This window comes from Agelaius tricolor, unplaced genomic scaffold (assembly GCF_023055355.1).
Source record: "Agelaius tricolor isolate 1412-34295 unplaced genomic scaffold, bAgeTri1.0.p SCAF_4, whole genome shotgun sequence".
In the NCBI taxonomy this organism is placed as follows: Eukaryota; Metazoa; Chordata; class Aves; order Passeriformes; family Icteridae; genus Agelaius; species Agelaius tricolor.
In genome coordinates, this window is record NW_027269264.1 from 45,035,247 (window position 1) to 45,107,335 (window position 72,089).

The window sequence follows — 72,089 nt, forward strand, 5'->3', positions numbered from 1 at the left end:
ACCACTGTGTTTACTTCAACTTTGTTTAATGCAATTTCTTTAATCTTTTTGGTTTAGCTTTTAAGGCCCAGCTTTGTTCCCACTGAAATCAGACAAAAAAAACCCAATACAAAATATGTGTAATCCCATTTGGGCTATACTAGATGTTGCACAACAACAGCTTCAGGATCCCCAGCACAAGAGGGACATGGAGATGCTGGAACAAGACCAGAAGAGGCCACTAAGTTGATCACAGGGCTGGAACACCTCTTTTATGATGTTCCAGCTGAGAGGTTTCAGCAGCCAGGAGAAGACAAAGCTTCAGGGCGACCTTAGAGTACACAGAGACCTTCTGCTACATGAGGGGACTTAGAGTAAATCTGGACAGGAATACTTCATAAGGCCAAGTAGTGACAGAGAAAGGGGAATGGCTTTAAACTGGAGGAGGGCAGGTTTACATTAGCTGTTGGGAAGAGATTTGTTACTCAGAGGGTGATGAGGCCTTGGCACAAGTTACCCAGAGAGCCCCTGGATGCACCATTGCTGGCAGTGCTCAGCCCCAGCATGGATGGGGCTCTGAGGAACCTGGTCTGGTAGAAGGTGTCCCTGACTGTGGAACTGGATGATCTTTATGGTTCCTTCCAACCCAAACCATTCTATGATTCTGTGAGTATTTATTTTACATTTGGGGTTACAGAGAAGATTGGGCCCAGATCCCTGAGTTCTGTAGAACAGCTGACATGAGTTGCTTTACTCAGATAAGAAAGCTTTGCTTAAAATCACAAAAGTTTGTGGGGTAAACGTCTAACTGTCTGTAAGATAAATATTACAGAATCTACAGCTATAGAGACTTTTCAGACAACTTCTACTGTTACTTTCCTGCTAATCTCCAGAATATTCTCCCTTAATAAAAACAAACCAAACAAGCCCCAAAACTAAACTAAGTTTAACAATCTAAAAAAAATTATTTAGGTGGGAGCTGAGCATTACCTGAAAGACCTGGGGTTTCCAAAGTCCCGCTATACTTTATAATCTCACAGGAGGTTCAGATTCCTCAAGGTGTCAAGTTACCCAGCACACATAAGCATTTACTAATTAACTTTGAGATGGGTTGAGTACTTTGTGCAGGGGTTTGCTTCTGAAGGAAAGCTTTTGATTTGGTTTTGATTAATGATTTTTTTATTTAAATTATCAGTGTCTGCAGAGATTATTGGCTTGTGTCCAGTAAACTTCTTTAATTCAGTTGAGAGAGAATGCTTAAACTTTAAAAAAAAAAATTTGTACTGTTTTTTAGAGAGGGAAATGGAAACAACTGTTTTATACTGTGGCAATACACAATTTTGAATAAAAAGTATCTATTGTAATTACTGCTGAATATTAAAATTTATGTAAAATTGAAAATTAGAATACCAAAATTGTAAGAACAGAATTTAAAACAAAGAGAGAACTTGTATGGAGTGATTCTATATTTTGCAATAATATTAATTCAAAGGTGCAGGGGAGATTGCAGTTTCTAGTAAGTTAAGGTCTTACAAAATCTCTCCATTCTGAGTTCATGTGGTTAAGAGGCACTACTTATCCACATTGTTTATGGTTAATAACAATTTGTCTTGTTCTCATCAGCGTGGATGACTGTTTTCCTATGCCGTTTGACTTGAGTACAATGCAACTCTCATTAATTGGGAACCTTTTCCAGGAAGTTATGTGATACTGCCTAGTTCTGGGAGTTAGTGAGTTAGCCTTTACATCTTGGTTTCCATCCCACATTTACTTTTGGGGATTGCTTTTGGAATATATTCACTTAGATTATAGTTTTAGAATACAATTTGGAGTATTTTACAAATAGAGGTGAAAATTTTTGTATTGAGAATTCTGTAACTCTGCCAACATTTTCTGTACAGGTATCCTTGCTATGCTGGCAGTTGAAAGAAAGCTTTCATCAGTACAGCCTTTGACTATATTTCTAGAGATGCTTGCCAATCTTCACAGCATAACAGAACAAATCAAATCCATGTTGTACATGTTGATTTAAGAATTTTATGAATTTTCACAGGAAAAAAAAAAAAGAAGCAAATTTTTCTTGAGGAAAGAATGCTGTTAATCAGAAACATCAGGCATTACCAATCCTTACCAGGAAAGGGTTTAGCTGGAACAGCAATGTGGTATTTTTTAATATTGTAAAAAAAAAAGAAAAAAGAAAAAAAATAAATAAATGAAAGAAATAAAAGAAATTCTGGTTTAATTTTTCTATTTTTGGCATAATTTTTAAAGTGAGGAAAATGCCGTGAAAAATTTTGACATTACAAGAATCAAGAAATTGCAGTGTAGCTTGTAAGAAGGTGGTGTGACACTCTTTTGCAAATCTGAATCTGTCTGTTTAGAGCTTGGGTCAAAACTTCTAAAGCAAGTTACAAATAAACTTGAAAGCAGAGTTGAATGAAACAACAGTGAGAAAAATAAGTGCCTTTAGGAAGAGGGCAGAGAGATTTCACTTTTTGCAGAGCAGCTCACCTACTGACTTGGTACTCAGCTGGCTTTGCTGCAAACCAGTTTCTGTTTCCTAGAACTGAACTAAACAGCACAACCTGTTTAATGTACTTTGTGCACTTTATATGCACATAATATACATATGTATCTTATAATTTACTGTGAGCAATATGTCATTTACTGTTTGTCGACATAAACAGAGAATTTACAAAAAGCAAGTTAAAAGAGAAGCTGTATTCTTTCCTAGTTAATGCACCAGAATGGCACTCTGGAGTTGTGGCTGTACATGTAATTTTTCCAATAACATTTATAAGTTTGGACAAGTCTTTTCCTGCCTTAGCATCTCCTCTGTGCCTTTTCTTTGGACCCTGCCTTGACAGCATACATATAAGTAAAAATATGTTCATTTCATTAGTGCTTTTTAATGCTGTTTTAAGAGACAAGAACAGTGATGGTGCTTCATTCCTGTCTGCAATCCCTTCATCTTGTCTCAAAAGCACGTGTCTGGGCTCCAAACAGAAAACAACAATGAAAAGTTTTACCTATATTAATTAAAGAGAGAAATTTAATTTGAAAATGAATAAAAGGCTATTGATATACCCTCATTCCACAATCCTAAAAAAGCTTCTGAGGAATTGTTTAGCTGTCTGCCTGAAGAGAGCTTCAGATCTTCCTGTCACTCATTCTCAGAGAGATATGAATTAAAGCTCGGCTCCTACTGAACACGGCTGGGAGCAAATGTGCAATGTGTGTGGCAGTGTTTATAACAGGTGCCCCTACGGAACAGCATTAGCAGGAGCACTGGCATTTTTGCAGCTGATCTTCAGAGCTCTGCAGTGATTGTGGATTGCTGCTGTGCCTCAGAGAGCATTAAATGCATTTAGTGCACTCAGGGTTGATATTTCTTTCTAAGGAAAAGGAAGTAAATATAAGGTGCTTGTGATGGAGGAAAAGAACTCGTGTGACCTTTGCTGCATGGGAAAGCAATGCCAACTCTTGCTCCTCCAGAGTGCTGGGCCAACAGATGTCCTGCCACCCCTGCCAGGAATTTGGGCAGAGAGTGCACAGAGTTTACACTAGCTGAGATTCAGCTATGATGACTTAATTCCAGGGAGATGCCCTCTCCTTGCAGAAGGATTTCAGGAAATAACATGTAGCTAGCAGCAGCTCACTGTGCCTGTCCGAGGAACATAGATAATGAGACCCTCTGGGAGATGTGTGACTGTTTCCCTTTTCCATTTTTGGGCTATCCCCCAGTACAAATGATGACATTTGACAAATAAAAGACATCACTGATGACTCAGATCACAAAAAACAAGATTAGCAATTAAAAATGTTCTACACTGTAGAAGGTGGGAAGAAATTATTACACCATTCAGGATCATGGGGTACTTTTCTCTTGGATTCATTTCCCTTGTCATTACAGTTCTTCAATGCCAGATAAACCTTGCAGCCCTGTGGTAGAGCTGATATCCAGTAAACTCAGAGGGAATTTTAGTAGAACAGAAGGTACATTGTGAGTTTTTAAACTTAATACAATATCTACTTTTCATTTCCAGTTAAGATCTTTTTCATAGATGTTTTGCCAATATTAGAATAGGATTTTGCTAGCAGCCCTCTTTTTTTTTTTCCCTGACAAATATATTGCAAAAACTAGTGTGCAATATGAAAAAATACATGTATTTGTGCAAAGGGAGGTGAGGCCTGGAAAATGGCTTGAGTTTAAATACATTAGCAGAAAGAAATAGGAGTAGCATAGAGAAAACTCCATTGAATAGGCTCACTAGAAGTTTGTTCCAGAAGAAGCAGTTTGCACACTGTAGGTTTTAAAGAAAGGCAGAAGGATGAAAGCTTTGCTGGTGATTCAAAGAATCTGTTAGTAGAAATAAGATTTGCAGCAGTTGAGGTTTGTGCAATAAAATCCATTCCAGGACTGTCCTTCACCTCTGACTTCATACTGTCCCAAAAGTGCCTTCCTGGCATAGGTGGGCTCCTGCACATTTTGCTGACTTTAGGTGCCTCTCTTCTCCATGTGCTAGAGAGGACTCAAAATTGGAAATCAGGAAAAGCTAGAAAAATAGAAAATTTTGAGTCCAGTCAGCAGCATTCAATCAGGGATCTCTGTTGCCGTCTGTTGAGGCAGTTATTTTTATGAGTTAGAATGTTCCTAGGAAAGGCTAAAAGTTGGGTTTCTGAAGATAAAACACACTATTAGTAAGTTATAAAGAAAATTTAGTTCTCAACAACCTTCATCTTCAGGTTTCCAAATCTGACCAACATTGAGATATTCTGGAAGAGAGCAGGTGTCTGGTAGCTGCTTTGCAGTGCTTGTTAAGAGGTTGGTTTTCCAAATGTCATGTACTGCTTTCCCAGTTGTTTTTCCAATGCCTCTATTAAGCTGGGTCAGTACACACAAAGGATAAAATCCCAACCCATACAGTTACATTACCTGTATCATTATTCAGAACTCATAAACTTGTTACACATTTTGCATTTCTTACAGAGTAGTTTTGTGTTCTCTGCAAAGCTTTATTCTCCCTGTTCAAATGAAATACAATAATCATCATAGTAATTGCAGTAAAATCCTACATATGTGTACTTTACACAGATTGTCTTATGATATCCAGACTCATGTATTTTCCAGCAAGTTTGAATAATGTGGTTTTTGAATATCAGTTCTCATTTCATTTAAAGTCATAGTTAGATCTCAGGATTGTGAAAGAAAAAAGAGGTGAGGAAAAACAATTGATATCTCATTACCTGACGCTGATCAGCCTGAGCTTTGTACTACCAGATTTTGATAATACTCCTTAAAAGTAACTTGTCACCAGACAAGGACAGGGAAGCATGTTACCTTGTATGGTGTCATGAGATCCTCCCTGACCTCAGTATTACCGTGAGTATGGCATGACAAGGCTTTCAGATTTGTTATACACAACTGAAGTTGTTGCCTTTTTTCACAGTGCTCTGGTTTGTTAGACTGCAAAGCATGTTATTTGTTTCATCTTGGTTTTTAGTAACAGCAGATGTTTTTACTTGTTTGGATATTGTTAGGTTCATGGATCCACAACTGGATAGCTCCCATAAGGGGACTGAATGGTAGGAGGATTGCAAGCAGATTTGCTCCCGTGGGACTGCCAAATCTCTTTTAACTTTGCTCCCATAGAGCTTCATAAGTTGTTAATGAGGGAATGGGAGGAAAAATATAGTGAGAAAAATGTAGTAAGGAGTGGATTTCCTTTGAATTAGCTGTGTTTATTTCCCTGTCAACAGCTGTAGTTCCTGACTTTCAATTTTAATAAGAAATTTGTTGTGTTGTTGTTTTGTTTTTCTTTTTTTATATGAAGAACTAAACATTAGCAGTTTCATCACGGGCACTTGCCACATCAGACTTTGATGAAAAGAGGTATAGCAGCTTTCTTTGACCACAGCTGTGGGACTTCAGCTGACTTTTCTTGCAGTCTCCAGAGTCTGATCCTGCTGCTGGCCCTTACACTATCCCTTTTTCCCAGATCCACCACCATTCAGTCTCCTCTTCCATTGCATTTGCCAAGCAGCTACTTAGGAAATCTCAGCAGAATTCAGGATCTGGCCCAGAATTGTCATCAGCTGATGTATTTCAGCTGCAGGGAAAATGGTTAGTCAGATCCTGAGAAACAAGCAAGTGGGGGAAGGATAGCGAGGTTGCTTAATATTTGTAGATCCATTTCCCTGCTCTTTTGTACTTGTGAGTGGGTGTCACACTGTCTGTGTGCAGGTTTGCATGGTTTTGTTAGCTGCTGAGACTGAAAGTAAGCCTAGGTCTACATAACAATACAAATTTTTCACTTAATTCTCAGGGAACCAATTTTATTGTTTATTAAGATGACAGAATTAATTAATTAATAATTAAAATAATTAATTTTATTGTTTATTAAGATGACAGATATTTACCAATATCTGTAGTAATTTAGGAAAGTTAAAATAAATGGATAATTAAATCTTGTTTGAGTCAAACAAGGTTTGAGTTAAATCTTGTTTTACTGAAAAGTAAAACAAAAGCAAAACTGAATTGTGCCTCTTTCCTTCCTGTACAGTGAAAGAATGAGAAAATTGATTTGTCCTATGTACTTCAGACAGGTAAACTGGGATTGTACTGAAAATGTATCTTGAATAGCAATATCTTCGGTTGCAAGAAAACAAATAAAATTAGAAAAAAAAATTATAACTGGTGAATTAGTTAATACACAGAAAATATGTGTTTTCATGGAAAGAGATCAAAATGGAGCCAGAGCTGATGACAGATAATACTCATGGGTCAATTACTTTGCATAACTCATGATTAGCTTAACATTAGATTAACATCATGAGGCATTAATAGGCTGATCAAAAAATAACATTACATTGATAATCTAGCAGACACCTGTTCTTCTCTCAACAGATTTAAAATTTGATTATGTGCTTTGATTTATTGGGTTTTTTTTAATATTAGGAGTTTTTATATGCTGTTGGTTTTATGCATTTAACACTGGCTGTGTGAATGAACGGTAAGAAATTATTGCTTATTTGCATAGTAAGCTATCACTTTTTAAATTCAAAATTATAATTTCAGTAAAAAACATTAAAATATTTTCAAATATGTTCTAGAACTAACCAGCCTTTGCTCCTTATCAAAACCAAGAAGAATAAAAGAATTTTAAATCTTTGTAGCAATAATCTATGAAGCTGGTAAATCTGGATAAAATTGATCTACTGACATATAATCTCTAAAGAAATTGTTTGTTAAAAAACAACAACAAAACAAGACTCTTGCCTTCAACTTCTCAGCCTGTATTTCGTATCATCAGAGACAGGAGTAAAAATTAGCTTTCATTTGTATTTGGTGTGCTTTTTTAAAATACTGCTATCTTGATTTGTAATTTATTTTCCATTAATGTGTTGACTTCTTCTATTTGACACTTTAAAGTGTGTCAAAGGGCTAATTAACTAAACAAATAGTTTCATAATTAAAATGTTCTAGTGAGTCTAAAATGCAGTACAAAACTATCCCTCTCCACATGAAAGAAAATTAAGTTGTCCACAGTAAGACTGGGAAGTTCCTCCCTGAAACCTGCTTATCTCAGCTGTCAAGGTCATCTTTGCCGAATGGCATTTTTAAAATTCCCATCAAATATTTTATCCTTCTTGAAACCCTCTGGATGTATAAAAGGGAACTGTGTGATTGGTATGATGTATCTAACCTAACTGGCAATCTGGGCATTTTTCTGAGAAAAAAATTATTCAATATCCTACCATGAAGGAGAAAGCCGAGACCAAACCACCAAGTTTCCTTCACTCAAAATATCTCTCAGTTTCAAAAAAGGTCTTACATTTTATTGGGCTTTTGAAATAGTTATACAACATCTTTCATCTTAGAGGCTATTAACTATTTGGTTCCTGCCTAGGAGTAACAGATAAATCATAAAGATTAATGATTCAGTAATTTTAAGTACTGTGATTCTAAGAAATATAGTTAGCAGTCTCATTGAAAAAGAATATTTGTATTTTCCTCATCTCTTTTGCTCACACCAAAGAACATAAGTCTCAACACAATCCTCTGGCAAATATGCTCATTAAGATTTCGCCTAAAAGCAATCATGCTTGTAAATTATTACTAGTGAATTTATTGTATTAAACTACTAATTGAATACAAATGACTGCAACAGAATCACTAAGTTAATAAACTAGCTTATTTAATATTTTAAAACCAAAACAAATCACATGAATTAAATGAAAACAAAATATTTCAATTTATGTTTCTACTAAATTGATATACTAATCTGTAGTCTTTATGTAGTGATTGTGTTGAGCAATGTGGCAGTTTTGCTTAAGATGCCTTTGAAATAGATGAGAATCTATTTGTAAGAAATGCCTTGGTGGCTGCCACATTAAAGGCCATTTAAGAGCTAACTTTCATGGAATCATAGAATATCCTGAGTTGGAAGGAACCCACAAGGATCTTCAAGTTCAACAGGTTGGTTTAATTTCATTACTCAAGAAAACTGCAAGTGTAAACTACTTCTACTGTGTAATATACACAGTAGCAGTTTTTGGACTGCCTTAAACAGAAAATATGTCTGGAACTCTGGCTTGAAGCAGGATCATAAAAGTGTAATGTATGAAATATAAGGTGATTAGAAAGCTTGAAAATAAATTGAAAACTCTTTTCCTGTATACCAGATATCTTGTCACTTACAAGGGCTTGATACTTACTAGGGCTATAGTCAAAGATCAGATTTTTAAAAAGTGGGCAGATGGTTGATTAAGAGATGGATAAATTGTAAATTTTATATCTAAAAGTGGAAAACTGCTTCAAAATCCTTGGCTAAGATGGTGGCTATCATGGCATAACCTTTGCCATATGAGCCATCACAGATATTTAGAAACAGAATCCTTGAAGATTTGTCTTGTGTATATTTGCACCTACCTTTTACTTATTTCTCTATATGGAGAAATCCTGAAATAAAGAAACATTGAAAAGCAAAGCAAAATGGAAAACACATTTTATAAGTGGGTCTCTGACTCTGCTTAACATAGTGCACCCCAAAGGGCAGCACTGAATTCAGCACAAGCTAGAGAAATTCCAGTAATTTTTAAAAAATCTGGTGGTAAAGGGATAAACAATCTCATCCATATTAGGCCATTTGTGGAACTTTTGACAATTCCCATATCATCACAAAAAAAGATTTTAGGGTATCATGGCATCTGCAACTTCCTTTTATTTTTCATAGAATCTTTGTCACCAAGGTGCAAAGTAGTGATTGTGACATCTTCAGATGTTGGTAAAATTCAAATTTCAATCAGTAGCCTTTACTACAGCAAGTGTTTAATTTTACATAAACAGGCTACAATCTGACACAAAGAAATGGATATTTTCAGCCTGAGGCTGAAAGTTTCAGATCACTACCCAGAGGTTATAGAGACTGTTGTTTCATCACAGTTTAACTATCGATGATAAAATCAGCATCCACTGCATTAAATTAAGAATCAGCAGACTCGTTGATTCTTATTTTATTTTGCTGTAAAGGCAGTGTCTTACAAATTTGGAGAGACAAGATTCTTTCATGAATGTTTGAATTATCTTTGAATTAGACAAAGAAAAATGAACAGTTACCAATGCAGTTGTAAAAACACATGTCCAAAATAGTTCAGCTTGCATCCCTAGTTTCACTAAAGTGCATGTAAATATTTAACTAAGGATGGACTACCTGCAAGTGACAGACTTTACTGAAAATTATTTTAAAAATATTGAAAAGGGAATTAATAGTTATTGTCAAGAGAAAAACATATTGGAAGTTGTCAAAGAAGGTAAAATATCCTGAGATTTCAAACTGATTCTCAGGGAAGTGGTGGAGTCACTGTCCTTGGAAGTGTTCAAAAAACAATTTAACATGGCACTTTGTGATATGATTTAGTGGGTATGGTGGTATTTGGTTCAAAGTTGAACTTTCTGATCCTAGAGGTCTTTTCCAAATTTTTCTACAATTCAGTGATCTGGAAAGCAATAAAAATGCCTAGAAGAATGTGTCTAAATTGACATCAGCTGCAGAGAACCAGTTGTGACCTATAACATGGAAAGACTATGAAGAAACAGGAAGATAATATGAAGTGCTTGAGCAGCGTAAGAAGATAGTTTGCTGATGGATTCTGAAGAAAGACTAGAGACAGTTTCTAAAACCTTAAATACTTTGTTAAATTACCATATCATAAATCCTACAATGTCTCTTTGTGGGACATTTGGTTCTTTTGTATTTCTAAATAGTGTTTTATTTTTTTTCTAAATAGTATTTTTATTTTTTAATGATGACATCAAAAAAATGGCCTCTTGTTCTACCATTTCCATATGCAGACTCAGATTCCTCTTGGTCACCAGCAAATTAGTCTAGTCCAAAACTAGTCCAAAACTGGGTGCTTAAATTATCTCAGTAGTTTGTGGTAGAGAAGGACCATTCCTTTTAGGATGTGTCTTTCTCGGGAAGTCTCTCCCTGGTTAAGTATGACAGTAGTTTTTCCTGTCTGTGTACCTTTCCTATGGGTAATGTTTGGTGACATGAGTCTAACCCACAGACAAAAAACCAGGACATTTGACAGTAAATTTGGGACCTAGTAAAGCACTTGGGACCTACTGGAACAAAGAAAAGATGAGGGCTATCTCTGTTAACTCACAGACCTATGCTTATGTAGTTCACATGAATGTGAAACTTGCAGTTTGGTCACTATATGCAGTGTTTTTGTGTTTCATTGGGCAAACATAAACCATTTTGATACAAAAGTCCTTCTGTCTGAATGTAATGTTTTTCTAGAGAGGCTGACCCTTTTCTTGCATGAAAACCAGTAAGCTTTGTCAGGTTTCCCCATGCAATGCTGTTTTCTGTACGTTATGACATGCTGATGAAAGCCAATGTGATTCAGTAGAAAAACTTGTTCACAGAAACAGTCTCCTAATCCAGTTAGCTGTTTAATTGCAGGTCTGGGAACAGCTTGCTTCTGCATATATTCAAATTTTAATTGCTTGCTGAGCATAGAACTTTGTATAATTTCTAAAATCCAGGAGCTGCATCACAATTGTTTTTCATCAGACAGTCTACTACCATTCTAAGGTGAGTGCACCTCCATGGATGCAGACAATAATTGCATTCAGGCTAATGCTGTGTAATGGAGGTCATGTGCAAGATAAACTCTCCAAGAGTTCTGGAGAAACATAAATCCATAGAAGCAGAAGTCCATTTCACACCATGTTTTTCACAAAGGGCTTCCATGCAGTTTTGTCTCTGGCTCCTGGATCAGGATTTCTTACTTAGTCAAGGATTTTCTGCAATTAGACATTTCTTTGATCACACCTATGAAAAGCCAGTGTTCTGAGGTCCTTCTGGGTAGTCAGTCATCTCCCCCACCACCTTTGGGTTCTTTTTTTGACATAGGGGCTCTTCACACAAATGGACAACTAGGGAACTACTAGACCTGCCTTAAGACATCTCAGCCATGTGGGAACAAGGGGATTTGCCACACAAAGAGTTGCAAACCATTGCCAGGTTTCTCCCACTCTCATCAGGGAGTGAATAAAGCCATAACAGGGAGGGTGAGAGAGAGAAATCCTGGTTTTGCTACTGCTGCTGCTGCAGGTACAGGCAAGAAATAAAGAAAAGTGTCCTTGCTGTCAGAAAAACTGACATAAATCTTGACTCTTTGTTGGTGGTGGAAGCAACACCAACAGACTTGCCTTTCCAATGCATGGTGGGTCTGTGGCTGCCCTGCCAGTCTTGCAGAAAACTGCCCTAGGTGACTGCTCTCATCTTTGTCTGGGGCTGCTCCTGATTTTCAGTGTGAGGAATGCACTGTGCATGCAATGCCTGAATTCCCTTTGTGTAGATACGTAACCACTTTATCCTGGGAGATTTAGCTCACATACCTCACACAAAGCAGGTCAGAGAATCATTTTCCAACACAGTCAATACAGAGCCAAACTGGCTTTTTTCATGGCAGTCCCTCAGAAAAGCTTGTTTATATTGTGCAAACAGCTTTCAGGGGAGGAAAAAGAGAACAATCAGTTATTCATGCAACAGCATTGGTTTGGCTAGAGGAAATGTTCCTAAACCCTTACAATTGTTTTTGAATGCTAGCCAGTGTGAAACACAGAAGTAATGTTAAGTTAAATGCAATTTCAAGTAGCTAGGGGTGAAAGAGCTTACCAAGGACAACTGTCCACAAGCATTTGGGGTACCAGACAGACAAAAGGAAGATGATGAATTTTTTCAGGCAAGGAACTACAAACTAAAACTTTGTCATCATATTAAAGGCACATTAAAAATGAAATACACAGTATTTAGCCTTCTTAGCAATTTTCAGAGTAATTTTAACCTGAGGCATATTTAAGATTATTCTTTCTGTCTGATTTCTTTTATGATGTGCCTTTACTTGCCCTTATCTAACACAATTGTTTTTAATTAAGGTAATCTGGATGTAGACTTGGCAGCTGTTGCAGTGGGGTAAATCACAACCAAGTCCTTGAGTGCAGAGCTGCATAGAGGAAGGAGATGTCAGGGTGCCAATTTACAAATGATGAATAACATTCTGCGCTTCGACATTAGTGCTGGGTGTGTTGTCAGCTTCTCCTGAAGCTGGCACAGGGGCACATGAGGCCAGATACATCCCATCTAAGCCATGGCACTTATCTGAGGCATCTAAACTAGGAGCTTGCTTAACATTGCCTTCATTTGTAATTGGAGAGTACAAGCACATCTGGAAGGTAATTCAGTAAATTGGGTTCTGGCGGATTCCCTGCAGGTGCCCTCAGCTGGCTCCTTTGTGCAGAGGATGGAGGGTGTGATAGTTTATGTGCCCTAGGTTGGTCCACAGTTAGATGAGGAAATGTAGACCACCATCCTCTGCTGGTATTCTCACCTTCAGTTAGGCCCCAAGGCTCTGCATACATTGAATAGAAATAAATAGGTAGATAGATAGATAGATAGATAGATAGATAGATAGATAGATAGATAAAGATGGAAACGATAACCAAAGAGCCATCAAGCTTTTGGAGAATTGCCTCAGCCAAGGAGAGCAGTGTGTATCAGGGTCATGATACCCATTAATACCTTGTGTAGTACAGCACCCACAGCTCTAAATCAAGGCATGTTGCTTTTCCTGTGCCCTGTCCATATAAACAGGCTCATTGTGTACAGTTTCCTACTACTAACAGGAGGACAGGAAACTTCTTTAGGTCCACTTGTCTTCTTGAAGTCCAGAGGAAAATTCTATGTATAGCCCTGAATCCCAAACAGGGAAAATGTGCCAGGGTTTCTTCTGTATGTGAGAATTTAGACTGTTCTTCCAAGGAGAAGATTTTTATGTATTTATCAGGCACAGCAATTTATTCAGTGTTTCAGAATGCATTACCAATATACTGCTCTGGGGTGGAGGAGCTGTACAGCAAGTTAGGGTTACATCCAAATGGGAATTCAAGGGTTGCAATGCTGAGGCTTGCACAGCTAATGCATATAATCTCTGCAGCAGAGCCCAAAGCTGAAAGTAGCCTTTGTTCCCCTATGCAATGCACAAGGACTAACAGGTTACTCAAAATCAGATTCAGAAGCACATTGAGTAGGGACTCACATGAATCAAAACTAGGAAAGTCTGAGGACCACAGTGTGGCTACAGTCATTTGCTGTTTAATGTCAAATCAACAATATTATATGTACTAATACTTCAGGATCTGGCAAAGGACTACTTTTCCATCTGAAATATAAGGAGGCAGAGTACCCTTTCTGTTTCCCTGTGTCAGTCTGACACTAGTAACCTTGTTGGCTGAATTCATGACCACCTTATTAACACAGCCTTTAATTCTTGTGTACTTTTAAAGTACTTTAACAGCAGGGGAAAGCCAAAGGGTTCTTCCCAGAAAAATAACAACCAAATGAGATGATGCTGGAAACAAGGCATGAGGAAACAGAAGCTGTGTTTGGTCTGTGTGTGAAGGTGCCATTTCAATGGCTGTACAATTCCCACAGCAGTTTTGCAGTGCCAGGAAGAGTGAGTGGGCTGCAATTTGGATGGGGGTGCTCACGCAAAGATCACAGGAGAAATGCTGGCAGCACTTCCCCTCTTGTTGTTTAGGGCTGTGACACAAAGTGGATGTGGTAGGATCAGTATTCAAGAGGGAGTACACAAATAATCCCTTGACTGAAAATAGTTCCACCAAGATGTTAGTCATCTGGGGTAGGGCCCAAACCACAGCATGCTGATTGAAGAAAGCCTGGGGCCTTGCCTAATCCAAAAGATGAGGCAGAAATAAGAACGGTCTGCTCTGCTCCTATGCACTCTGGGAGCTGCAGCATCTCGAGATTTGCTGTAGTTTATATAGACAATGTTACCTGCCAATGGAAAAAAAAAATTCTGTGCTTGTTGCACAGCTTCACAGTCTGGCTTGTTGTGCTTGTTCAAGGGAAACAGGAGTGTTTTTTTCCTAAGTATTTATGTCATTTTAGTTACAACTTACATTTAAAAGGGAATCTGACAAGCCAGGATAAATTGATTTGGGTTAGAAGCAGCAAAAAAAAAAAAAAAAAAAAAGCCCGAACCTTTAGTTGGAGGTAGAATCACCTTTTGCAATGCTGCTGGAGAAAAAAAATCGACATTCAGAATAAAGGAAAAGATTTATTAAAGCCCAAGCTTAAGTGGTTTTGAGAGTCTACTTGACTTCCAAATGTTAACTACAAGTGAGCTGATTCTCACATGAAACTTTTGCCCTGCTGCTCTCAGAGACCCAAACCTAGACTGAAGTCCATATGTGATGCATTTTGGGCAGGTGGTCAATCTAAAATCTGTGCAGCAATTTTCCTTCTTCCACAAAGAGATCTTGTTTGTGTGCTTGGATTTATACTCAGCATGCCCAAGTACTATTACAACTAATATAAACTATTTTTGGGAAATTTGATGTGGAAGAAGAACTTCACTGCATCTCTATGATAAGTACAAAACCTATATCCTCCAAACCAAGCAACAGAAAGCATTTAATCTCTATTGTGAACCAGAAATCTACTTCAGAGTCTTTCTATATTTTTAACTAATGCAAAAAATATAAGCAGGGCATATTTTGTAGTCTTATTTTGGCATTATCCATATTTGTTTTCCCTCAAGAAAACTGGGGAAATACGATCTAGATTAAATCAACATGTGCATGTGTTCAAGCTGTTGTTCATTTTGATAGTATTAATTAATGTGGTGTTGTCAAACCAGGAGACCATTTCAACTCCGTCCCTGCATGTCTCCTCTGGGCCAAAAGAATGAATAATTTCCATTCTGAAGTGGCTGTGTCCATTTTGCACAGACAAGTAAACAAGCAGAAAAAGGGCAGAGTATTAACCCCTTGGAGTTATTGTTGTGTGTGTTATCTCTTTCAGAGTGTCTGTGCTGTCATGCATCATTGTAAATGCCTCTTAAAAACCTGATGATATCCTGAGTGTCTGCAGCATGAGAAAAATTCTACAAATCAGAGTTCAATTATAAGAACAGCAGTACAAAATGTAAGGCCAGCAGAGATATGGGTAGTCTTGCTTTGATCTATTTATAAGACAAAAAAAAGAGATGCTGATTAAAGGATTCTTTTTTTTTCTTTTGAACATTTCATATATGTACCAGTCCTGGGTTTGGAAAAATATTTCAGTTTTTAACAGGAATTAGAAAATATCAGGAGTTTGATCCTTGACTTGGCTTTCACTTTTATTTCAGTCTGGGGAAAGATGATCTCAATTGCTTCTTTGTCTTTCAAAAAATTTTAACTTCTATTGGTATAAATAAATGAGGTTTTATGAGCAGCCCATATTTCACAATGATTTTAATTGAATCGTCCCTTTTTGTAAACAGTGATTTTTATGAGAATTAACCAGAGTGACAAGTTTTGAAAAAGTTATTTTTTGAGAAGGAGGTAAGAGTCAAATTGTCACACAAAAAATTCATCCCAAATTTGTGATGGTGTTTTATATGAACCTTGATAGTTTCTGCAGCTGTGCTAGCAAGTGAAGTCTGTTAAGCTGTTGGCTGACATTGATCACATTTGAACATGCTTCAAGCTCCTCTTACTTTAGTTCTGATCAGTGGGTTTTGGTGTAGTTTTTTGTTTGTTTGCTTCCTTGGGGTTTTTTTTTGTTTGTTTGTTTTTTTTTATGTTATATTATTTTGTCATTGTTTCTTCAGTGTTTTGCTTTGTTGGTTTTTTAAACCTTAAAATTGATTTATATATCTGACAACACATCCTGCTTCACGTATGCTTAAAAAGTTTGAAAATATATATAATTATAATGCTGGGGCTATGTTATACTTTGAAAATAGATTAGAATAAATCAGTATACTGCTCAAAACCCCCATTTAAATATATCATTAAAACCTTATGATTTAATAAAAAGGTGCAGCTTTCTTTCCTGGAAATATTTGCATGAATTTGGCTTGCATGTGGTAAGCAATAGTGCTCCAAGGTGGATGGTTTTATACTGAGACAATTCCATCAGGGTTGTCTCAATGTGAACCAATTTTTTCTTGCTGTTCAGCTGAAGCATGTGTTTTAGTCATATGGATGTTGGAAAAATTTGCTGGTGTCAGAAGCTGTGATTTAATGAGTGTAGATTGTTACATTTCCAAAGCCAACTTAATCTGTTGATTTTGTATTATAATGTGAGATAATTATTTTATAATATTATATTTCATGAAGAATTATGTAGTTCTGAAATTCATTAGAGAGTTATAAAGATTCTAGCTGGCTATATATGTAGTTTAGCATGGCTGCAATTCACTTATATTAAATGTCTACTCCAGTCTGTATGAAATGAGTCAGATGCTCTCTGTTTTTTGCCACTATTAAATTCAGTGCATGTAACTGAGTAGAGAAATGGATTGATATTTGGTGAAAAATCTTTTTCTACCAAACTAAGAACAATTCCAATATAAAAAAGGCAAAACTATTTATTATAAACCTTTAGGCGTAGCTAAGACAATTATTATATATGAATACTCCAAACAAATGCAGGTAGTTCTCCTACCCACAATACTCCTCCCTTGTGGGTAATTAACATTATCATGTAGAATAATATACAAATATTTTTGTCATAAATATCCTAAAGTAAGTATCCTAATATTTGTAAGGTGACTTGTGATAAAGGTCATCTTACAAATATTTATTCTGTCTTACAGTTAATTCTTAGAAAAAATACTAACTTCTGTCTTTCTCAAGGCAATATTTCTTTATCTTATTTGATGAGTATATTAAGTATATTAAGTTATTATGCTACACTGATTTACAAGAAGTTTGGTTTGACAGAATGAGGAAAGTAATGCAAAGTAAAAAAGATGCTCAATTAATAAGGTTGTGGTAACTGCTCATAGATGTGGAGCTCTGCTTAGGCACGTACAGGTAAACTGTGGAAATAATTTGTGTGAAGAAACTTCTACACAAGCCCATAAAGTACAGATTTATCATTGAAATCTACCTGGCTTACACTGTCCCTATGATTGGAATGTTATCATCATCAAATATATATACTTCATGCAAACCTATTAAAATACCTGTTGATGCATTTTGCTCAAGTAGAACAAGATTTGCCATGGCTGTTATCATTACCTTAGTCCTGAATTTAAAATATGTGGTGTCAACAGTAATACATCTGAGAGCAGAATCAAACCTGGTGTGTGCACTTACAGAATTCTAAAATTTCTTGATAAATTAAGGGTCATGTTCTCCCAGCCTCTTGTTTTAATTCACCAGAGAGAGTTATTTGATCTCAAGATATTTACCTCAACACTTTCCAAAACACAATGCCATATGAAAGCAAGGGCTCACAAAGTGCGAGGCTGGGGCCTGGAGGGACTCCTTCTGTTTTGATTGTAAACACTCTGTGGATTGTATCTTAACACATATTTTTATGTTGATATTGCATATTTATATTAATATAAATAGGTGTTGTGCTTCATTCATCACAGTTATGATTCATTCCTTCCAGAACACTATTTGATTCAAGTACCCTGATTCTTTGTGACCTAAATCTTATGATACTTCACTCTGTATGGATTGGGATTAGATGGAAGGCAAAAGTAGCCCAGGATATTTAGTGATAGAAAATATTATTCAAAAATTTTTTGGATGTTCTGGAAAAATGAACCCCTTTAGAGTTTGTCTTGATTCTCTAAAGTTTGAAAATTTATGTTTTAAACTTAAATTTACAACATGCCAACATGCAAACAACATGCCCTGAGAAATTTTCATTTTGAAATTTTATGCTACACTGACTTTGCAGAGACTCAAATGGAAGTAGGAGTGGAGTGGACTGGAACAGCATCCAGAAAATGCTGTTTTCTGCTGTGTCTATGTTCACCTTTGCTGGGCACATTAAATGAAAAGCCATGTTGTAAAACACTGGACTTTCAAATACCACATGACAGTGAGACTTACAAAAATATTCAGAGGAATAATCACATCATCTTTTTTTCCCCTAAAGTGGTTTTGTTTGTGGCAGGCATAGGCAGGGCAGGTCATGATAGACACAATGAATGACAAAGACAGGCACGACAGTTTTTGAATCTGAGGGAAAAGGTAAGGGAAAGACTGAAACTTGTAACACCATCAATGTGGACAAGAGAACATTACGGTGAAGGGCAAGTCTGTGACAGCTCATAGATATAAAATAAATGACCTAGGAAACTTGTTTGAAAAGACTCACAGTCCAGGTGTATTGCATGCACAGTGGCATAACTGCAGCTCATTCAAGGCCTCAAACAGAAATATGAATGTTCTCAAAAATCAGGGAATGTGACAGGATGCCCACAAAAGTCTGCTAGGGGTGATGTAACACCTGAAAAAATTCTGGGTGTAGAATAAAATAAGTGTATTGTATTTTCAGAGCTTGGAAATTCCTGTGATTCTAAATCTGCTCTGCTGTTAATAACCAGGATCATGTGGACTCTTTATGAGGGAAATCTAGTTGAACATGACTTTTCTTGGTGAAGGAAAATGTCATGCTCAGTGTTCTGGGGGGTCTCTCAGTCTTTTCCTGACTTTGGAGAAGAGGCTGCTGTGTACATCCCAGGCTGAGGACTGCCCTTAAAGTGTGGGGACACCTTGAGGAAATGTCCTGGCTCTTTCTTTATGCTTGGGGGAGAGCGTGGGTGTGTTTGTTTCTGCAGTGTAACACAAATGTAACGAGTTTGTGGCATATACACTTGTGGAAAAAGCTTTAAAAATTGCATTCCAGAGTTCTTCATGTGCGATGCTGGTATTTGCTTCCACAAAGAGAAGTTCTTTATAGGCACATAGAAGCAAGTCAGTCACCAGTCAGGCTGTCAAATACAGATCGCTGTTTTAGTTGAATTACTGTATTTAGAATTTCATTCTCTTATTTATATGAAATTGTGAAATTGTTTGTTTTTGAAGTACTTGTTCATAAAATTATATTTTCAAGGTCTTTATGGTTTCCCAAAGCTCAGTTTAGAGACAGAACATGCCTCAGTAGAAGCAATGACAGCAAATTCAAATAATAATAACAATTACAATATTAAGAATAAATGCCATCTGGTCAGAGCAAACAAGTAGCTCACAATCTCAGTGATGGAGAGAACATGCTCTGGATGAAAGACAATGTGCCTGTGCAGCACAACAGGTCCAGTACAGCTCTCTGCCATACAGGATGGTGAGTGATTATCTGAATGAGGGTTATTAGGGCTGACCAGTCTGCCTTTGAGCTGCCTGTTCTGCCAGGGACACTCAGGGCCTTCCCCATCAAATGCATCATAGCCCCATGAGGCAACTTGTGTCATGGCAAGAACCACCAAAATAGAAGCAGACACTGCTCACACCCACGTTCCTGGAGTGCTTGCTGTGAGTTTCTATTTATCTTGGGATAGCTCACCAAAGCATTGCTGACCAACAGCTCTGCTTTGAGCTGTGCTGAATCTTGCCATACGGGACCAGGAACAGTTTCTAAGGTCTAAGATCTCTTGTCACTATGTTGGGGTGTTTGGTCAAGCTTCTTGGTTAGGTTCTCCACCCAAAGGAAGGTTGTGGAGTGGAGCACACTCCCCAGGGAAGTGGACATGACACCAAACTGGCCAGAGCTCAAGAAGAGTTTGGAAAATGCTCTCAGGCAACATTGTGAAAGTCCTGGGGCTGTCCTGTGTCTGTAGTAAAAACTGAGTTATGAGTTAGGTAAGAACCATCTCAACTGCAGCCTGCAGCTCCTACTGCCCTGTAGATGATACAGTAAACTTAGTTGTAATCAAATGATAAAGGTAAAAACACCACGACAAAAGTCCTATTGCCTTAACACAGCTGTTCATTGTGTCTTTTCTGTATTCTGGGAGTAGCTTGGACGTGGCCACTCCTTTTATTTTGCTGGGCTTAGCACTGTGACACACTGCCCTGAGCACAGCTGTCAGCACATATTTTGATAATATGCATACACATCAAGCAAGGTTTTCTACAGGGTCTCTGAAAGGAGAAGGAGGTGGCATTGAGACTGAGGACGGAAACCTTTTAAGTACCTCTGGAATGAGCCAACTTTTCCCTCGCTGTAGGGGCACAGATTTTCCTGATTTAGCAATCATTTACACTGGCCAGAGCATGCAAAAAGGCCTCCTCTGCTTTGGTTGCAGCTACCTTTGATTGCTTCTCTCTTCCTCTCAACATATTCCTTATGTCATGCATTTTAAGTGAGAAGGCAGAGAATTTGCATTTAGGGAAGTAACGCAGAAATCAGAAACTTCCTTTAAACAGTGTAAGTTATGCAGATGCCAGGTAACAGTCATTGGTGCATTTTATGCAATCTTCTGGAAGCAGTCTGGTCCTTTTCCTATGTAGGACAAAGGCAAAGGCAAAAATAGGATCTAAGTTAATGACCGAGAAATCCAAGATGGTTACTAGAGCAATCTTTGAAGCAATTGTATACATGTTAACTGGGTCATATAAATTTGTGGTATGACAGCTCATACAAGGAAGTTATAAATAGATGTCAAGAGGAAGCTGCCTAAGAAGTGACAAATATGAGGCAATGCAGGCAGAAAGATGACCTTTCAATTCTATTCTTCCCTTTTTAAAAATATTTTTTTAGCAGAAGACGTTGTTAGGAAGGGTGGTTCAGGGAGCTTAATGAAAGCAGCCCTTCCTCAGTCAGGAAAAACGCAACTTTTGACATATGGATTCATCAGATCTCTGCTGGCACTTCATTTGCTGACCTGGTGACAGGGAATCTGACGTGTGCTAAGGTCCTAGGTGTTCCTGATTCCTCTGAGTGACTGGCAGAGAAAAGAATGAGGGTATGACCTTGAAACTTTTCTAATCTCCAGGGACAGTTACATCCTTAGGGATGTTTATTCCTATGCACAAACAAAAATTGGACTTCTGAGGTGTATTCCCACTCAATGCAATGCATTGAAGGAGCTGATTTTAAAATAGGATAAATATTTCAAATACTCCAGCGATTAAGTTATAAAGTTTCTGCCTCAACTAAAGTTTTTAATTGCTTTATACAGAACAAATTGCTATTCGATTTCCAGCACCGATGGTGAGGGGACTTTTCCTTCTTGTTTGCTATGGATTTACCGACTTGTGTTCCTGATAGTTTTATCCCAGAGGTAGTTGCATGTTAACAGTGACTACCAAGACCTTTCTGAAAAAAAATTCACTGGTTGCATTGTCACTCATCTGCACAATATATGCTCCATAATCTAAATATGGTTTTAACCAGCTTGTAAAACCACACCAACCAGCAAGATTATCTTCTGTCACAGTATTTTACAGAAGGTTTATATAAGAGGTAGTATATTTAATAAAAACACAATGTTTAGCATAATACCAGAAAGAGTTATGAGTTCCAAGATCACTTAACTTCTGAAATGTTTTTAGAAATTTCGATCTTTCCTGAGACATTTTGAAAACTGATTTAAAGGTAGCATTGCAAATATTTATTTGAGAATGAGCTATAGAGAAGGTAATACAGCCCAGGTTTCTCATGCTGGTTGAGTTCAAATGTGATATCTCAAAACATGCTGGGATATTGGTGATTTAATTTCAATATGTCCTTGGGGATGAAGCTCATCTCGATGCAGTGAGCCAGCACAAGGACACCTATTACTTAGCTGCATGGTTATTACTGTGTATGTGTTTTACACTGGCCTGTTGCAGAACTGACTTATGTCCCCATCTTTTACTAGCTAATCTCCTCAGACCTTTATTAGCTTTCTACGACTGGCCTTCCTTGTTCAAAGTAACCTCTAATCTGTTTCACCTTGTTCTTCCTATACTTGAAGGTTTGCTTTTCTTCACTCTCTTGAATCCTTCATTTTGCACTTGATCCAAAGATCCATGTGGCTCTGAGCCTACCCCTGCAGTGTAACAGAGCACATTACATGCATGCCTGGGCTGATGGGGCCCTGGAATCTGGAGGAGGGTGGCCGTGTCAGCACAGTGATGCCAAGCTCATTACTTGGGTGCGGTGTCACACTGCTGCTCTCTCCTGCTTCCAAGGCACAAGCGGGTGGCCTGGCACTCTGCTCTGCCATGCAGACAGACCAGTTTGGGTATGTGCTAGCTCAGGTTCTCACTTTGCACACCCTTGCACAACACAGACACGCTTTCCAGTTCTGTTCTAAGGGCTTTGCCCATCCTGAGTTCTGCGCAGTCTTTATTGTTAAAATCACGCTGATGTTAACTGTTGCTAATTATCTCATTGTTTGATTGAGTGCAAAGAAGTCTTCACTGGAATACAAGACTTTTTTTCACCTACACATTTTCTCAGTGGAGAACAACATGCTCAGGTGTTCTGGGAATCCAGCCCTCACAGTGTTGCTGGATTATACACACCTTCTAAAAGCATTTATATAGCACAATTCCAAAAAGAAGAGAACGTTACTAGATTACACACCAAAGTAACTCATCTACAGGTACAGAACTTCATGTAAAAGCCAAGTCAATTTTGTTATGACATAATTTTTAACATGCACAGATATTTACATGTTATTACACATCTTCTTGTTACAGCACTGACAATTATCCTGTCCTGTGTTTCCAGGCTGCTAGATATGCTGCAGTGCAGAGTAGAGAGCTGAACAAGAACTTCTGTTTCATATGAAATGTGCTGCATTTAGATAGACCATTTCTGTTGCTGTTTTCTGTCTTAGCAGAAAGCAAGCAAGACAGAAAAGTTCATTTGCAAAAACAGCAAAAAATAATCTTCAGCTCTTGTAGCCTGAACTGTGTGAGCTTAAGCTGCTCAGCATATCCTGGAATCCTTGCCCTTTCAGCATATCCTGAAAGCTTTGCTCTTTCCTACTTTAAGTACAATGAGGCACGTGTGATGAGAGAGACTGGTACAGTTGTGGATGTGCATCCACAGACTGCACTGGTCTGCTCCTTTACACTGCACAGTCATGTCCCTGAGTGATACACTCTCTACTCTGACATAGGAAGCTGGATGGCCCTGGCCTTGTCTCTCTCCTTGTCTAGGTCAGTGAGAATCACAGGCAGAAGGGATGTACTTCGGCCAGTACATGGAGGGTGTACAGTGGTAAAAGGAAGGAAAAATCACTGTGAGTCAGCCATTTAAATCTGCATGTTTTACCAACATTGTTAACCCCAGGTAGTTCAGATTTGTCATCTTTCTCTTTATCCCGAATTCTTTTGATATTTTCCCTACTCTCTTCTCCACCATTCAGTTACCACACAGCTAAATCAGCTCTGGGGAGCCCTGTGCTATAAAATGGAGTATAGTTTGGAAGTGCTCACTTGAACTTCCTTCAATACAACATATATCTGTTTGCACAAGTAGAAGCTTTTAGGCTGACTAATTTTCCTGGAAAAAAAAAAAAAAAAAGAGAAAAGCAGTGAATGAGCTTATGGAGTACTTTGCCAGTTTTCTTCAGGTATGACAGTCAAGAATTTTAAACCAAGCACACCTACCCCTAAGGCAAAACTCTTGAGCATTATAATTACAACTGATGAAATGGATGGCAGTCATTCCTTATCTAGACTGAAAGATACTGCTAGGCATACCACATGTCTCTAAAGGTCATTTGTGACCTATTCCAATGATGTAAGTCTCAAAGGGGAATAAAATGAAAACCCCAGAGAAGTCTGAGTCCCTGGTGTCCCAGAAAGCCAGCGGTCAGAGAGCAGAGTCATCAGCACAAGTCTGGGCACTTCCCCTGCTGCCCTAGAAGACAAATGTTTCAGCAGAAACAGTGACTTTCACTTCTTAAAGTAGCACACAGATAAGGCAAAGTGCATGACTAGATACAGTGTGATCATTTTACACTGACAGAAGAAAAACTGGACCTCTCACTAAAGCAGACATCCATCTATGGAGAGTTTTATTTTTATTATTTTTTCTCCCCAAATGCAGAGAAATAATGATAAAATAAAATAAAAATAATTATTTTATTTTTTAGTGCTGCTAAACTGCTTCACCATCTTGGAAAAGTGAGAGTATTTTGATTGTTTTTTGGCAGTGTACAGAAGGTGGCAGTTAGACCCTTGTGCTAGTCATGGCTCCTGGGAGACATTACAGTAAAGCTAGAATTGATTTGGCAAGTGTGGGCTATACTTATCACTGCATAAAACATAAAAATCACAGTAATTGTTTGGATTTTAATGGCAGTGTTAAATAATAGAGAGGAAAAGCCTTACTATAAATACACCTGGAAATGTTATTTTCACAGAATTAGAGATTCAAGGTTTATTGAATTCAGTGGAAAGACTTTGTTGTCCAAAATATCTAGATGATGTATTGTGGATGTATTAGGACCAGTTCTATAGGTAGTGCTAATCAGCTCAACTGGTCTGGCTTTAACCATGCTGAGTTCTTTTACTGAATCTGAGAATTTTGGGTTAGATCCAGCATGAAATTGTGATACCAATGGGTTTGGTGCCAAAGCAGCTAACTCCATCTGACTCCCACAGTGATATCCTGGATGGAGTGGTGTTTGTGTAGGCAAGCTTCCTGCAGAGTGTGGGAACAGAGAGGTGCCTGACAATGGTATCCTCAAATCCATAAACTGTTGAGAGAGAGCCAAAAGAAAGAGTTAAGGATGAGAACATGCTCTGGGTGGTTAGGTGGGGAAGTCTAGATTGTAATTTTGTAGTTAATGATGCTGTTCTTCCCCTTTTGTCAAATTGTACATTGTACTGGCCTGTATATGCATTTGTACATTATGCATCATTGTACATTGTACATTGTACATTTGTACTGGCCTATTACCCATCTCCCATATTGAACTTAAATGATTGTAACTACTTGGATGCTATCCTTTATTTAAAAGAAGAACCTTGTTGATAGTACAGCAATAATTAGGAAAAGAGTATTGTGAATAATTAGGGCCATGAATATGAATAATTTAATTTATTTTTGGAAGTAAATACTCTTTTTTTACTTAAGAGCTCAGAATAAGGGAGAACTCTGCATGTAGGTGTTAGCTGGTGACTCAAAACTTTTTGGTTTTTTGTTTGTTTCAGTTTTCTCAGCATCAGTCTTCCATCTTGACACCATCTTTAACACTAACCCACGCCCTAGAATGGCATGCACACTTACAGACATTGACAGAAGTATGTCAGGGGGACATAACAGTTATTGACACTGTGCCTGGCTCAGGTCATTATTAGCATTTAATTGCTGATAATTTTTTTAAGCTCCTGACAGCAGTGTGGGATGGATGTGGTATGTAGGTAGAACACCTAGCAACACAGCAAACAAGGATATTGGAAGTGCATACCTGAACTGGTTGGAGTCACAGGTTCCTGTCCTTAGTCCTCTTGCTTTATAAGGTGATTGTGGAAAGGTTCACCCATGAATCACACAATGCTGTCATCCTTACTTATCTGTTGGCAGACTCTCTGAGGGCATGAAGGTTATTGTAGCAGAGGCCTTGCATTAAACAGAAGAGGATTCATTGGCTGTGGGAACCCAACAATACAACCCAGTTTACAAATTTATAAGAAAGCTGAAAAAGGAGCCAGTCCAACAAATGGGAAGGATAGTGAAGTCTGCATCATGCTTAATTCAAACTAATTAACTTTACTGGAAAAAGGGCTATTTGGCAATGTGGCAAAAGAGTTTTCAGGGCCTGTGATGGCTTTTCTGCATGGCCTGCAGAAATGAAGGCTACATTGCAACACCATTGAATTTGCTCTAGTCTTACCTATATGGCAAAATATTTTCTGAATGTTTCTTAAACTTGAGAGGCCTAGGATGTCTCAATGTCTCTTTTGCATAAGGCCACTCTTGGATGCCTGAAGAAAGTCTCATTTTCCAGTGAATCTATGCTCTCTGAAATCTGGCCAATAGTCTCTTACCTCTTCTGCAGAGTCCTGTTATGGGATGGTAGCAACAGGTTGCACCAGAACTTCCTGGGAGCAACACATTTCAGAATTTACAAGCAATTGTTGTGGCTGGAGCATGTCACATCAAACTGTTTGCAGTGCATAAAAGCAGCATTGTAAATATCTATCATGGCAACAAGTGACCTCAGGATCAGGACTGTAGAAGCTGGTAACAAGATGTTTGGAGATCACTTCCTTATGATGCTCAGAGTAACTGCAGGACTGAAAGAGCAGACAATGTTTGGGAGGAAAGTTTTGCAGAATGCCACTTTTCTGGGATGCCTTGGAAACATGATCTGCAGACACTGACCTCTGACAGCCACCAATTAAAACACAATTCTAGAATAATTCTGCACTTCAACTTCCCTTGTACCTTACACCAGAACTGATTTTGAGACCCTCCCATCTACTCAGGATCTTGAGCACAAAGGCTGTTTTATTCATTTGCTTTTGAAGCCTGGTAATGTATGGCTTTTGCTCCAGTCACAAGACTCAGCAAACCCCATATTTTGGCACTTCCCTTTCTGGATAATCACTGATGACAGAGCTTATGAGAGAGTTAGGTATCCAGCCCAAAGAAAGAGAATGCTTCTTACCATGCATTGTTGCTTCCTTTTGCTGCCTAGTGAGCTAGAAATGCTTCCAGTCAGTGCTGGGAAGGACCTGGCTGGATGCCTTCTTGGAAGGGTGCGCACAAATACTGCCTAAAGGAATACTTGGGCAATTGCAGGTAGGTCTGATCTCACCCCCATTTGGTGTGTAAGGTTTGATACTGGAAGAAATTGCAGTGATGAAAATGCATGAGCTTCAAGGTCTGGCCTCTAGTTTTCTGGGTTTGGGTGGGAAAGTGTGAGTACAAAGGATGACACCCAGTCCCCCCTTGGCACAGCCAAGGAAAGGCAGTTCAAACAGGTAGCAAAGTGATGCCTGGTCCTCCTGCTTCATGGCTAGTCTGGAAAGTCTTTCAGACTGCAGCTGCATGTTGCCATGAATAGTGTCTGGCTGCTACCACCTGTCTTCCCACTGTGGGATCACTACACACCTGTGCAGTCCCTGCCTACCTTCTTTGGCATGGGAGAGCTCCACTGGAGATTTGCTGCTCCTGGAAACCTGTGCATGGCTGCATATGCTACATGCAACAGCTCATGGTGTTGTTCCTGATGAATTTACTGTGTTGTTCTGGGGGCTTTACTGCAACTGCAGTAGGGGGTAGGTATCCAAATTCTGCCTCTGTCACACTAACATTTTATTCCTTGGAGGTTTTGTGCATAGTATCTGTGGGTTTTGATACCTAGAGCATACATATAAGTATCACTAGCATTGTTTTCACTAACCCTTCCCAGGGTGTGCAAAGTTTGCTGGAAGACCTCTGAGCATCATTCCCCAAATGCCTGGAATATCAAAGGCCCATATTAAAGCAATGCACAAAATCCTTCAGTTTGACCTTCAAAAACCAGAGTAGCAGGCTTCATTGCTTGAGGCCACAGGAGATGCTATTATGCAGGTCAGGAGACACCCGAAGTTAGTGTTACCAGATAAACACAACTGCAAAGCCAATCAGTTCAGACAGCTTTCCTTCTTTGAGAGGCTCATTTTTAAGTTCAGAGTACCTCTCGAAAAGCAGTAAACCAGAAAGAGATTAGGAATATTCCCAGTAAGCCTGTCACTCTGACCTGTTATTTTTCTAATTATGCACATATCATGTAAAATACAACGTAGAAATACAAATTCACAGTTCCTCTGTGAATATACACCTCTCCCAAAGTCCCTCATTAGAGAGGGCAGTAGCCCTATAGGTGAAAGACTAGATTTTCAGTAAGTCTCACAAGCATGGCTAGACACAAATTTTCAGGAGATCAATAAACCCACAGAGTTTTCAGCCTTTTTGTAAAGAAAAAAGGAACTGAGTTGTTACGGAGTTGCAACCCTGTCTGGGCCTGGGCCACAGGGAAAGAGGCAAGATCTGCCTCTAAGGTGGGACTTAATCATATTGCTGTCATATAAATATAAAATGTGCGTTTTCTGGATAAGGATGTCAAAATGCCATAAGACAATGAAATGGCAATGAAAGGCTGACAAGTAGTTATAGACAGACATGCATTTGCTAATCCAAGAAGGTAGATTTTCATTATGTTTTAGGGCCTAACAATACTTAGATAGACTTTCTCCTTAAAAAGGAGACTTTCTCCTTTCTCCTTTCTCCTTTCTCCTTTCTCCTTTCTCCTTTCTCCTTTCTCCTTGTCAATATCAATCTCTCCTTTCTCTCTTGTCCATGTCTATATTGTCTGTTAAGGTCAACAGAACCTCAAAATGGGATCTCTCTCTTATTTTCAATTTGGTTTGCTAATGAATGCCAAGGAATCTTGTCTCATGACTTCAGGCTTTTTGATAATTTGAAGCATTGAAAGCAGTAATAGAGAGATACAAAGTGATGAGGGGAAAAATAAAGGGTTTTCTTTCTTCAGGGGTCATTTTGTAGTATTTTTCATTGCTATCTTTGAAGAAATATCAGCTTTACAGAGATATGTAAATAGAACATTGTCAATAACAATGATGCTTTATTGCTTGACATTTCCCCTGGTATTTTTTTGCTCTACTTTTTTTAAAAAAAGCAGCAATCCCTATCAGAATGTGCTGATAAGGCAAATCTATCTTAAGCAAATACACATATGGCCTTTTCTTCAATAAACTTTTAAACTCTCACAAGAGCTTTTGGATATTAATCATTACTTGATTCCTGGAGGTTTTCAGTTTAATTTGCCTTTTCAATAGCTTCAGTGTTGGCACTATGTACTCCCCAAAATGGTAAAACTTCTTGCTGTCAGACTGTGAAGGCGGTTTTGCCAGAACAGGGTGGTAGCAGAAAGACTCTTGGCATGGCATTTCTGAACCCTTAAGGAATTTCATGATCTTCAAGATGGACAAGATAAATCTCCAGTGAAGTGTTGACAGCCCTGAAATATTTAGGGTTGTTAAGTCTAGAAAGCAGAGGGCTTGGAAAACTGGAAAGCTGGGAGAGGCAGGCAAGGAATTGTATCCAATCCCAGTCTTTTCTTGTATTATAGCATCTTGAAATGTCTCCCTGTAGTAATTTTTGTAAATCCTGAAATGTGGCTATGAGATAGATTCAAGGCATAACAAAGGAAACTAAGATTTTTAAAATTTTCTTTCATTTTAAAATCGTTAAGTGGTGCTGTGAAGCAAACAACATGCATGTGAATACTAGCGAGGTGAAATTACTGGCATATATGTCCTAATCCTAAAAAAATATTTCAAAGAGTTTTGGTGTTAGTCTATTTTAGGACTGCGGTGTGAGGTTAAAGAAAGATTAACTAGCTAAACCTCAATTTAAACCTAACACAGACACGGTTTATTGCTATTTACCTTGACTTAGTAACAGGCAGGGTTTGCTGTTGATTACAACTGACCTCGCAGTGACTTCATATTGTCATCAAACTTGTTTGTAGCAGCTTGTAGAATTCGAGAAAACCACTTCTGCAGACGATGAATATCCAGGCTGCTGCCAACTGCTGTGAAAGCTGACTTACAGTGCTGCTGTCTCCTGCAGATTCCTCTGAAGTTTGACTAATGGTTCTTACAGTTGTTGAGGGTAAAATAATAAACAAGTTTTCAGAACTTTTTTCATAACAAGTTGACCCTGAAGCAGGCTGGTAGAAGATCATCTGTGGAAGTTTCTGACACTGATTCTGAGCTGCAAAATGTCAGAGCTTTAACTAATATTCATCACATTTGAAAGTTGATGAACTCTGCCAACCCTCAGCTGTGCAGAAACCCTTTTACAGTATTCTGTAATTCTTTTCTAGACTTTGATATAAGAGAACCCTCAGAACAATTTCCATTTTAGGTATCCTGACATATGTTGGAGTTAAATGTAGTGGGGTCATGAAAGTGCTATTCACTTTGACGTTATTTATTTCCACAAGGATACCACAAGAAGCATATGCAAAGTGATAGTTCTGACTCAAAATTTTAAGACAGCCACCTCTTTTAAACTTTGCATGTGACCTTGTTTAAAAAGGAAGATTTTCAACATTGTTCAGTATTTACTGGTGAGTGTTTGTATGTACTTCTGGCATTGGTGCTGCTGTTTCAAGGCACCTACAGAAACACTGTATGTAATCCAAGCAATACAGAAAAAAATTTTTTCATGTTGTACTACTCTTTCGAGCATCTTTTACCCATAAAAACAACAACTATACTTTTTCTGAAGAACTGGATTCAACCTGGCATTCCCTCCTGTAGCAACAATTTGTGTGAAGTTGCTCTTCTGATTGTCCAGAGCTGCTCTAATCCATGAATTTCATTTAAAATACCTATGTATTGGGGAGCAAAAATGATTTTTTAAATGCTTTAAATAATCTTCACAGAGTTACTGCTTTTAATTCATATTTTCACTTTCAGAAGTGTGTTGAACTAGGCTTCCAGAAAAGTATTTAAAACCCAAGGGCTTGCATTTTTATCAACAACTTTGAAATGTTTGAAGTGGAAAACTTTATTTCTTCTTCCTCTGTGCTTATTTCTCTTTTCATGTGGCAAGAAGCTGTGAATCACCCCATGTGCAGATTCCAATCACTTGTCTCTCCTATGCTTATCTTTATATGGATGGCAAATAAGAGTCAATGCTGAGTAAGTGCACGGAAGTGCAAGCCACGTTGGAGTATCAAAATGAAAATTTACCCTACTTTTGGCATCACTTTTCTGCTCCTCAGATTTCCCCAGCTTTATGAGTATGATGATACTAACTGACATTTGGAAAGTTTCTTAAGATTTCCAAGTCCAAAGGCCTAGTTAGTTAACTGTCATTCCACTCAGAAAACCCCCATCCATGGCATCATTGTGCCATTGCAGAGGCAATAGCAGTGGTAACAGTGTTTGTGAGTAAAAAGGGAAAGTTGGTCCTTCTTGAAAGCATCCATTGACAAACATACTAATAAGGTCAAAGCTGAGATCAAAGACTATCCTAGAATTCATGGCATGTTTATGTTTTATACCTTTAAGCTTTGATGACTTTCTACTAAATTCTTTTACAGCTTAGACTTGTAAAAGTCCCAGATTTCCTGGTTTACATGCTTTCATTTATAGTGGATTGCACTTGATCTGTCTGTTTGATGAGACTATTGTGCTTTTGTCTTACTGGTAATAAAACTTCTGGGGGTAGGACATTGGATGTTTATCTGGCTGTGGCAGGAAACACTATCACTAACTCTTGAACAAAGGGTCCTTCTATTGACTGCATAAATTATTTTTTCCAGAGCAAGAGAACAAAGATTTCAGGCAGTTATAAACAGTAAACTAAAGGGAAGTTTGGGGTCAAAGGGCAAAAAGATGACTCAGATTTCTTTTTGTCATGGTTGAGCAAAGGTACACAAAAGCAGATGAAAGCCATTGGTGTTTCCTTCAGAGCATGTATACCACGTTCTGATCTGACATCTCCCAGGGACTGCAGACCTCAGAACATACCTCTGCCCTCTCCAGCCAGGATACTGGTCTATGTAGCCAAAAGGCCTTGAATTGTAATAATAAGCTAACCTATTTCAACTAACAAGATATGACTATTAGTCATCATTCAATGTAGAAAAGAACAAGTCTTTGTTTTACAATGCCCCAGTTGGAATTGTGACATTGGACTGGAAGTGACCCAAGAAGCGAGAGTCCATGCCTTGCATGCAGACGTTGGAAAAATTTCTTGTGCATCACAGCCTTCTGCAGCCCATTATTCACAAAACATTTTCTGAAGCCTTTTAGCACGTCAAGACCTTTAGTACTAACCTCCAAAAATCACAGCAAAGCAATTTGCCAAAGGAGGAGAGCAGGAAAGATTACTGCCAAGCCGGTGTTCACAGTCCTGCAAGAGCCAAGGGGTTGTTAGGCGATAAAGCCCACAGGAGCCTAGAAAATAAGTGAATCCACTTCCACAGAATGATGCACTGCCTTCTCTGTTGCCAGCTGGACTTGGAGGAATAGTTCCTCCAGGAACTACCACTGGAGGAATAGCTCCTCCAGGTTTACCACTGAGAACATGAAAAACTCTCATTAGACTGTGAGAAACTTTCAAAAAGCTTTGAATTTCCTTTCAATGAGGTGTGTTTTTCTGGTCCAGGAAATACCTCTTTTATGTTTTAGGTTCAGATCACAGTGGAGATATTACCTTCACATCTCCTTCACCAAAATGTAAGTTTACATCTAAATGAAGTAAATTGTAATGTCCTTCTGGGTAGTCCACATAGCTTACTTATTCAAGATAACTTACTTATTCAAGATGTAAGTACTTTGAAATGTACATCCTTAACATAATTCCTTAACACAATTCTTCTAAGATCACTCATGTTTAGGCCCTGTGTGAGCTTTGATCCTCACACTACGAAAATCCTACTGGACACCCTAACAATTATTTTGTTAACGGTGCTACTGTTTCCAGTGCATTATGATAACAACAATATTTGGGGCAATAATAATAACTGGTATCAAGACCAAAACCTTCACAAAACATTTCCAAGGAGTTTTGTTGCCTTGCATTTTACTGCAAAACAATGGTGTGCTAAAACAATAGCAAAGATTTGGCAGAAAAAAAAATGCTGCAAATTCCATATGTGAGGAGCGGGATAAAGCATAATGCAAGTTCAGTTAAGGGAGGAACATCTTTTCTAGATGCTTTGGATGCATTTTATTTCAATGCCAGCTGGTCTCAGAAAGCATCTATCCATGTAGAAGTATCCTTTGGGAGGAAAAACTACATTAAAAGCATTTCTATTATCAAGAACCTTTCTAAGTGAGGTAATTGTTCAGCACATTGTGCTCTTTTTAGGATGTGATTCATTGGAAACGATGAAGATTGTTTTGAGAAAGCTGGGAAAAACAGCTTTTTCTTCCTATGAGAAAATATATAAAACAAGCAAACACACATGTACAGGTAGATATAAAGTCCACATTATTATTACCATTTCAAAACACATTTACTCTTTGAAAATATTTGATATGGGTTTATGAAATGTGATGGGACGAGTTGAATTCCCTTGAGATGAATCCTCCTAACCCTGCATTAGCTGAGGAACTCCCAAGAAGGGCTTTCTAGTGTATCTCTGCCCAGGAAGTTTGAACAAATATTGGACTATCTGTTTTCAGACCTAAAGGCAAACTCAATTTCTTTTCCCCATGAACTTATTACCAAAGACTTTAAGTAAAAACTGTGAGAAAAGATGACAAATCAGTTTAGGGAAAGAAGGAGAAAACGAAGATGATACTAGAGCTGATTTTCACTTGACTTTACTCCCTTAAATATATTTCCTTTGGTGCTGAGATACTGATCAGCATACTACAGATACTGTAGATAGTCCTGATACTGCTGACTGTGGTGGATCTAGAGAGACCCACAGATTTGCTACATGCCATACCAGTGACAGAGCCCTGTGTGGAAAATTTGTCATTTTTTCCTCATGCCTCGCTTTTGCCTGTGGATTTTTCCACAACAGTTAGAGATTCCAAAGGAAATAAGAGCAGAAACAAATAAATGAATGGACTGCGGTTAGAAAAGGAAATGTTTATTCAAACACAAGAATAATGCCACTTGTAGAAATCTGGATGCTTCTCATGTGTTGTTGTTTCTGAGGACATCCAAATGGATGTTTACTTATGGTGAGAAGTATCCAAAAAGTCCACAGTCATATATCATATTAATTCATCTGTACTCAAAGTGCTGTTGGATTTTCTCATAATTCTATTGTGCTATAGACTTAGTCTCTCATTTGCTATTTGCATTCTGGGTTTTTTTCGGATACAGAGAATATTTCATTTATAGTTACTAGCAATCCAGCACACATACTTTGTGTTCTCTGTTAGCACATAATAACAATGGCATATTACAGAACTGTGTAGGAATGAAAAATAAATTCACCCTCTTGCTTAAGTACTTATGTATACAGTGTGTGACTGGAAAGGCATTGTCATTAGGGTAGATGATATGCATTTTGATATGCAAAATTAATCTGTTTTGAGATAAATGGGCTGTAAGATTCATCTGTTTAGTACGCTGGAAAGTAACCAGCAGCAATTTAATTTTCAGGGAGTAACTAGAGATCAGCTTGGAATAGAGCAACAGTTAAGGATATTTCAAAAAAAACCCACATCATCCTCTCACTAAATCAATACTCTTGCCAATTTCTGTCACTTATATTGGTCTCAGAGGTCATGGCATTGATGTACACAGCCTGAAAAAAATAAAAATAACAATGATGGTAATAAAAGCACCCGAGAACTGTTACCACCACAACACAAAGCTGAGACCAGTACTGTCTTTCTTCTCAGTGTTTAGGGTGAACCAGTGACCTCTAAATTTATGGACAGTTGTTTTAGGCTCAAAATTTAGTTCAGAACATATACACAAAAATGTTTTTCTTCCTGTTAACTGATTTTAAAGACTTTCACATTCCCTTACTTTCAGATGAGTTTAATTTCTGTAATTATTTACTTTCTGCAATTCTGTAATTATTTTATGTCTGAATGTCCCCTATATTAATTTCTCCTTTTATTTATTTTCCATTCCATACTACAGTTGAGCTGGAAAATTGTTGCTGCAAAAAATTTCTGGGTAATTTCCATGATCTTATCTGATGGTGGAAAAGCAGAATGACTTGAGGTCTTCCTCACCTTCAGGGCACTCACAATCTGTAATTTAAAATCCTGAAGGTCAAACCACCTCTTCTGGATGAGGCCCAGACAGATCTTTGGCCTTTCAGCATTTCAGATGGTGTCTGAACCATCAGAGAGCCTTCCACATTGCCAGAGGGTTTTTTAAAACATTCTGTATAATGGTGTTGAGTAAAAATACTCTGAAATCTCAGCTATTTTTGCTAAGTAGAAAGGTATGGTTCAAGTTGAAAGGAGATTGACATTCTTTCTAGCCCTAACTCCTTATACATTCTCCCCCCAATTTTTCTCATCCATAATGCAGATGAGGTAGCTTTTATTTTTAAATACAAATTTTAATTAATTTTAGGAATTAATTAAATGTCAGCCATCTTGACATCAGACCCATGGAAGATAATCTTTATAGCTATTTTAGATAATAATCTTTATAGCTATTTTAGATAATGTTAAACAGTAACATTAGCTAGGAATAAAAAGGAACAATTACAGAGTATGGCTACATCAATTTCAGACCTTTCTATTCTGCTATCTTTATGAGTATGGCAGTACAGTGTAACATATTTTCAGTTTTCAACATATAGAATGGGAAGAATCCTGTTTCAATGAAAGAGATGTGATCATATATTCTACTGCTTAGCACAGTAAACCAGATTTGTGCAGTACAAGAGCAGAAGTCAACAATCTTGTTTCAATACTACTACAACTACTACTACTACAACTACTACAACTACTACTATTACTACTACTACTACTACTACTACTACTACTACTTCTACTACTACTGCTACTGCTACTGCTACTGCTACCACTTCTACCACTACAAATTTCTAAACTTCTCTATGAAAATCCTTGTCCAAAACCACTTTAAGCAATATGGCCAAAATTATATAGTAGGATTTTTCAGTTAGGTTGCTAAATCTATATTTAGGTATGTGCTCGACTTTCCACCGCTAATAGCCACAGTGTGTCGGGTTTATGTCAATTTTTGTACAGAAATCACTAAAATCTGTGGGAGAAGAAACACAGAACATCCTGAGTTGGAAAGCACCCACAAGGATCCCACTCCTGGATTGAGTCCAACTCCTGGCTCTGCACAGGACCACCCCAAGAATGTTTTTGTGTCTCTGAGAGTGTTGACCAAATGCTCCTTCAACTTTGCTAGCCGGGGTGTTCACCAAAAGGATGTAACTCATTGGATCTATAATTGCCAATGTGTTTTTGTTGATCCTGGTATATGTGCACCTGGGACACTAAATCATGCTAATCTAGAAAAAGCTGTCAGAACTAAAACCATCATACCCTTCATGCTCATCACCCCCATCCAAGCAAGGTTGTTAGCTTGCACTTCAGCTTGGCTCTTGGCTGTTCATGAGAATGAACAGCCTGTGGTTTTAAAGTAAAATGGAACATTTTGTTTTGAGAATCTGTGACTCTGAGAAATTTGTGAGTGGAATGAAGAAGAGCAAGAATAGCCAAATACCATGTCAGTGTCTCATGTTCTCTCCGTCCTGATCCCCAAGGACATGCTGTCAGTCAGGTTAACCCCTCTGCTCCCAGATCTTCCTGCTCCCTGAGTGGCAGTGAGTGGCAAGATACAGCTCTCTAGAAGTCACCACCATTACTTACTGATGACTCACAGCTGCAAGCTTCTTGAGTCCCTCAAGGAGAAGAGAAAGTGAGACTGAGCAAACCCAGGAAAAGGAACAAGAATTACAAGTTTCATGAACCTGCGTGGGAAGCCATCACACTGGTTGGGCCCATTGTGACGCCCCAGGGGTAGCTTTTAATACTGAACCCAAGTTATGAAATGGATGACAAAATCTTTTAAGATGCAGTTAGGTCCATTCTTCATAGGGAGGAGAAAATTAGAAATAGAAATTACTAGAATTTCATTAGAAATAGCAGGAGCTACATTTTTAAATACTTCTGCAGAGTATAATCATTAGTAAGGAATAATATAATGGTTTGTTTTATAACCAAATCATGTATGCAGAGTAAGTTCCCCAGGGTGGCCGAAGGGATAGAAGAGGTTATTCTGACTGACAAGTGTGGTTAGTGAAGAACTGAATTTAAGGTTAAATGTTAAAATAAAAGGTTTGAAGCCTTATCTCACAGCAAAGCAAAGACATAAATGTGCCATTAGTGCAGCTGAACAGTTAGAAGAAGAATGCTGTTCATATTGGTGTAAAAATGTAATTTCTCCCCAGAGAAGCCTCCCTTGGTCTGGTGATGCACAGGAGCCAAATGCTATGATGCAGGCTTTCATACCCTTTAGGAGAGGGAAGGGAAGAAGGGGAGATGCTGTGGTTCCAGCATTGATTGCTGTGCTGTGCATCGTCCCTGAACAACAGGGAAACAAGGAATGAGACTCAGGATTCCCCTCTGGGGAGAAAGCACTGTTAGAATGCAAAGCTGCATGTCCTCCTGCATGGCCTCTTCTACCTTATTAATTATGTCTTTCTTGCTGCAAAGATGCACAGCTTTGCAGCTGGGGAAGCAGTTTCCCCAGTGTAGCAGGCTTACCAGCTCAGGCTGAAGCTCTCTGAGCTCATGTCTCTCCTCTGGCATTTCCCAAGCAGGTGCTCACAGGTGATCATGCCTCTAACCATAAAAGGGAGTTTCTAACCTGGCAGGTGGCTGTGTTGCCTCATAGGAAAAGGGTTAAAGGGTTCCCTTTGCACATGCCCATTTTCCATGGATACATTTGCATGAGATCTGACATAACTAAGAAAGAGCTTCCGTTTAGTGAAAAGAACCTCCCTCTGGTAACGAGCCACTTCCATGAAGGGAGGTGCATGGAGACAAGAAAGTCTGACAGGACTGCCAGTTCCTTGCCATGCTGCTGAAGAACAACATGCTTCCACTTTTTAAATTTTTTTTTGAAAAAACAAATAAAAAGTTTAAGTTTCTGTCAACCCCAAGAATTTTTGGAAACTACATCTGATCCCAAATACTTCAGGTATAAATACTACTCCACATAAAAATATTGCCTCCTTGGAGGGACATAGGTGTAAGAACAGCTAAATTATTCTTCCTGAACTGCTCAAATATTTATAAATTTTTGGATGTAAAATGGAACCTTAGATAAAAAGAAGGTATGTTTAGAAATTTCAGACTCCTCAGATCAAGTCGTACTGTAAAAACAGGCTTTCATACCTGTAGTATATTAAAACTATGAACACTTTCATTCAAGTGCTCCTAGCTTTGTCAGTGATAAAAAGGTTCAGAAGAGACCTGGAATGTTTTTTACATGCTGTCACTCAAGAACGACATGTGATCTTCTAAAACTGAGACAGTCCTTGTAAGTTTGCAGTAAATACTGACTTAATTTTCCCTATTTTTAGCTGGCATAGGCTACAGTAACCCTCGCCGTAACCCAATCAGTATAGCGTGGAGTCAGTGGGAAAGATCAAAGAGAAAGATTGCTGTGCAGTGCACATGGCCCTGTGCTGGGACTGACGTCAGTGCTGCCCGTTATCTGTAAATGTGCATTCGCTGGAGACACGGGCAGATCTCTTTGGCTGCTACGTAAGCAACTTGGGAGCTGGACTTTGCTCTCATCTGTGATTAGGAACTTGAATCCTGAATGGGAAAAAGTCTTTCTTCAAATTCATATGCTACAGCATATAAAGGAAAATGTTCCTTAACTGCCTGCTAGTATAAATGTTCAGGTTGTACACTTCTAATAGGATGTCAATTGCTAATATTCCTGAAGCCACATTACTTTACCTTTTGTGTACAATGCCTATAGCCATGAAATATATATTGTCATTTAGCAACTGTCTAAGGAATGTGATTTGGATTAAAGGATATGTTTTATTCTTTTATCTAAAAGATATTACCCAAGTAAAAGCAATAGTGCTTGAGAAATTAGTTTTATGGTCACTCAATGAATGTCTGAATCAATACCTTTAGTTAAGACATGAGATGTTAATTGCTAATGTCTTTTTGTTCCCTTACATGTATTGTCCTTTCTGATTTATATTATATTTTATGACTTAGGCTGTACTTTGCCTGTGGGATAGAGGTACTCAGTGTTTGCTTTCCCTTTCCTTCCTGTAAAACTGGGGATTGCAATCCACTTGAGACTTTTAGGCAGGACACAATATTCTTAGGAGTAATGAAATTACTCGTGCATCCTTAGAGGGCTCATGTGGAGTTTCAATCTGACTTTGAAATGGGAGCAGGGGAAATGAGTTGGGCATGCATGGTGGCAGCTGGAAGGGCAAGGCATTGCAGAGAGACTGAGCATTTGCTGAAAGCTTTGGAACAACCAAAGCAGAGCCTTTCCAACTGTTTATGTCTCTGGATTTTTACTTTTATTGGTGCTGACCCTTACCTCTCAATTACCCTGGAATACCCTACAGTAACTCCACTGAAGTTATAGTTTTGTGAATTATTTTTAAAGAACTGTACCACTCTCTTTGTTCCAGGATAGAGAGGATAGAGACTAATTCTGCTTATTACATTTTTAAAAAGGCATAAAGAAGTACATGTTTTAGATATTTGTTCTTTGTATTGAACTTCATGGACTTAAGTTTAATTTAAATGTATTCCTAACATGAAGCATCCCCCTCACTGCTTTATGAAGAGAGGATTTTTCAACAGAAGTTTTTAATCCAAAAATAATTATCTAAATCCCTGTAAATTAGGTGGCTTTGTTTCTAGAGCTGATGAGCCCTAGATATACTCTCTGACTTCATGCAGTGATGAAGCAGCTCATTAATGCCCAAATTCAAAATTCTAATCTCTTTTATAACAACTGAAAATGCATTTAATATTTCAATTTCATTGACTTGTGATGTGATGTTGTCATAAGATTAATCATGTTCCCAAAAGAAAAAAAAATCAATATTCTGTAAAGAGCAATGGAGCAGGAATAATGAAGATTAGGAAACACTTCTAAAGATATTGGTGTGAAAAAAGTTACTATCTTACCTTGCTTTGTAATGTACTCTATGAAGCCAGCATATTATGGAGTAGTCAAAAGCATTTTCTCTATTTTATTTCTACACAAGCAGATCTCATTGGAGAAAAATTATAGATCTGTAACTTTGTTCTGCACCAGAAAGTTGTGTGGAACATAACAGTGGGTTTCTAAGACTAGTTTCAGTTCCAGCCTTCTGTGTTGTCCGGAGTAAAGGCTTTCAAAGTCTAATCACTTCCTGTATCTTTATAGCATTAACTTGTCACACAGGCCCTTCAGGAAGTTAGGCTAGAAGAAAATTTCCTTTTCAAAAATATCTAATATTACTCCACCCTGCTAAAATACACCAAATTTCTTTTTCCCCCCTCCTTCTTCTTTCTAAAGATCCCCAAAGTTTGATTTGGTGCATCTCATACAACTCCATCCTGTGGATCTAACAAATGCCTGTGATTCCTTCTAATTACTTCAAAGCAGAGATCTTTGAAAAGTTTCAGAAGATAAAACTTACCTGAATTAAGATGACAGATACCATAGCATTTGGGAATTATACAAAAGTAATAGAGCTGCATAGATATTTTTGCTAAGAGGCAAATATTTTTGTTACAAAGGTCCAGAATCACTGTGGCATTTGAATAGGAAGTAATATCTGGGTTTCTTGTGCATCTTGCATTTTCTTACATTTTTACACTGCTGAAATAGGAAAAATTTTTGGTTCTTTAACTGTGAAGTTTAATGTAAGGAAAAAAACCCCTTCATAATTACCATGCACTTAGGGTGCTGGGCTACCGCATACAAGGAAAGTAGCTCCAGGATGGTAAAAAAAGCAAATGACTACTGGTAGTCACTTTTACAGAGAACTTGAGCTCAAATTATATTTTGGAATGGTAGAATGGTTACCAGCTGGAGTATTTACTGCTCTGGACAGAAGAAAAGCTCTCTGAGAAAAACACAAGAGCCAGGCAATAAAAGGTCATTGTCCTTTTCACAGTCTTACCTGCATGCTTCTGTCAAGTTAACCTCCTGCAGGACAACTTCAGACAGCACCTGAAATTCATGTCAGTCTGTCTGTCCCTCCAGAATTACACAGAATTACAATGCCTCAGCCATGGGATGAACAAAATTCAACTCTGCATAAATAGAAGCTCTTGTAGTCGTTACTGTGTTACCTCACTTTACTTACAGGAGAAGTAAAAATACAAAAACATATAAAATGTTCGCAGTGCTATGGTAAAAACTACATCATAGTTTTATCTTAGGTGTCTAAGGTGAAGAAGTACAATTTTTATGCTCATGGCTTTGTTATTAGACTCTGCATTTTTGGGTCACTTTTCCTGTCACTGTGGTTTAATTAAACAGCACTCTCTAACAGTGTGCATCAGTGGTGTCAGTGGAAAAGGAAAAAACACTGAGCAGTGACGTTGTATTGACGCCGTAAGCCAGACACAAGTGTCTCAATTAGATGCTGATTTGAGGAATGAGAGGTTGTTGACTTCAGGGCCAGAGAATATGTTCTTGTTTTCTTTCTTTTGATGTAGGCTCCCAGTAAACAAAACAGCAATGGTTCAGAGGAAGTCTGCTGAAAATATTGCCACAATGTTCATAGTAGCTGTAGGAGTTCACTGTGTTCTCTCTGTCAGTGTCATTTGTGGTCCAAGCAGCAAGGAAGTGAGCTGATCAAAAGGCAGATGCAATTGTGGTCTTTGTCATTATGCTGGCAGAATGATCTATATGGCACATCTGCAGATATCCTGTCAAATAAAACAAATGCACAAAGGCTTTGTGGCAGCATTGCGGACACGTACGGACTTGAGGACTTGCCTCACAGTTAATCTTCAGGTGCATCTTCTCTGCATCTGTGAACTTGTCTGGTTTAAAACCAGTTCTTATCAGGTATTATGGATTCACACAAAATGTCACATGTTTCAGAAGTTCAGGTGTTGATCATACTTTACTGCAATATGAATGCTTTTGTTGCTCCTTACCCAAAAGAAGCTAGGGTAAGGGTATTTAACACGCATAGATCCTCCCATTGCGTAGGGTGATAATATGCTTAACACTTCTGAACATTGGCCCTTGGAAATTTTAAGGTGATGTCCAGGTGTCAGTCATGCTGTCACATCTAGGACATTCTTCAGTGAAGAAGAGTAGAACAAAAAAAAGCCCAGGGACCAGATTTTCAGACTATTTTCAGACTATGCTATTTCTTTTGTTCCAGTGGGCACAGCAAAGTTGGAGAGCAAGTTAGGCTGGCTGTGGGCTACCAGAACCAGCCACAGGTGCACAGGCTGGGCACTGCCAGAGCCCCCATTGCCTTAGGTGTGAAGTGCTTAGCTGAGAGAAGACTTAAGTGTCTGATTTGAGATGAGTTCTTGTGTAAACCAGGAAAGAGCTAAAGTGGGAGAAATTAGTAATTGAGGTAACACTCTTCAAGCTGGAAAAGAGAAGGCTCTGGGGAGATTTTACTGTGGCCTTTCTGTACCCAAAAGATAGGGACAGACCCTTTAGTAGCAGACCTGCAGTGATAGGACACGGGCTAATAGTTTAAACTAAAAGAGGGTAGATTCAGAGGAGGTACAAGGAAAGCTTTTTCTTCTGTGATAGTAGTGAAACTCTTGAACAGATTTCCCAGAGAAGTGTTGGATGTCCTGTCCCTGGAAACATTCAAGGTCAGGTTGAGCTGGGCTCTGAGTAACCTGATCTAGTTGAAGATGTTCTTGCTGATTGCAGGACGTTGGACTAGGTGACCTTTAAAAGGTCACTTCTAACTCAAATATTCCATGATTCTATGAATTTTATGCCCAGGTGCTGCTGCCTAGTTCAGTCTTTTATTCTTGCATGGGGAAATGGGAGAAATACAAAATTTGTGCAAATGTGCCAAAAAATGACAGGTAAGCCAATGAGCTAGTCTGCACTGACTTGTCTCTTCTTTCCTTGCCATCAGAGAGGAGTTTGATTGCCAAGCTAATTTGTCTCTTTAACGCATTTTAAGAGGTCATAAATGAGGTTATTGCCAGGGATACAGCCACCCTAGAGGAACTAGTGCCAGGATCTTTTTATCTATCCATTGACTGCGTGCTTCTGGAATAGCTGTCCAGACCTTGCGCCAGGCCTGCCTGTGTGTGGGTGTATGAATGAGGAGCAGGTTGTTGCTTCAGCAGCTGCTGGGAGAGAGCTCTGCCTCCCTCTGAGCCTAAAGGTGTTAACCCTGAAGGACTCAGTTACTGGAAGTTGCATACACACACTGACAAATGCTCCCCTACTCTTTTTTTTTTGTTAGATTTTTACAGTAAAGGGTTTGTTATTTAAATAAGTATATGAGGGATTTATTTTTGCAGGAAATATCTTTGTAGAACATCAAGGAATTCTTTGGCATATGGTGTTAAACCATGAAAAGACCATGATCTTCCAGTGGTCTTATATCCACCATGCAATACATTCCCTTATGTGCTAATCTGGCTATAAGTAAATTAATCAGGGTTGAAGCTGTTCTATTTTTCTTTTAAATAAAGATGTATAATGAATATGTAATAGAGAATGCATAATGTAATCTAATCTTGAACCAAATGTCAAAGGAAAAATTTGATTTGCATGACATCCAAAAGCCCTAGATAAAGTCCCTAAATAGCTGAGTGACTAACTCCAGTCCTATTTTTAGGTACTAGTAAACCAAAGATATTACAAGTTTTTGCCTTGTTTTCTCCTTTCAGGTCTGTTTTCTGTCAATAAATCCATAGCAGGGCAGAAGGAGAAAAATCCAATATTTGAGAACACAGGTAGCAAAGTACCATGTGAAAAAGCATATATGTTGTTCAGCATGAAGAATAAATCCTGAAAGTATACAGACTAATAATGTAGTCCATAAGCTACCTTGATATCATATTTACAAGTAGAAAAACACTCTTATCCTAATACCTTATTGTTATCCTAACAACATACTCTGAACACCTTTAATTCCCACAGATATCTGAAAAATTTCTTATCATGCAAAAACTGTGAAAAACAAACATTTGCCTAAATCAATTTTAACTGCAACATATATCTGGTGTAAATGGTCAGAAATTAGTCAAGGGTGCATGGAAGAAATATCTTTATGTTAGCACTTCTTATCCTCTGTCTTTTATCTACTACAACATTGTCAAGGTACTAGTTTTTAGATTAGACAAGTAAAGTGAAAAATAAACTTGTTGATTAGTATTCATCAGAACAGTCATGTATTAGCAGATCCCTTGAGCAAGAATCTTTCCTTTCAATATGTTGTCCAAATTCCAGAATTATTTCTATAAATCTAATTTTTCAAAATGTGTTTTGACAGATGGAACCTTTGTAAGGATTAACTTAATGAGGCAGTCAGTTTTACATGCCTCTCAATTGTCCCTCACAAAAAAAGTTATTTTCAAGCAGACTCCTCTTTATTTCCCATGCAAATACACACATCAGTCACTTCCACCCAATGTGAGCACGTAGTCAGAGCCCAGACAGAATTATTGTCTTTGTGACTTTTTTGGAGGAAGTAGATGGAAAACCTACATTTTGAACAAAGATCTGAAATATGCCCCTCACTTCAAAGTGGTAGCAGCTATTTTTTCACCAAAATAATATAAATCTAATTTGATTTTAACCCCTACCTTCTTGCAAACTGCTCAATGAAAATTTTCAGATATTCTCATATACAATGATACACACTTTGATGATAGCTACACTGTGTGGTGAGAAGGAAGAACACATAAATATATATTCATAGGAGAAGATGCATATAAACTGTTAATACTATTAAGCTGATTTTTCTGTTTAAAATAATAAATTTAGTCCTATATGCTTTAAATTGCCATAACACTAGAAAGCCTAGTCATGAGGTTAATTCCATGGCTACCTGTGCTGAGATCATTTTACATTTTGCTCAATGCATAAAGGTTGTATTGCAATGAATGCAGAGGAGGTACCTCCAGGGCAGTGATTTGCTACAAAATTTTTATAAGATGTTGTAGTTGAAGGATGATCTAAATTGTACATAGTAGATCTCCTCTGTCCTTTGACTGCAGGGGGAGCTTCAGCAGCTGCCCAGATGATATAATGGCTCTCCAGTGATGCAGAGCCAGCACCAGCAAAGGTGCACCTCATTTTGAATGACCAGAATCCAACAGGAGTGGCCACCTCTTACACAGACTGAGCAACAGGAAAATACTGAGGTGAAAGAGGAAGAGACATCTCCGTGTGCTCATGTGCGTGTGTAAAGAAATGAGGCTTTAGATTTAGTATACAATTCTACTGGTGAAATACGTTAATCAAGATAACTGCAGAAGAGGAAAGGGAAAAATGAAATTGGACTAACCCTTTCAGACAAAAATCATTATTTCTGGATAAAAAAACAGAAGGCTCCATGCAACACATCTGGTTTTTGTGGATCTCCTGTTGACTCCAGACTGAGTGCCACACAGTTGGTGGCTGGCTACAGAGAAGCTGAGACGCAATTAATATGCTAATTATAGTGGTCTGGTGTGTCTTTCCACTTTGATGTATATTCTCCTTTGTGATGTTTCTTACTCTTTTGCCTATGGAGTGAATTCTGTCATAATCATGTGGAAACAAAGTGGAATATTTGGAAAATGAGAACATGTACACTGCATGAACCTGTATGGATTGAAGGGCAAAGAGAATGTGTCAATATAACCTAGAAAAGTTGGAAACAATTTCCTGCTAGGCAGCACAGATTAATAGCTACTACAAAACGCTGATATCTAGTTTCTGCTCTTCATAATAAGAACCTGTATGGTTCTTATTGTAAAGAGCTCTAATGTTTAGGAGAGTTATGCAGGTTCTGTGCAACTGCAGTAGGATCATATATATAAATTATTAATCACATTTAACAGAAAAAAAAAAATCTGTCCAGTTTCCTTGTATTTTTACAACTGCTACCTCTGTACTCTCAGATGAAATTATTTGAAGAACACATTTTTGAAGAACAAACTCCCACTTCAACCTTACGTATGTTTATACAGTCACATTTGGTAATTATGGAAGTAGGTGGTGATATTACCAGATCTTGTCCATTATTTTTATTTTAAGGATGAGAAATATTAGAGAAGTTAAGGCCAGCATTTTCAAAATACAAAAGTTTAGCTACTCCTGTGGTTTGCAGTAAGTCCCTTTCATAAAAAAAAGTGAAACAACTTACTCCATGGAGTGTTAGAGTCTCTGAGTTTAGTTGACAACCCTTTTAACTTTTAAACCGGTTAAACATCCACGATGACTCTATATTTCCAGTACCTTTAAAATTGTTCTCAGAATATCTGCATGGTAGATACCTAATATTAAATTTCTCCAAATCTGGATGCTTCTAAAATAGATTTGTGTGAGTCATTTGAAACCAGCCTGTGGAAGAAATCAGGTTTTTGTTGTTGATCAGTCTGCTACTTAACCACTGACCTATTTCCTCAGAAGTCTGGTACAGATTTCTGTTTTACAGTACATGGAGATAGTGATTTTTCATTCGGCCAAGCAGCAAATGCCAAAGTGTAAGAACATACATCTTTATGTTGGCTTAGAAAACAGTGCCAGATTATGAACTGAGTAATCATGCTTTATGTAGCTCCCTTGTTGAACAAGTATTTTGGAACTAGTACTCCAGCCTGATTTAGAAAATATTTCTTTTACATACAACTTTTTCTCAAACACAAGAGCTCTTTTTCATCAAGAAACTTGGAAATTTTTTTTTGGTTCATTTTCATTATAGACAATGTTGTACCTAGCAATCCGACTCGTATTTCATAGAATCTAAAGCCATAGAATCAATCATAGAATCACAGAATCACAGAATCACAGAACCATTGAATCACAGAATGGCTGGATGGAAAGGGACCTTAAATAATGACCATGTAATTCTGCCCATGTAATGCTGTAATTCTGGACAGGAACACCTTCCACTACACCAGGCTGCTCACAGCCCCATCCAGCCTGGCCTTGAACACTTCAGGGGATGGGACATTCACATAGTCTCTGAGCAACCTGGTCCAGTGCTTCACCACACTATTAGTAGAAGGTTTCTGCTTTCTTTCAGTTTAATACACTCTTTCTTTCAGTTTAATACCCTCTTTCAGTTTCTTGTCCTGCTCTTGCAAAAGTATCTCTCCATAATTTTGTAGGATCCCTTCAGATACAGTCATGGCTCAGCATAAACGAGCACTGAGCCAAATTTAAAACAAAGATTTTAGAGAGAAAATTTCTCTTGTTCCCATAATCATCTTAACTTTCTCTGAATTATTTAATTACTGTGTTTAAGTCTAATTTTGGGTAAGAATCAGATTATTCTTCATGAATGGAACAATGTGGAACTATCTGAAGCATTTTGCATCTTGAATGGTTGTGTATAAAATAATTATTTCAATGACAAAGATCAGTAAATTCAGGTTGTCTATATCCACATATGTTAACAGCAAGTGTGTTTACCAATAGGAAGCCCTGCCATGGAAAATTTTGTGACACACCTATGGGAATTCATGAGGCTTCTGTGTTAAAATCCTTAGGGGCAATTAAAAGACTGTCACTCACTGTTAGCACAACAAGGTCTTGTGCTTCAGAGGAAGCAGCAGCTCATGAGAAGATATTTCATCTTCTAGAGGAATTCAGTTCATTTTTGTTGGTGCTGCTGCTCTTTCCACTTTTGTGGACTATTTAGCCATTGGGATTTAAAAGCCCTGGTAGCCATCCTTGTGCAGCCCACAGAGCTGAACTGGCTGTGCAAACTACGTGTCCTGCTTGGCTCCAGCCTCTCCATGTTGCAGCCTGCATCTTGCACCAGGAAGCAAAATTAATATAAATAAAGGCTGTGGAGAAGAACTGGAGTCAGGGCATTACCAAGCAACACAGGGACACAAAACTGTAGGGAATCAAGTTTCATCTGCACTGCTGTTGCTCATAGAGCTGTTTGTTTTTCAGAGAGCAGTCCATGTGTCCATGTGCCATGAAGGTCACAGATAGCCTTTTTTTTTTTTTTTCTTAGGGTAATCTTTATCTTTCCTTTCTGGAGGTTTTGGTTTGTGTTCAGAATGAGAAAAGAGAAACAGATTTGTATAACAAACTGGCTGATGCACATATGCACTTGAGCTCCAAGGCTAAGCAGCTATTTATTCTAGCATAGTCTAGAGCCAAACAAATGGGACTAATTCTTATTCCCATCCTGGCCAAGCCCAGATTGCCGAGTTTGGTGCCAGAGGGCTCCTGCAGGAGAGAGTGTTAACTTCCCCTGGGTCACAGACAATCCTTATCTAGGCATAGTGTGGTCCTGAGGCTGTCACTGCCCTTCCTGCCTTTGTGCTCCTTCTGTGGAGGAAAAATAGCAGATAGTCCATGTAGCATCTCTGGTACTCCTCAGCTTGTCTGCTCCCGTGTATCCATACAGTCTCCAAGTCCTTATTCTTCACCTATCTGAATGGTCAAAGGGATCTCTGGGGATGTTAGGAAAAGACTGATTTCTTTAGGGCTAATTGCTGAAGTGTAAATGTGCCCATCGTGGTGAGAAGGCTGAGGAGAGCAGAGAAGCCACACTGCTCATAGCCCTCTGTAGTGCTGGGCTAAGGGTGATCTTGTGGTTCAAACAACTGGCTATGACACAGACTCTATTCAGGTATCATTAGCCTCTGTTTCAATGTTTCTGAGTGAGCAGCTGTGACAGTGGCATGTCCCCACCTTTTACATCTCTGTTAAGAAGTAGGACAGCGTGGGAATGTGGATGAATGTTTCTAGGTGAATAAAACATGCAGAAACACATCTCCATTTAATTTTTATCTGCATTATTAGAGGTTGGAGTGATCTGAGCATCTCACTGAGCTCACACTTGGGCCCTGATTTGAATCCTATTGTACATACTGTCAGGAACAGAGCAACTTATTGCATTTCTTTTCAGAAGAGTAGAAGTCTGAATGTTGTCCCCTCATGATCAGTTGATCTGGTTTTAATTTGCTCTGACCAAATCCCACATTTTTCTGTGAATGATTTGCATCCTGGAGGGACTATTCCTCCGCCCCCTCAAATGATGTTGCAACTGGAACAATGCTTAGAACATTTATAGTGCTTTTTTCTCTCCCTTTCTTTTTTTTTTTTTTTCTTGGTTTGTTTTGGTTTTTTGTTTGTTGGGGTTTTTTTTTAGTTTTTTTTTTTTTAATAAATGGTCTCTGAACTGCTTTTTATTTTCTAGTTTCACGGTCTATTCACTATCTATATTTTCAAGGCATACAAAGGGACCCTTTCTCTCAGCTATAGCTATTTAATTTCCTTTGAAACATGGAGTGATCTAAGTTTGATTTTTTTTCCAAAAACATTTAGGGTTTTTTAAAGGAAATTATTCCCCTGCTCTAAATATTAGCTCAAAACAGGTCATAATGATCCAAAGCTGTAAATCATAGCCAGAGGGACAGCTATCAGAGCAAAACTCAACTCAGCTTCTTCTACTTAGCCCAAATTAATTCTGTTCAAGATAAAAGAGTGTACATTGGTTTAAAGGTAGTGTAGGATTAGGTCCATAGTCCTACATTTATTTAAGGTATTGCAGGTGAACTTGGAGAGCACCTTCTCCCTTAATCATATCCTTCAGGCACAGAAAGTTGCCTTAAGCTGCATGTTTAGCATTTAATTATGTTTAAAATACAAGTCTTCAGTGGGAGCAAATATGATTATTCCATATTATTGCTTCTCATTGCACAGCTGTCACTGCTACCTTCTGTTGCTGTCACTGGTAACATTTATAACATTATTTGAGAATTAAGCTTGCAAAATTCTGTGGCCAGACTCCTCATGAAGGCATTGTGCCAATTTTACCCTTAATGACTGTGTACATATGTATACAAATCCTTCATATACATATAAAATATTTAAACTGTTGAATTATAGCTTGAGAAGCCTTAGAAATAGCTTTAAATCAAGCACAGTGGAAAAGATAGCACAAGAATTTGTGTTTGCTGAATGGGTTCTTAACAATTACACAGTTCTGGTGCTGAATTTATTTAAGAGATTCTCCTCTTCTAGACTTTGTTGTTGTAAAGAGGTGGACACAGAGGGAGCTTAGATAACAACACTGACAAAAGAAATAAAGGTGGTAGCAACTCCATTCCAGATCAGGAATCAAGTTCCACAATATAGCAAAAACCAGAGGAGAAAGAATACTGATAGAATGAAGGAAAGAGTTGGACAAATATATTATGAGAAGATAATCTGTGTTCATTATATGGTGTCATATGATTTTGTAAGCCTCTAATGCTAATTTCCCATGACCTCTTTTTTTTTCTTGTTAAGACTATAAAAAGAATATAAATTTTAATCTGATATACAGGTTTACTAGAACAGTACCGAATTTCCTTGCCAAAATCTGCTAGCCTCTTGTTGCTCAGTTAAATAAACAGCCCCTGAAAAAATTAATGTAGTATGGGTGTGAAATAGAAGGAAATATAGCTGCAATGTATATGTATATTCACCTGCAAACCCCGTATAGACATGTGTGAATTCTCTGTTCTACCCACTCAAACAAAGAAACAAAGAGATTTAACATCCTTGGTTTTCTTCTTTCCAGCAGCATTCCAGTGCTGCCAGCTCTCTGGAATCTCATAGCGTAGTGTGGACCTAAGTCTTGAGGTCCTACTTCTCCTTGGAAAAGATATTTATGTAGGTGGACAAAACCTTTTTCATGGTGTACAATCCACTTTTTGCAGCATATCACCTGATGTACTCTGACAAAAATTTCATGGAAAAAAAGGGATTTCTCTAGTTTTTGGACTTTTACCTCCAGGTTATTGAAATTATTTTACAAATAATTAAATTCCTTTTCAGAGACAAAAAAAATCTTGTCTAATAGAAAATGTGAGGTAGCTGAAACTTGGGTATGTGCCAGATGTCCACTAACAAAGTAATCTGGAGGACAAATAGAACAAAAGTAAATAACCATTCAAATGCTTACTTTGCACAATGGTGAGTCACTGCACAAATGCTTTCGACATACATCCTTTTTCTGAAGCTGCCCAATTTAACTACACATTGTTTTGGATACAAGTGTCTTGGATATGCATAGCTGGGAGAGATCTTAAGAAAACCACTGTAGAAATTGTATTGCTTGGAAGGGAATTGGCTATATTGAGACCAACTATAAAACTATCTGTCTTAAAATCCACCAGTGAAGGACTTTAACAACCATAGCTAGCTTTTTTACCAAGTGGTAGATGGTCTTTATTATTGCAATAAACATTCTTGAAAGCAGCATGTTTTAACAGAACAAATTAAATTGAATATTTTTCCTACTCCAGTGGGCATGAAGGACAATTGTACAATTTCTTTCTGCTTTCCTAACCTAAGCAGCCCAACTGTTTCAAGCTACTCATCTTACCCTGAGAAAGTCCTTGAAAAGTAAACCAAATTTGCTTTCTCAGCTATGGTGCAGTTGCTGGCATAGCTGGTGTTAGGACTGAAGCTGTTTTTGCAACACAAAGAAATTAAAAGAACAACAACTGATTTGCGAGAGAATATTGCAGAGCTGGGTTCATCATGCATTGACGTAAAACACACACATATTTTCACAGTATGTGAGTATCCCCGTCTGCCTATTTCATCACAGTGAACTTTGGGGCCTTCAAAAATGGGCTACTTATATCCTGTTTCTTTCCACTTTACAGAAATTAAACCAAAACTATCATGGTGAATTTCATCAATCCCCAAAGTGAGTGCAACAAATGAAACTGAGCTCTTCAGTTATCTCATAGTCTCAACAATCTCAGGGTCATGGAATTATAGGATAGTTTGTGTTGGAAGGGACCTTAAAGATCACCTGGTTCCAGCCCCTGACGGGGACAGGGACAACTTGCACTAGACAAGATTGCTCTATCCAGACTGTAATCAATTTGGTGACCCTCTTTGGGACTTGCTCCAACAGGTCCCTGTCCTCCTTGTGCTGGGAGCCCAGGGTCTCAGCAGAGCAGAGGGGCAGAATCCCCTCCCTGCCCTGCTGCCCACGGGGCTCTGGATGCAGCCCAGGACACGTTTGGCTCTCTGGGCTGTGAGTGCCATGGCTGGGCCATGTGCAGCCTCTCACCCACAGCACCCCCAAGCCCTTCTGGGCAGGGCTGCTCTGGGCTGTTCATGCCCAGCCTGTGCTGATACCAGAGGTTGTTCCTACTCAGGGGCAGCATCAGCACTTGGCCTTCTTAAACCTCTTCCTGTAGGCCACTACTTGTCCAGGTCCCTCTGGATGACATCCCATTCCTCACAAGTGTCAAGTTGGTGTCATCTGCTAATTTTCTGAGAGTGCATTTTATCCCTTTATCTAGGTCATTAATGAAGTTATTAAATAGCATGGCTCCAAACAGACCCCTGAGGGACTCCACTCATCACTGATTTCCATCAGGACTCCAAGCGATTCATTATTCTCCTCTGGATGTGACTGTGCAACCCCTTTCCTATCCATCTAACAGTCCACCCATCAAACCCATCTCTCTAATTTTGAGAGAGGGATGCTGTAGGTGACCATGTAAAAGGCTTTACAGGAATCCAGAAAAATGATATATTTAGTCCTTCCCTTGTCCACTAATGTGGTCACTTCATCACAGAAAGTCAATAGGTTGGTTAGGCAGGACTTGGTGATGTCATGCTGTCTGTCCTAAATCACATCCCTGTCCTCTATGTTTCTTAGCACAGCTTCTAGGGGTATGATCCATGATCTTCCCAGGCATAGAGGTGAGGTTGATAGGTTGGTATGTCCCAGAGTCATGATTTCTACTTTTTTTACAGCTATGTACTATGGTTTCCTTTTTCCAGTCTCCTGAGACTTCACCTAACTGCCATGACTTTTCAAATATGGACAGCTAAAGCCACACAGAGGAATAAAAATTCAACCTGAAACAGGCAGGGGCAAATAAAAATGTAAAATATTAAAAATAAGGTTGGGCCGTATTTTACTTCAGCTAGTGTGGAAAACAAATTCCAATCAACTTCTATAGAATTGGCTTTAGCCAATGTACAGTTGTATGAGTTAGCCACAGAATATAACCACAAAAACTCAGCGTTCCCTCTAGAAACAGAGTCGTTGCTGTATTTGAACTTGCCAGGCTTTCTCTGTTGCTCCACGGAGTCTGTGCAATCAGTGCCATGCCTTGATGCAGGACAATGGGTGTCTAGTGTCCTTTCTGAAGATCTGAGGTTGCAGGGACACCACAGGTTAGCAGGGTGTGCAGAGGGCTCCACGACTGCTGTGTGTGGTCTGGGCTCCTCCAGTCCTTACTGTGCTGCAGTCTCACTCAAATCTGAAAGCAGGGGGAAGGCAAGAGCATAAAACATTATTTGGACACCTTAAATGCATTAATGTCATATTCTTTTGCCATGTCCTTTAATTCTCTCTAAGAACTTTGCATGCAATCCGTTCTTCTGAAGTAGTTCATACAAATCTTAGTAAACAGACAATATCTCAACAGAAAAAGGGATGTATTAAATAATTCACTTGAGAACATCCACAGCCTACTATTATGAGCATTAGCTTTGGGTCAGCACAGTGTGTTGAAATGGTTTGCATCTGTAGGAGTTTGGCACCCTGCAGTTTGCTAATCCCCAGGCTTGTCTTTATCTAACAAAATAGTTATCCTCCTCTGCAGAAAAGACATTACCATTCATTCTTTAAATCAGGAATTCCTAATATTTAAAAGGTTCTTTTAAGATGTGACATCTGAGTTGCAGTTGAAAGAAGAAAAACTTGTACTAGGAGCCAAACAGCTGCCAGAATTAAGCCAAGTGTATTTAATTTGAAAGATGTAGCAAGTCTGTAGTTTTAGTCTAAAGCTGTAATGTCACAAGATTTAGAAATCCCACCTCTTGAAATCAGACAGCAACATTGACAGCTTCACATTTATTTAATTTTTAAAAAGGTATCCTTTCTTAGAGCTATGTGTAGCTGTCAGCCACTGTCCTTTTAGTTCATGATTTTTCAACAAAGACATAACAAATATTTTGCACCTATTATGTGACTTATCTCTAGAAATATTTTTTGTGTGTGAAAAATGATTTTTTTAAATCTTTGATTTCAGTTTGTAAAGCATGAAAAAAACCATTAGTTTTATTTGTATCAATCTCCATAACAGCATCTGTGCCGTGCTTGCCAAAAGCCCCATTAAAGACATATGTGTTTTAACACAGCAGTTCCCGTGACAGAATCTGTACCAGTTACTAGCAGCTGCAGCTACACTGGTTGCTAAAAATTAAACTAAACAAATTGAGAGCTACTTGAAAAATGTGGTTTTGATACTCTGTCTAGAGTTTTGTAAAGTAAAATTTCCAGATTTAGCTCAAAAATAACACTCTTAAAGTCCTATTTTCAATCAGATTGAACCTACAGTTTGCTAATTTGTGTGAGAAGGAGGACACATTATTCAAATCAGTTTGTTCTGGTGATTTTGGAATCCCTCCATACATAATAAATGTAATACATAATAATTTGTAAAGGATGTTTATTTTGAAGCAACAGTTCTCTTGGAACAGATATTATGTGATTCATGCATTGAAAGGAGAAAGAGAAGAGGAAGAGAAGAGAAGAGAAGAGAAGAGAAGAGAAGAAGAGAAGAGAAGAGAAGAGAAGAGAAGAGAAGAGAAGAGAAGAGAAGAGAAGAGAAGAGAAGAGAAGAGAAGAGAAGAGAAGAGAAGAGAAGAGAAGAGAAGAGAAGAGAAGAGAAGAGGAGGACTGGCTCTTTTTGCAGTAGCAGTTTACCCACCCCAATAATGTGGGTTTGAGAGACTGGATTTTTGATCAGATAAAACCCCCGGCCTTCTATTTAATATTTTTAATATATGAAGTCATTAACTGAGCAAGCTGATGGAGGCTGCTAAGCAAAATCCACTTGATTTACACAAAAAATTTCATGAGTCTAGTAAAATTCTTCAAAAGTGTAGGGGAACCTTGGGAAAAGTGAGATTAAATGAACAGGAATACAATTCATGAATAGTTTAGATAATTTAGTGAGGACAAGGAAAAGAGGACAGTAGAGTGACTTCGCAATATGATCTAAAAAGAAGAATTGAAACCACTGCTCTGCTTAGAGGGAAATCCTGGTAATATCACAGGGGTCTTCTGAAAAAAATTTAAAAAAAAGTCTTCTTAGTCTTGTTCATAAGACATACTTTGTTTCTTTCCATCCAAAGCACTAACATTTATATTTTCATAGCACATATTTATATTTTTATTACCTGTTGTATATGAGCCAATACATTTGTGCAAATCATAATAGAATAACACACAGCATAGAATGAGAAATAAGCTTTTTTTTTGCTCAGTTTGTCTCTAGATTCAACACATTTGCCAAACAGACAAAGGGGGAGGAAAGAAAAGCTGATGTAGCCAAATCACAAATTATCTGCTAAAATTTAGTCATACATTGTAAAATGTTCACGTAATTGCCACCTTGAAAGCCATTGTGATAAAGCAAATAAACCTTCAGGTCCACGTTTAATTAATTATGTTTAATTAATTATGTAATTTTTATTATTACACTAAAGAATTGTTGCTCTGTGTGTGCAGTGTGCAGCACTGCTTTTATCAGGGAACTGCAGCTATTCTGGACATGAGAGGGCAACTTCAGTAGCAGGGTAAAATTTTGATGAACCAGAAAATATTTTGTGATCGGAGGAGAGTTTGTTCCTACTTTTGTGTTCTGGATGATAAATAATGGATTTCTTGCTGGTCCTTGCCTCATCTGGAACAGGTTCATTTTTACAAATACTCTATTATCACTTTACCATGTTTCAGAATGCAGCAACCCAAAGAAGATTGTACTCACAGGCATCAAAGAAAATGTAGCTGAAATTTCTTATTATCTGTATCTAGATAAAAGATAAAAAGTTATCTGCCATTAAAAAAAAGAAAAAAGTGTACCTATATAATTTAAAAACAGTGTGCTGTGGAAATAAATCCCATGGGTTTGTGGGAAAAAAAATGTGCATCATGCCTCAGGCTTCAAGGTGAAGCAGAAATGCTGAGAGAAGTTTTCCCTATCATCCCCTGTGGAAAAATGGAATTGCAACTACATGACCTGCATTATATTTTCCAAATGGCCAAAAATAAAGATGGGATGTAGTCAGTATGAAGAGGGAACAAAAAAATGAGATATGTGCTAGCTCCAGGTCATTGTCTTGGTTATATCTATTGCCTGAAATATTAAGAATAAAATGCTGTCTACCAAAAGTTCCTCCATTTTCTTCTCAAAGGTACAATTGAGTTTAAATTAATTAAATGAAGTTTTTATGGAGAATGGTTATTTTCAGTTATCTTATTCAGAAAAGTCAACTTTATTTTTCTATTTTACTTTTTTTGGGCAGCGTAACAGTGAGTCACAAAATAATCCAAGATACTTTAGTAAATGGAATACTGTATAATGGCATCCTGATATGACATCCAGTCCAGAAAATCTCAAGATAAATTGAGATTGTTTAGCAGAACACAAGTGGGAACTGTGTATTTCTAATTAAAAAAAAAAAAAAAAAAAAAAAAAAAAATTCTTCAGAATAGGCTTTTTCAGGAAAAATCTGATGGTTGCAATAGAATTTCTGCTTTCTATAGACTTTCTCCAGCCTATTTCAGTTGTTGTAAGACTGAGTGATTCCTCTAAAGTAGGAAATTGGCAGACTTCACTTCAATTTGGACTTCTTTCTTACTTTTTATTTGTCCCTCAGAAACGAAAAATTACCACCTATGATGTATCAGATATAAAACCTCAAAAATGTGACTAGGTGTGCCAATGAGGGTCATATTCTGAGAAGCATTTCCAGAGAAACTCTTCAAAAGCTAATGAGTTCTGTACATGACTTAGACAAGAGAAACATTCCTAGACCCTGGCTGCCGGTAACAGCTCAAGGATCAGCATTCCTGAGGTACAGGGAAGAGCTTTCTGTGCTCCTGTATCTAGTTGTCTTGGTCTGAAAAGTAGGTGCCTGCCAAGGGAGGCGGGAACCTCGCTTGGAACGGAGAATATGACCCCCCTTCCTTCTGAATTATTATAGCTTTGAAATTAAGGGGCTTTCAGGCAAACATATGGGAAAAGGAATAACAGTTCTTTCTTAGTGTGTATAACAAGGCAAACAAACAAAACTGGCAGCAGCAATAACCAGAGCCACAAACCTGGCACAGCCGCCGGCCGCAGGCGCTCTCCCCTTCAGTGCAGGTCGAGCCGCAGCCAGCTGGGGCGCTGCTGGCTGCCGGCCGGCTGGTGCCATGATTCCTCCATGCCTGCAGGGGGCGCTGTGGTGCGGGCTCGGCCGCCTCTATGGCAGCTGGGCCAAGATGGGAAGGGATGGGAAAAGTTTGCTTTACAAACCCCCAGGGGCACTCAGTCCCAGTGACCCTCTGGATGGCAAAGGGAGCTGCAGCAGGGACCTTGGAAGAAGCAAGCTGGATCTACTTGGATGACAAAATCCCAGGGCCATAGATGAGATATATCAGAAACTCTGTGGCTGTAGCAAGAGCCACAGGGCATCCCAGCCAGCACCGGGAGAGGATCCCTTGGAGGTGAGGCCTGGGGAGGCTCCCTTGGAGGTAATCCCTGGAACAGAGTCTAGAGAGAGTTAGAAAATAAAGTAAGTTAGAAAATAAAGGCCTTTATTAAAAGGCCTTCAAAAGGGACACCTTGGGCAGTGTAGGAGCCTCCCAGTGGCTACCCCCAAGAAGGTCAACAGTCACCAGTTTTCTCAGACAGATATAATTTTGGTCTATTTGCATATCAGAGGTTAATTGCCCAATTATATCTCCAGGCAATGAAGTCACTTTCTCTCAGTTTGCTTCCACCACCCCAATTCACTCTTTATACTTTCCAGGGCCTGAAGCAAATGGTGTGACCTTGGTTCCCAGGCCCAGAAGGATTGTTTAGTCTGACCAAAATGTGAAGAAAGCTAACTAGCATTCTGTATAGAGTTCAGAGTTATACACTAATGCAGTAGAGAATCTGAAAAATATAAAAGCTAAAAACTCAAGGCATCAGAGGGAGAAGGGGCTCAGGATCCCGGGGTTTCCCCTGAGACACCTGGCAGATGCTGGAGGGTCCCCCTTGGTGAGGTTGGGTGTGGATGAGGTCCCAGAGCAGCGGCCGCTGCTGTGAGCAGAGCTCTGCTGGCAGGAGCAGAAAGGCAGTGGAGACAGAGCCCCGCAGTGGGGGCGAATTCTCCCCACAGCGACCGCGGCCTCTGGCGCCCCGAACACCGGGAGAGCCAGGGCGAGCGAGGAGCTCCACCCAACCCCAGCCCAAATCAAATCCTGAGGTACCTCCTCCTTTCCCAGGTGAATGTCCTTCAGCTAGGATGGTAAAGCCAACGGCACTCGTCCTCCCCTCTGTGGTTACTTTCGTTTCTCATTATTGTTTCTTTGCAACAAATGGGAGGAAATTCCCTAAGATAAAAAAAAGGAAAAATCCTAGCCTCCAGCACTGGTGCTCACCTCTTCAGGCTTCAGCTCACCAACCCCAAACCAGGTTGGCAACAATAAACATTGATGATTTTTGTCACATACCCTAAGGACTTCCTTTTACTTCTGGTTTATACCAGTGCTAGGAGCTGTGATCTGTAATTTGGAAAAAAATCAATAAATGGCCCTATCATTGGTAATGTTGAAGTGTGGTGTGATCTGTGAGGAACTCGGGTAACTTCAGGCACAGCTCCATCTCTCAGTGGGGCCAGGCAAGGGGCAGGGCCAGGACAAACTTCATCTGCTTGATGTTCATTTGTTTCTTTATGCACCCTAACCTAAAGGCCACTTGAAACAGTGTGGTATCATGGAAGGGCACTTGCCTGACCTAAAATCACATCACCATTTTTATTTTCCTGAGATACTCAGGAAAATTTCTCAGCAGTGCCTTCTGTAAAAGCAACACAAATATGGAGCAATGGGAAAATGCAACCAAGTTACTTCTGACTTTTGCTGCCATCACTGTCAGTAGTTGCCTCAATTAAAATTTGTATCTTACACAAGCAAAGCTATGATACAAAAACATCACTGTCCGGAGTTTTAACAGTGTATTTTTTCTTTGTCCTTTGCTCGGAAATGGTTGAGTCATGTTGGCTACAGTTTTCACAAAAAAATTTCACTGGAGGCAGATAAGCAGATAAGAAAGTTGATGAAATGTTGTGCTAGACAGCATGATAAGTGATTAAAAAAAGATTTTTAAAGCAGGCATGAGATGCTGTAGCTTCCACATGTCTGGAAATATAGTAGTAAAATTGTAATTGTAGTTCAGTAGTAAAACTTTAATATAGTAGCAAAACCCAAAATGGTTTTTAAACTTAAAATGATGCAAGGGAATGATTTTTTTTTCTTGAGCTCATGGTACAGATTGGATCTGGGGGCCCCTGTCCTGAGACTGGCAGCAGGAAGGGCCACTTGCACCTGGAAGACAGTTTGATGTGGTTCATGGCAAGATGACAGAAGGTGCAACCTGTATTTCATAGTTTGGCTCTGAGATCACCTGGATCCTTGTGTCCACCTCCTCACCTGCAGCAGGATGCACCACTGCTGCATGCTGTCATTTGCTCATTCAGTGCATGTCAGCAGGTGGATTTTAGCTGATTTCCTAGAAAAAGAACATTGACAACTGGCCACAATGGCTCTCTGACACAGCTGAGGTGTGACTCATACTGGAGTCAGAAGTCTGGAAGTGGCTCCTTCCTTGAGACAGGATGTTCTCTACTGCCAGATTTCTCTGTGAACTATTCATTTGTCTTCTGAATAGTATTACTCCTCCAATTTTTCTGACTTTGACTTTATAGTGAATATTCTAGGAAAATAGCTTTTCATCAGGCATCACTCAAAACCCAGTTGTTTTCAACAGACAAAAGGACTGAATGATGGTGCTAGGCAAGAGAGATACTCAAATCACACAGCCCTTTTTTTTTCACACTCATCAGGTCACTCATGGCAATAGCCATAAAGGGTAAGAAAATAATGGACCTCAGAATCCTAATACTCTGCCTCTGTAGCTGTGCAAATATGTACAGATGCTGTCTATTCTCCTCCTCAAGTGATGGTGATGATCAGTGCATGCAGACTCTCAAACTGGTTTAGAAGTGTTTCATTGTGTTATATCTGGCAGTGAAAGTGGCATATCTGCTTATCCTATTTGCTGTAGAGAAGGAGGACTCCTGGCTCTTCTGAGTTTTTTCTGGCCTGAAGTTTTGTGTGTGCCAGATCTCAGGCTTCTCTTCAACAGCCCAACCCACCGTGTTTCCTTTACCATGTTCCCACAGTTCATGTGTTTTGGTTCTCATGTTTTTGGGTGTCTGACTGTTCTCCTATGCACTCTTCTCATTAGCACCAAGCTAGTGAAGCTTCCCAAACAGAACAAAGTGATGGGGCCCTGCCAGTGCTAAGTAGAGCAGAAGGATTTCTTCTTGTCTGGTGGGGTATACTCCTCCAGCTGGAAATTTGAATTTTCTTTGCAGTATTACCATGGGGACTATTGTTCTGCCTGTACTTCATAATGATGTTGAGATAATTTTCTTCAGCTTGTTGTTCTTGTTCCCATTCAGTTGACACTTTTCTGCATTTGCTACTCTGCAGTTTTCTGGTATGTCTGAGGTGTTTTGATTTCTCCTTGTCTGCTTCAACTTGACAACTGTCAGTTTGTGCAATAAAGCTCCTGTCTGTTCTCCTGCCCAGTTATCAGTAAGAATACTCAACAGACAGGACCTTTGACAGCTCTCTGTTGCTCATCATGCTGTTATCTTCTCTAGGAATATATGTCTATATCTACATCTACATCCATGTATATATCTACATATATATCAAAATCCAGTAACTGACATTAAATCAGGTGGTCTGCAATGCCTTCATTCTAACTTTTATGAAAAAGCACATTAATGCTCTTTTAATTGTTTTAGTTTGAGAATTTTGAATTTTCATTATTAACTACTCACCAATTCTGAGGTTGTTTTGGTCAGGCTTTTGGATTTTTAAGTTGTTATTGTTTCTCTGTTTAGATTTGTTTGTTTGTGGGTGTTTTAGTTGTTGTTTGCTTGGTTTGGTTTTTTCCTTTTCTTCCTTTTTTTTTTAATCCTAGTTTGGCAGATTTGTATGGTTAAAAAAATACATCTCTAGAAGGATGTGCTCTTTAATTTGCTCCTAATGTTTCTAGTTTGGAATATCATCCTTTTGTCTTTGGTATTAGACAGATGGTTCTACTGAATCTTCTTAGTGAATATTGATATAAAGAAGACAATAAAGGCTTTGGTTTTCTCTATCTCATTTGGCAATAGCTTTCCCTCCTGCTGAATACGTGGCCACTGCTCATACTGGTCTTCTTTCAGCTTCCAGAACAAATTTCTTCAAGTCTCTCATTAGCTGTGTCTCTTTCTGGTTTCTACCATAAATACTTATTTACACATGTCCTCAGCAACCTGTCCTAACTACCCCTTCCCGCATATTTGCTTTTTGTGTTTGACCTTGGTGAAAGGCCCCTCTGCTCCTGCATCCTACCTGTGTGATGGGGAATTTGATACTTCTCCCACTTCAGAAGATTAATAGCTCTTTGTAACTTCTTTATTCACTTGCAATTGTTTCTCAGCTCTTGTGCCTGGAATTTTTGAACTTAGTTCTTGGAAGTCAATAATTAAATTTCTTTCCTTTTCTACTCCTGTTTCTTTTTCATTTCCAAAAATTACAATTTGATTATTTTTCACTCAGTCTTGCCCTGGCTTTCTTCTTCTACTCTGTTAGAATACATACTAGGATACTGTTTTTGCCATCTTTGACAAAATGTGCACACATGTTCCAAGTACTCTTTGGATATTTCATGTTTTACTGTATTTTTCTGACAAATGTTCTTTTCAGATGTCTTATATTACATTTATCACCTGTATGACAGTGCAGCGGTACAAGAGGGAACATCTGTTATATTTGGCAGCCATGATATACAGTGGAAATGTGAGTAAATTTCTTATGAACAATGCCATAAATTCAGGCAAATTCAGCTGGAAGTATCAAGACTTTTCAGGTAAATATTGCAGAATAAGTCTGGACAGAGTAATAAAAATTCCAAAAGAGACAGGGATTGAGCCGAGGGGGAATAGGGTGAAATACATTGTTTTTCATGGTCTGTACTTTTCAGGATAAAGTTTCTGACCCACTGAAATAAAGGACATAGAAAGAAGGAAACTAGGCAGTGACGATGTACAAGTACACTGAGTAGCTATGGGGAAGTTCTGAGCAAAGAATTGAATCATGAATTTGTCTGGTGTCACATGCCTGCTATTAAATACTAGTGTATCAGATAGCTAAAATTAGAAAAGAAAGTAGTTTTGCAATGCCTCTTTAGTAGGTCATGCATTTGTTTCATTTGTTGACTGACACTGTAGCCCAGTTAGTGGTGTGTGACAGCTGCTGGTTTCTGGTCTTACAGTTAATTGTGTTAAGGCATTACCACAGGTTTCAGTTCATGTAACCTCTCCACCTCGCATGGCTTGCTTTTAAGGTTTTAAACTCCATGAAAACTACTCATGGAGAGAAATTATTAATTTCATGAATGGTAAATATGATGTAAAAAAGATGCATAAATTGGAGGGAGGTATAGGACTAGGAAATAATACTCTTCAAAGATTTGTATTAACATTTGCAAAACATTTTAGATTCATCAAAATATTCCCTTTGATCTTGGTCATATCTAATCTGGAACTATTGAGCAGTAATTACACATGATTTTGTGAAGCATTTACTGAAGTGCAAATTTGGGTAAATTTTATTCATATGTCCATCCCCCAAGCTAGCCACATATTTATGACTTTTAACTTTGAATAAATTATGTATGGAACAATACATAATTCAAGGTGCCTAAAGAGGGAGGGAGATTGTGAAGAGAAGGGTCTAATCTCTCATATTCAAGAGCCAGCCTGCAAACTTTCCACTATTCCATTTATCCTAGTTCATTTGGGCAAGAAGATATATATGCTCGGAAAACTATTTTTATGTCCTAATTTCAGAACAGCCTGACTTATTTTTAGCAAATGTCTCTAGCTACATTTCCAGTTTAACAGTATTTGTATTTATTTAATTATGTCCTCTTTAATATAGCAGAAGGATACATTTGTTTTTAAAGATTACTTGATCTGGAATACCTAAGTATTAGAAGTTGGTTTTTTACCAGATAAAGTATGAAAAAATTGTCATCTGACATTGATTTTAAATTAAATTACATAAAGTACATATAAGGCACTGGAAAAGTATTTCCTGTTATCTCCTCACATACATTTAAATATTTATGCACAGTCATCTGCTCATATGGAACCTGAAAGCAATGTCAGCAGCAGTTTTCCATAGCCAGTGCAGAAAGTCAACATTTTTAAGGGAAGTACATATGAAGGAAAAAAAGGTTAATTTAAAGGGGATTTTCAGAAATCCCTCATTGGAATCAGTAACACAGTGTTCATTTGTGGCTGCTAAGAAAACTTGCTGTACTATGCCTGAAGCCACTACAGTCTTGAATGATTTCTACCCTGTTCTCATGTGCTAAGAACTGTAAGTTCAATTAAAGATAAGGACCTGAGAAAAATCTTCATTCAGTATCCCTTTTTTTTTGTTATGTTGTTTTGCAATATTTGGTATTTTCCTGGAAAAGTCCCTGGAAACAACATTAAAAAGATTATAAGTAAGAACTTGAAGAACTTGATCATGCTATGTGATGCAAAAAAAAAAAAAAAAAAAAAGAAAAAAGAAAAAGCCTCAACCATCATAAAATCCATAAAATCCCAGAAGACAAATAATAAACAAACTTTTCTTTTTATTTCCTTACTTATTTTTTAAGGGAATACAAAATTACGTTAGTGAGTTTGGAATGCTTTGATGAGGCATCTCTTATGATTGAAAGGAAAGATCAGTAAGAAAAAGTCCCAATTTCAAGTTCTTGCCTTTTTTTCTTCAGGTCTGTTGAGGCCCTGAAATAACATTGTGTTTTACAATCCCAATTTCTAATGAAGTCATGTGGTCATGGAGCAACTCCAGCTTCCAGACGTCTCTAATCAGTCTGTCCACTCAAAACAAGACCATCTTCTAAGTGAGCTGAGGTTGTTTCAGTGCCTTGTCCAGATGAATGTTGAATATTGTCAAGGATTGAGATTGCACGGCATTCTGGACAACCTGCTCATGCCCAGTCATCTTCTCTGTTAAAGTGGTTTTGATTTTCATTGCTGCAAGGTGCAGTTATTGCCCTTTGCCTGCATGAGAGAAGAATCAGTGCCAGTCATCACTGTGACCACCCCTTTGGTCTGAAGACAGCAGTGAGGCTCGTCCTTGGGAGAAGTTAGCTCAGCTACCCTGGTCTCTGCTGGCCTGGCGTGTCCTCACTGCCATGGAGCTCACCACTGGAGTTTCTCTTTGTTTCTTGTGCACTGGGGGCCAGAAATAAACAGTGCTGTGTGCAGGTGAGGTGATGGGAATTTCCTTGCTGCAAAGGTGAGGTGATGGAAATTTCCTGTTTACCTGTTTACCAGATATGGGCTCACTAGTATGGTCTGCATGCAGGATCAGGTTCTTTAAAGCTTATGAATTTCCATTTGTGTTTGGAACCAATATATTGTTTGCAGAGTTGTGTTTTCTCCATAAGTTCTAAGCAACATCTAACATTCTTTATTTGATTTTATAAGGTATGTTTAGCTTTACAGTTTCATTTCTGTCCTTGTTTGCTTCCCTTGGAGACTGATGAGGACTATTCAGGTAGTTTGAATCTACATGAAATGAAACAAATGTTGGTTTTAGTACAGATGCATTCATACAGACAATACCTAAAAATCAAACCACACTAAAACTGCAGGTTTCACTCCTTACCTTAAACACGAATCATTCACCCATGAAAACTGAAAGAAACTCAAAGTTTTTTATTGAATTGGTACATCTCAGCCACCACAGAGCATCATGGCAAGAGGCTACTCCTTGTCTAGCTTAAAGTAGGTTCAATTATAAAAACTATAGAGTATGGATGTGAAAACTGGGCATGTATGCCAGAAAAGGAATATGAAGATGTCTGGACAAGTCAAGAGCACATGCCCCCCTAGATGTTCTCTGTCTGAATGATACAGGAGTTTTACACTGGAAATATGGAAATAAAGCTTATTGAGTTAACCATAATAATTTTGATTAAGTTAGTAATGTTATATCATTAACCATTTATTGAGTTCAACCAAAAATTTATTCTTTCCTGTAGTTTTTAACCTGCACATCTTTTTAGATCTTCATTTACTATCAAAAGAGCCAAAACAATGGCAGAAAGATGTTTCATATATTTCTGAATTTGCCAAAGCGGGAAACACTGTAATTGTACTCATGTAATCTCATGTAATCTCCACTTTGGCTGACCAGAGAGCTGGGTTGATTATAGAGTCTGAATCACTAAACAGAGTGTGATTATCACTCATTGTTAGTAACAAGTTGCTCTCTCGTCAAACAATCATTGACTCACTTAGTTGACACAGCTAGAGACTTAAAATAGTTCTGGTTGTGCTAGTTGCACCTCCATGGTTATGAAATTGTTTGTGGCTTGCTCTGCTTGACTGCTTGTTTTTCATTGCTTGAGCTGGGTCATTTTTTACTGGAGGCAAGCTGGTACTGTTTACTCCTTTTATCTGAATGGCTGAAAGTTTGAGATTTCTGAATGGGAGTTTCACTTGCAATAAATATTATGAGATTCACAGTAGGCTGTTCTAAAGCTGATGAAAATTCTTGAATGTATTAACATTTTAATTGTGAGCCCATAAACCACATACAATTAAGGTCTGTGATTAGAGACCTTCCAGTTCTCATTTTCTAGACAGTCTTTGGACACTCCACCAGCACCAGAACTTATCTCTGGTTATCTGAATTGCAAAGCCCATCCTATACCTTAATGGAAATAATTTGTGCTTCCATCTTAGATATCTTGGAGAAATGGATTGGAGCACTTCACTCTGCAGGAGTGAGCCAGCACCAGATGAGAAGGCCTGTGTGTTGTCTGGATGGTGTGCTTTGATATATGCCAGATGCTTTGACCTGGTCAGGTTAGGGTGAAAGCAAGTAAAAGTATTTTATTTACAAAATCCAAACACAGCCAACATGGTTATAGAAGTAACAAGGATTACTAGAAATAAAAGTAAACCATGCATGTATTTTCTTTCTGGGGCTTTCCTTGAAGTCTGGTTGCTGCTAGCAAGCTGCTTAGTCAGTCTCCAAACCTCTGGCACACATTGCAATCTTTAAATCTTAATCAGAATACTGCAGTTTAAATGGCAAAGGGACATTTTCTACCCAGTGTCTTCCTGGGTTAATCAAGGATTCATTCAAACTCACATCTTTTGTTCTTCCGAATATTTTTCTTCTCAAGTGAAAATATAAACTTTTTCTTACTTGGGAGACAGGTTTGACGTACTTATGCTGGGATTCTTAACCACTTTTGTTCTTAATTAAGCAACCAATAAATTATCCACCTCTGTAATCCATTTCTCAACCTTTCATTGTGGCCAGTGGATATTAATAAACTTTTCCCAGCATTTCACATGTAGTTCATGAAAAACGCGTAACTTAACAACACTTGCATACAAACACCAAAATGCATTTAATGCCTGTGGCTCACTGCAGGCCTGTATTTGTGGTATGAACAGATGGGATCTGCCAATAATCAATAATATTAGGAAGATAATTCGAGGTGTCTGACCCTGTAGGATTTTTCTGTGCTTACTTGCAAGCTGGCCTCATTCCACCATGGTTTTCAATTCTGTCTCTGTTACTAGGCAGTTCCTTCTGGGGATTGAGCCTTCTTGGACTAAAAAACTGGTACCCATGGTACAACAAGCAATTCAGGAACTTGATAGAGCTTCCCACAGAGCTCAGAAAGCAAGGCCTTGCCCAAGGAAGCTGGTGCTTAGTGAATATGTGGCCGTGGTATCCAGAGGCAGGCAGTAACTGGGAGTCCACCAGACTACCATAACCAGTGGTGAGGCAGCTTCAGGAGGATATTCAGAATTGCAGTTCATCCAGAACTGTTGGGTCTAAGGTTCAAGCACAGCAAGTCTTGTAGGTTTGTAGTCTATGTTCTCCCAAATTCAGGAGGAAAGGAATATAAATAATAAAGTATATATACCTTGTCATTTATGGATATGGGGTTTTTTTGGTTGTGGAAAGGAATAGCTAATGACAACCAAACCAGCTGTCTTTGTGAAATTGTATGCACTTTGTTTTTTGCTCACTATGTACAAAAAGGACCTTAAGCAAACTGATGACTTTCACAATGTGCCTCTTGCCAGCATTTAAAATGCAATGATTCATCTGATGGATCATTTAAATCGGCTTCACTAAACAGAGATTTCCAATAAAACATGGAAATAGAAAGGGGAAAGCTTATTCCACAGCTTAGAGTTTTCCAAAAAGGAAGAATATATTTTTATGTGTTTTCACCTGTAGCATAGCATCTCCTGGAAATATCAGGAGATACAATAGTAGAAAAGTTGCAGATCATATCTTCATTCTAACTTTCTCACATGTAAGTGTTACATCACTATAACTTTCAGTCAAAATATGACAGAGAAGGGAATTTGCTTGGATAATTGACCCTGTCTCTCCTATAGAGATATGGTAGGGTTTTTGTTTTGGTTTTGGTTTTTTTTTTTGGTTTTGTTTCTAAAACTTATGTAACTATTAACAGCTGAACATCAAGTGTGTGAAGAGTATAAATTCTTAACATCAAGAGGACCATTAAATTGTGATTTATTTTTTACTATCAGATATTAAAACCTTCAGCTCACTTCAAACTTACAGCAGGATACAGACTTGCATTCATCACTAGTGTCCTCCTCGCTGTGCTGGACACAGAAACTGCCCAGAATTGATCTCCTGAGCAAGAACATCTCCTTGTCCCTCCCCATCATGTGATAGTCCAGTCAAAGAAGTCAGCCTGTGCTCTGTCAATGTGTCATCCAATACCAGATACAATGAATATGCCTGATTTTTGTGCCACATGTTTTGCAGATTCTGCTTGTTCTTCAGTTCATCCAACTCCAGCATTAAACATTTGGACAACTTCTGATTTACTCACTCAAAGACCTAAGAACTCAGTTATATTGACTGTGAAATGTTCTCCCTCAGCTCTCTGACAATGCACAGGAGCTCATTTTTCAGTTGCATTACAATGGCATGCAAATACGCAGAGGGTGACCAGGGAAACTGGGACCTGCAGATTCTAGGGCAGCTCCCTGCAGATGCCCATGTGGTGCTCTCCGGCATATTAGCTACGGTATATTATTGACTGGAAGGTGTATTTTATATAAATTCAGTCAAAATGACCTCAGAAATATTCTGTTAGCTCTTGCAGTTCTTTGTACAGAGCTAGTTGCCTTTATCAGGATTTGGTGTTGTCCTGAGTGTGTTAGATGCAGATATGAGCTGGCTACACATGCAGCACCTCCATTGCTGCATTTCTTGTGTGCTTGGGAAAGGGCAGTGCGCTCAAGAATTCTGCAGCACATCCATGCAGGCAGTGGCCAAGCCTTTCACCACATATTACTGCATTAGATTTGAGGTACATTCTCAGATACTTTGCTTTTTCCTCTGTAGTCAAGCTCTAGGTTTAGTCTCACTTAGGTAGCAGTGGAAAAAACAAAGAAAGAAACCTTTTTTTTTTTTTTTCCTGGCCATATAAAATGAATATAGAAGGCCAAATTATCAGCAAGGACAAGACCAGCAAAGACAATTAAGCTAAGAGTTTTGAGTTAATACACCTAATAGAAACTTGATCCTGGGAAGTGGATAATGTTGATACTGCTTAATGGGAGGAAATTAATAATTTTAATCATATTTTGTACCAAAATAATGTGGTTAAATAAAGAAAAAAAAGCTTATGTTATTAAATCAACTGAATTATTTGTAAGGAGGTTAACTGAATAGTGTATTATAGCTCAGTTTCAGCTGATCACATTTCAGGGTGAGCCAGGCTGTGTTTCCATATGGTCCTTCACACACAGCCCAACCTGCATTTTTTGATAAGGACAATCTGCATTAGGTCTGCCTAGCTGAGTTTTAGCTGCTGGTGTCTCCTCTCTCACCTGTGGGAAGTGGCTCTGCACTTTAGTGCGAGCTGTTCCCCAAACACATGGACAAGCCCTCTTTTCCCAGCATAGGTCAGAGGTGGGAATGACCCCAGGTCCAGAGGGACACCAGCAGGGCTGCACTGTCCCTGTGCCATGGCATTTTGCAGTCTCGTGGGTTCATCCTGCACTGTCTGTATCCCTGCAGCTGCTGCAGTGACCGTCCTCAGCACCAGCCCAACCAGCAGAGAAATGCCTTGTCCTGTTTCCTCCAAAGCAGGAGTGAGATAGAGGGGTGTGAGGTGACACCTCCTTTTCTCTTCACATGCCCAATCTGAGAGTCTCTGACTATCTGATCACAGTTTCCTTCATCCCTTATTTTGTGAAATACATGCAGTGGTGCCTGTACAAGAGCCACTAGGTCTTGCTTCCTTCTGCTTTTCAGTTCCGAGCAAAATGCAAGTTGAAAAGTTAAGCATGTGGAGTATTTAAAAGTAAATGTTTCAGAAACGTTTTTAGCTGCATGGGCCATCCAGCCCTTCTAAGTAAATATTTCATAAACCAATAACATGAAAATTATGCAGAGGCTTCAAAGTTTTTAAAAACTAAAATACTAAAATATTTGGACTACACCAACCTTTGGAAAATTAAAAATTGGGATATTTTTATAATTCAGCTTAATAGTTTTTAGCACTTCTGGACCTCTTTTGAATGCTGGGTGACTTCACTTTGAAAATCTATGATCATATATATTTCTAGATTTTTTTAGACAATGTCTTCCTATTAAACAACTTATGATCACACCAGAAACTGTTGTTATGGTAGCTCTTCATAGAAAGAGTATTCAATTCTTAATTTCCTTTAGCAAAATAATGATTAAATCCAAGGATCTTTTTCATTTAAAAAAAATCATAGTTTTCAGAAATGCTAAGCAACCACCCATTCTGTCTTCCAGAATATTAGATGCCTTTTCTTATGGATAAAAACACAGTTTGGGAGGCAGGATCTGCTGCTTCAAAGTGGACTTGAAAGGGACTTTGAAAGTGTCCCTTTTTTGCCTTTTTATGAACACTGAAAAACATCCTATTTGATGCTTTTCTTTGGAAGTACTAGGATTGGTTAAAGTTTTCCTATCTGATATTAATTTTTACCTAAGTGGACTCCCATCCAGTTAGATCGCTCTTACATACTGAATTGAATCAACAAACCATTTGGAAACTCAGTTTTATTGTTCTTCTTTACCCTGGGAGAAACTCTAAGGAGTTTTTTAGGAATTTTACTGTGACCCATTATGCCTTAGTGGAAATGGCAAAAATATCACGTATTGTATTAGAGTGGTTAAACAGTCAAAAACAAAGGACTGTGCACAGTCCAACAAAAAGTCAGGTTTCCTGTCAAATTGCTCAATTGTATTCTCTTTAGTCTATCATGACATCATCATTCAGCAGTTCCCCTGTCATCACACAATCTTGGAAGAAAGACAGAACCTGAATTTATATTGCAAAAAACCCCTAGCCAAGTAAAAGGAAGACTTGAGTTTTTTGGAAAAAAAAACCAAAACCAAAAAACAAACCAGTCATGTTTCAGAACAGCTTTATCTGTTAAAAAGACACAAAAGGCTGCCTGGGTCCAATTCTTGCTTTTTTCCACCACTGGATAATTCCAAATGGCATGCAGTTTTTCCTATATGAAGTGCCCTCACTGTGGAATGAAAGCCATATATCATGCATGGGCAGAGACACAGTGAAATCAGTGAGCTCTGTGTGGGTGTGCAATAGATCACAGCCCAAAGAACCATACTTCAGGGCCTGCTCAGGGACTGTGTTGCAACGAGGTCTGGGGATGAGGGTGTGCTGGATGCTTCCTGCCTTTGATCACTGCAGATCGGTGGTGGCTGCCAAGCCTGAAGAAAGAGGCAGAGCTGAGGCAGACCAAAGTCTCAGAGGCCAGCTGCAGAGACCAGGATTATGAAAATTTGGGAGTTCTCAGTATTTTTGTCTTTAGACATAGAAACTAGGCAAATGAAACTATCAGCTTCTCTGACAGTAGAAGATGGCCAAAAGACAGAAGATGCAAATAAAAAAACCTGGCTACCAGAGCTGGGCTAGTTTTCTGGCTGAAATTGGAAAAGCATAAAAACTAAGGAATGTGTCCCACAGAAGAAAACACTTGAAAACTATGATCATAGCTGGAGCTCATGGTGAGTTTTGAATGGACATTTGAATACATGGTAAGGCCAAAGGGAAAATTCCACAGAGACACAGTAAAATTGCAACATCTCTTTATTTAAAGCATGTAAGAGTACACCCTAAAGGGTGCTATTTTATTTTAGCAAAACTAAAAAGTTTTGGCCCACTGCTCCAGGAATGACCTTTTTTGAATTTACCGTCACTTTTTTTAATTTACAGTTTTCAGCAAAAATATCTAGATAGCCAATTTAAATACTTGGGTCCTGTGTCAGTATTGTCCTGTAATATAAGTAGCTCTTTTCTCTTCTAATGTACCCCTCATTAGAAAGGTATGGACAGCAAACATAGTCCCTTCAGCCTTATTTATTCAGCCTTCATTTTCCTACAGTAGTGAAGTTTTTCTTTTTCAGGTGTCTTCCTCTGAGAGTTGAATACCTTTGACCACCTTAGCAGTCAGACTCTTAGTTTGTTCTTTTTGAAACTTTATTGAACATGGCTGCCAGGAGCACAAATAAGCAAATTATTACCAAAATCTTTCACAATTAAAAAAAATAATCTGGGTAAATCCTGACTAATATCTTACTTGTCATAAGTGCATTATTTTGACATTTCACTGCTATTCTATGGTCAACTCGTATCTGAGCTTTTTCTTCTCTCAACACATTCCTAGTTCACAAGCCTCTCTTCTTTGGTCCTGTATTGTATTCCCAGATCTTGTGTGTCCTGGAAATAATTAATTTCCACCCCTATGTTACTGTAGTAGAGTATGCAGTTTGCAGCTTGTTCTTTGCATGATCCCACTTTTTGAGTTGAGTTTGTTAATGCCAGTATTTAACAACCTCTGTTATGTGGCTGAGCACAAAAAACCTCCGCTAGCATTCAGAAAAGTATCTTCTCTTTGAGCTGTACCAGCTGTCATTTCCTCTTTGATAGTTCCAGTCCTATATTTAGA